Here is a 72,089-nt window from a genome sequence, read left to right as displayed (position 1 = left end):
TTACAGCCAGAACTACTATCAGGGACAAGCTGTTATAGTATACTATTCAACAGTTTCTGACCAATCAGACTGGAGTATTCAACAGTTCTGTGAGCTTATGTTTTCAGTTTCAGTAACATTTTCAGTATACATTTTGAAAGCATTTCAACAGAATTGCATAGGACATGCTGAATTAAGTGAATGCTATATTCAGTTTAATGGCATGATGATAATAAAAGACGTTACTCATTAGCATGCATCTTTTCTATGTCTAATACCAGTGAACAATCCTGGGAGTACTGTGTATTTAGAAATCTGTGTGATAAATGGAAAAGCTCAGACATTCTGCAGTCCTACAGTATGTAGAAATAATTTTATGAGGATTTTTCATTTTATTTAGATTCTGTAAAATTCCCCTAGGCAATCTACTCATACTGTTAATCGCTTATGATATGTATTTATAATAATGATGAATTATGATAATTATTTCCTTCCTGTCACAAGAAGCTTCTGTTTTGATGATTTTCTGTACAGTGTGCCTAGGAGCAGGAATTCTCCAGGCCTGGTGTTACAACCTGTTGAAGGTTTATGTTGATTAAAAAACACACACAGGCACATGGCTAATGTTCTCTGTCACAGTTCAGGACTTCTACTTTAGTTGATGGTGATGTGCTCTCCTGACAAGGACACTCTCAAGCTGCCAGAAGTTCTCTTTCAGGTCCAGTAGCTTGGGAAAATGTCAGGCTGCATCAATTAATACTGTGCTGTGGAAGGCTAGTCATGGCAGACTAACATCACAGCCGTGACTCTTACTGCTTTACAACATCTAGGTCATATATGAAATCACTAACAACAGCTTCCTGCAGTAGTACAAGACTAAAAGCTTTTGCATGTCAGCTTGGCATCATACTTGAAATAAATGCCCCAATTTTGACTGAACAGCTGACAAGAACACAGGCGGATGATGATGTTAGACAGCTCAGCAAAGGCCAGATAATAAATCTTCTGAAAATTCACTGAAAGCTGTTTTTTTTTTTGTTTGTTTTTTTTAATTGTTCTCCACTTATCCACTCCACCGTATCAAGTTCTGTTTAATGGGCAATTGAGGTTGTGATTGTAATGTTGATTTTTTGTCACATTACATGGGCAATTGACACCAAATCAACAGTGATCAACACTGCAGGGCATAAATGATATACGAAAAAAATAAATTCTGCTTTCTTTTCCTATTGGAAGCAAAGCTACCTTTCTCATACATCCACACTAGGAATGTAACCCAATATGAACACATTATACAGAATGAATAGAATGGGTTAAGAGCAGAGGCAAATAGAAGTCTCAACTGGAGGCATATTATTCTTTTTTAATTCCCTAAAAAGTTTCATAGGGAATCTAGTTAAGAATACAAGTGTGTGTATGGAAGGCAACAACAACCGCAACTAATATCATGCAGGAGTGAAAGAACGGTCAGATATGAAACTTGCAGGATGCACAAAAATGCATTTGCTGTATCTACAGCAGCCATATAACTACCTACTGTAGGCAGGTTTGAAGTACTGAACATTAAACTACAAGTTTATATATATAAGTATATATAAGTGTATATATACTGTATTTAGGGGAAAATAACCAAATTCGTTTTTTAAAAAAATATATCACAAGCAGGTAAAACAACAAATAACTACATAAGTGGGATAATAATAATAATAATAATAATAATAATAATAATAATAATAATAATAATTTCACACACATCTCTATTTGATTATGAACTTGATTGATATATATCGCATATATCGCATTTTGACCTCTCCTTTGTTTAAATATAGTGTTAGGATTCATAGAAAACATCTCCACATGCACACACCTAAAAGTTTTTTTTTTTTTATCATCTTCCCTGAGTTGTATTTATAATATTAGTTTATTAATATACATTTTTTAAATATTGAATATTTTTTGCACAAAAAACCTACAAAAAGTTTTTTGTGTCCTTTACCTTTAAGACTTCAATGTAACCCACTGCTATGATTGGTATGAACATCTTTGTCTACGAATTAATTATCAACTCCCCTGCCATAACATGTGTTTTCAGTGACTGAACACCAGTGGGTGGGGATAATGAGGTAAAAGTAGGTGTTGATGTCTTGCTGTAGGGTCAGTCATATACGAATATATTTCCCTGTGTGACGTCAGATCCCGCCACATCGAAATGAGCCATTTTGGAGCTTGGTTAAATAAATGCTCTTTTTATACTGAGGGCAATATATTAAACTTTGAAACTTGCAGGACACTTTAATGCTACAATGACCTCTTATATGTCAAAATATGAAGAAATTTTTTATTTTCCATGTCATGACCCCTTTAAGCTTAGTACAAATGATAAACTTCTAATAATTTATATTACGGATAGTAATTCAGGGACATGGAAAGGAATTTTAAGCAGCATAGATGTCTTTGAACAGAGATTGTGTATTGATTACAAGGATATATAATCAACACAGTGCAGAACTATCTTATCCCTGCACATCACCTGATCATGACACTCACCATACCACATGACTGTTTGCAGCTGATTCACATTTATGTGTGAAATAAGGGGTGAAATGTCTTTTTGCACATCTCCTTCACTCACCCACTCTACTCCTCTTTATCTTCTCTTCAGTGTTTTTCTCCATTAGTGTTGGAGATGAGTACTTTGCATTATTGGAGCTAATCAGAGCAAAGTGGAGAAAGGCACTGAGGTGAGACGGTAGAAATGACCAACTCCAATTCCCTCCTCGTCCCTCTGCATTCGGACATCATCACACACTGCAGAGGAGCTGGAAGCCACATAACCCTCTCACAGGAAAAATTGAGGTGTGTGTGTGTGTGTGTGTGTGTGTGTGTGTGTGTGTGTGTGTAAGAGGTAGAGAGAAGAGGCAGCAAAGAAAAAAAAAAGTCTAGACTTTCCAAATATTTACTTTAAAAATTACTGGTCTTTGATCTAGAGAACCTCTTCTCTGTGAAAGCTGAATGAAAACATCAAATTTGATTTTATTTTTCTTATTCTTTGATCAAAGATCTTTATTTGTCTTGATCATAGGCAATGTTTGGAACCCACAGTGACAGTAGCCTCTGCACTCAGCTCCACAGGGCTTGTGACTGACCACAAGGGACTCGTTATATACTGGTCCTGCTGGAGTCCAGCCATTGAGGATTAAAGCTTAAGCTTTGAGGATAAAGGATTGGAGTCACTCACCTCTCTCTCTCTCTCTCTCTCTCTCTCTCTCTCTCTCTCTCTCACTCTCTCTCTCTCTCTCTCTGGTGTACACTTCAACTTTCCAAGTCTGTAATCTGAAGTTGGTTGTGCCACTTTGTTTTCTTTATTGTTCTCTGGATATATGCCATGCTGTATTTGGCTATTTGGTAAGGGCAATTTGGACCTGCCAAGCTGCCAACAATGTGACTATGACTTGTATTGCTGTAGCAGAGGACAGCACTTAGGAAAACATGCTTTTAACTCTGCCAGAAGATAAAGTGCTGTGCAGCTGACTGCTCTATAACAATTCCAACGAAAATAGTCCATATAGAACCTGAATTTGTCTTATAATTTTTTTGTTATTTTAAATCACAAGTACCTAAGGATGTATTATGCGCTGTGTAAAAGTATTTTCTTCTTTTTTCAGTTAATTTATTTTTACTTTGAATTAATTGAATTCATTAATCAGATGTTTTGTAATTTATTTATTAGCATGTCATTGATTTCACATTTGTTGTTTAAAAAAAATATAATGATGCTGATAAATATTAAATTTATTATTGAACATATTAAATAATAAAACCTTTTTTTTAATATTATGAAGACAGTTTGGGTATTTGTGTAATCAGAAATCTGCTGAATTAGAACATGATAAGGTTAAAGGTGAGTCCAGTGATTGGTCACATGATGGAGCATGAAATTCATAAGCTAATATGGAGGTTGGCTGGATATCATGGGTAATGTTGTTTGACTGCCTGAAAGTCATACAAGTATACCCATGTATATACAAGTAAAGCATAGTAGGTCAATGATGTAACGTGCGGTTCATTAAGAGCAGGATGCAAGTGTGAAAACTCAGTATGTATTTATATTTAGGGTAATCCAAGTATCGTCGTCGAAGTAGCAGGGGTCAGAGCCTGGATCTGGAAAATGGGGAAGGCTTAAAACCAGGAAGTTGCAGAACTAGGAAACAAGATACTGAGAAACAAGGTTTGGATTTATGCTAGAAATGTGAGATAACCCCCCCCCCCCAAAAAAAAAAAAGGAACAGAAAGATCAAGGTATAGATGTATTACTCCTGAAAAAGGATATTTCAGAAGAACGACATGGATGCAGTAATTCTTCAACAGTGCTTTACCTGGAATAATTTCAGTATGCATAGGCTACAGTTTACAATATCTTATCTCAATAACATGAAAACCACTCAATGTAGTGTCACAGAAATGTAAAAATTAAAATGGAAAGACTTTCATGCATAAACATTTCATTTGGAAGACACGAGCAGTGATTTTTTTTTTAAATGTAGTGCATTGTAGGAGTTCTCTCTGGTCCTGTGCATGAGAACATGGGCACGCAGGTGACCATAGGCACAACCAATCACACATACCCAGTGGAGTTTTTGCCAAACGAAGGGAATCTGGACCTGACCTGAGATCACGTAAACATATAAAGTGACCTGCCTGTGAACCACACACATGCACACAGACATTTATCAAGCTTTTTGTCAAGTAATATGTAATATTGCACATTCATTGTCACTCGAACAAAATCTAAATCTTTAGTGAAACACAGTAAATATCCTCAATAAGTAACATTGTGATGCCTTCTTTAGTTAAAATTATGTGTGGCAAGGCACCTTTAGTATCATCATGAATTCAAAAAGGGGTGTTTATCCTCACTAATGCAAGTTTCCATGATCACACACACACATACAGCAATGTGACCTCTTTAACATCTGTCGGTTTCAAGGCTGATCAATGGCCTGGCAATGTTTCTTTTTCTCTCTTTAGCAGATCACTTCTCTTCCTGTCATTGTGTATTAGATGTGACACTATGCCCCTCAGCTGAAAGGATGTAGAAAGTTTAAATGGTTCATTATCCTTTTATTTTAGACCAGATTAGACAAGAGCCCACAGAGATACTTGGCCTGGAAGTCATAGCCATTGTCCTCTATCCATATTACTGTTCAGTTCTAGTGACAGCTGTCATGAATCCCCTCAAAGCACAGTGCTTTTGTCTGCACTATGTGCACACTCCATTCTCTTTTTGTGACATTGTTTGTTTTCACTTCCTGGTCTTGTCTCTGCCCGTTGTTTTGCCATATGTGTATTGTCCATATTGTAGCCAAATGTTACCTGTTTAGTTAACGATAATGATTGCCTACATGTGTACTGACCATTGCTCCAGATTTTGACAGTGTTTTCTGGATTACACCTAATAAACACCAAGCTGAGAATGCACATTTGCATCCTACTTCATCACCCCATACATGGTTGTTACAGAAGACTCCGCCTACTAAGGATGCAGCGACTGAGCATACAAGGCACGAGACACCACAGAGAAATAATGGAAAGTGGATGTTCTGATGCTGACATCTCTCTCCACTCCTTTGGAAGTTGCCATCTCCTTGAGCAGCTCTCGTGCCAAAACAAAGACGTTTGGATAAGCAGTGCCCCCCCTCTCTTTGCTGGCTTTTGACACCATGGAGTTCAAGGAAATAATGCAGATGAGTATTCTAGTTCTCTAAAATGGCATCTAATTCTCCCCTAACAGATTTATCCTATTATGTGAATTTTATTTTCAAACCCTAGTGGATCCCAAACCTGATGCAAGAGAGTGTAAGGTTCATGCTATCATGGCTTACAGGTATTTCAGGCCTAAGAACATTCAAGAACAAGTGTTTTCTAGCCTTCTGAAAGGGGGATGGTCCTGCTTAAGGCTGGTGCTGAAGCCTCTGCAGCCCTGTATGAGTCCAGCATTCCTGTATGAGTCAAACCATCTTTAGCACTGCACAAGGGCTCTACCAAAGATATGATTACATCTCTTTGCTCCTCTGAGGACATTGCTTTCCCTCACACTGACTATGCTAAGGATGTCATTCTGGTCTCCTGCTCTGCTATAGATTTAGATTTATGCCTAATGAGCAAGCCAGAGGTGATGATGGCAAGGATAAAGTTCCTGAGACGACATGAGGAAGAAATGTTGAGAGGAACCAGAGTCAAAAGGGAACCCATCCTCTTCTGAGTGACACTTTATAGTGAGAATATGCTGTAAATCATTACTATTCTACAACTGTATACTATAGAATGAAGCAGTGCTTGGTTGCTGGAGTTCGACAACATCCAAACATACCAGTTTAGCAAAACACTATGTTCATGAACCCTCCAGATCTATAATTTTATCAAAGAGAAAATCTATTAACAAAAGGCTTGACAAAGCAAATAGGTTCTCAGCCTATACTTAAAGACTGAGGCTGTGTCAAAGTCCCACTGGAAGGCTGTTCCATATCTGTGGGGCTTTGTAAGGAAAACAAATCTGGTCCATGCTTTTAATATTCATTATTCTAGGGTACCCTAAAAAAAATCCTGCATGTTTTTGATCACAGTAGTCATGGCAGATCATAAAAAAACACACAAATGTTCACTCAAATACTGTGGTGTGGGACCATTCAGTGCTATATTGGTCATTAGTAGTATTTTTAATCAATGCCAAATTTTACTTAGAGCCAAAGTAGTGTGTATAAGATGATATGTTCAAATCTTCTGGTTCTAGTAAGGACTGTGTCTGCTGTATTCTGGACTAACTGGAGCTAACTAACTGTTTATGCAACTACTGGGACATCCAGAGTACAATGCATTATGACAAAAGCATGAACAAGTTTTTCTGCATCTTGAAGTGACATTATATTTCTTATCTTGGCAACATTTCTGAAATGAAATAAGGCTATTCTAGTAATATTATCTACATGAGCTTCAAATGAGAATCTGTCAGAATCATTCCAAAGTATTTTATGTCGGAGAAATTACTTAGAATCTAGTGTCTAATGTCCACATTCACATTCTTGTGAATACACCTCCACATTCTTCAGTTATGCTAGTGTCTGCCATCTGGCTTTGACGAAGCATAAAGCTGTGTTTCATCAGCATAGCAGTGGACGCTAATACCATTTTTATGTATAATTGTACCTAGGGGTATCATATAAACAGAAAAGGACAGTTCACCTAGAACAGAGTGTTGTGTAACACCAAACTTTACTTTAGTATGCATAGAGTCATCACCATTTACATCAACAAACTGATAGCTATTTTAGTCAAATACGACTTGAACCAGAAGAGAGCCATTCCCTTAATTCCAACAATATTTTTTTGTCTATCTAGAAGAGTTATTATCTATGATATCAAAGCTGCACTAAGATCAAGCAACACAAGCAAGGAGACACAACCCTGATCAGAGGATAGTAGGTCATTTACCACTTTAACCAGCACTATCTCAGCACTGTGATGTATTTTTTAAAATCCTTATTTAAAATAAATAAATAAATAAATTCTTGTCTACAATTGTGGAGATCAAGGGGATGTTTGATATTGGCCTATAATTAGACAGATGACGAGGGTCGAGGTCAGATTTTCTGATCAAGGGTTGATAACTGCTAGTTTAAAGTATTTACGTACATAGCCAGTGTTAAGGAATGAATTGATTATTTTTAAAAAATATTCTATTAGGGCAGCATTAAGAGCATTTCTATAGCTAAGAAGGCTCTTCTTCCAAGCAATTTGGAATACTACCAGTTTAGTTTGATGCCATTAACATTCAAGTGGTCATCTTTATGGTGTGTGTGTGTGTGTGTGTGTGTGTGTGTGTGTGTGTGTGTGTGTGTGCGCCGCACGAGAGACATCGTTTTACCAGAGTGATAGTTTTTCCTTTCTAATTATTTTTCTTTTAAGTGGAGTTACATTATCTAGAGTATATATACTGTAGATGATTGAGAGTTTTAGTTGTAAATTTTGAAGTTGACACAACAAATTGTTTTTTAGTTTTTCAGTCAACTTAATCTGACCGTGAATTATAATACATAGGCCAACAAAATAAAGATTGGGGTCATTTATTCCTTTAAGATTTTGTTTGTTTAAATTCTTAGTCAAGGGAATTAATAAACCAAAGAAAATTAGTGGTTGGGGATTACAACAGAGATACTGTTTGCCAAAAATAAAATAAATATCATAAACCCCTTTTAAAAGAAAATACAAGCTTATCCCTTTTTTTAAATGCCATATAAAAATACACTTCAATTAAAGAAACAATATAACAAAGCCTAGGGCAGTGGCACTTTCTTTTTTTGAAAATATCTGTTTTCAACCCCCACAACCTCTAGTAGGGGAAACACACTGGAAAACCTGCAGTACACCCATGTGCTGATAAGCTAACTTGGCCCTCCATGCACATACCCACACAATCCTGTGTCTACTTTCAGCTCACCGGTGAATAAATGAACATCCATATCACCACACACCGAGACTTCGGAGTAACTTTAACAGCTATATACTGTATTTATTGGTGAACAATATTCAATTATTCATGTGGCAATCTCTCTCAAAGAGAAAACGTCGTTCCTTGTGCTGCGCTTCCGTGCTTCTCTCTCTATATGCGTTAACTGTAATGTGAGGTCACGTCACATTATAAAGGACCCCACACGTAATTTTTCTTAGACATGGTACTTAATTTTTGCAAAGATCAAAGACTTTTAAACTTCATCTGGTTACATTAACATATTCAGTTTTTATCGTTTCAACTAGTTTGTAAGTTAAATTAACGAGAGTATTTGTCACCTCAACATAAAAACATATGTTGAATCAATTCAGTAATGATGTCACGATCTGAACATCATGAGATCTTGTGAAGACAGAAGACGTTAGTCGGCAATGTTGTAGGGCAAGATTGAAATCTTCCACCATTGTCAAATTTGGTAAGTAAATATTTGTTCATACTGATGTAATAACTTGTAAAAATGACATATACAATCTAACAGTACAACTATTGTTTACAGGGACATCGTTTCTACATTGAATTAGACTGTCGCTAATCCACACGTAGTTTGGCTAATCATAATATATTGTTGCTAGCCATCAACTAAAGCTAAATATCTATAAAATTAATGACACAAAACTAGCTTACTATTATTTCTTCAAGTTACATAAATTGTTGATATATTCAACGTGCATGATCTCCATGAGTTGCAAAAAGCAGGAGGGGAATTGGCTTTTGCCTGAGGAAGGAATTCACATGGGACCATATAAACTTTCCTCTAAGATATCAATAGAAAAAAATTATTAAACTTGCATTTTTTGTTCTGTTTACCTAAAGTAAAGTGTAACTTTATGGACTTGGCTACATTGTGCAGTAGAGCTGTAGTAATTTGGAATGGAAACCTATGACATTTGACCTGCACTGTGAAAATTCTGACTTTTTTTGCAGTGTTGTTTAACATCTTTCTGTGTTATGTTTGTTTGATGTTCTGTAATGACTGAAGATCAGCTCAGAATTCATCACTCTTGTGTCGATGGACCTGAGGAAGTCCTCTTATGAGGGTCTTGACAAACATGTCTCAAAGCTGCTGTATTTGTACCGCTTATGGCCATATGCTGACATCGCAGAAATGAGCACCATACTGGACAGCCTGGATAGATTTATTTCATGTGAGTAGCATGTGAGTAGATTTATTTCACATGTACTTGTTTTCTAAACACTGTGGGCATTTCCTTTCTTGTGATTTCTCTTGTCCTGCATAATTTGTATCTTAAACATTTGTATTTAGACGGTTGCAGTACTGCAGGGGCTGATGTGATACATGTGGGAGAATCCATCTCGGTTCTTAAAGATCTCTGAGGTAAGTGTCTGTGAGGAAAGTAAGAAGGGATGTTGGAGGAAATTTAGATAATGTAATGTAATGTAAGTTCATGTATTGATATTTCCAACTATTTTGATGGAGTATGTGTGAAATGTCAGTGTGGACACATTCTAGCAGACATGATTAAAAAGGAAAATATACCAGAGACTAGGGCTGGGTTACAGTTTAATGGAATATCGACAATGGTTGACAAGTACTCCAATGGTGATTGAGATGATTATTCAATCACTACTTGTCATGAAAACATGTTGGTGTTTGTTGGTAACCTTTACAATAAGGTTCAATTTGTTAACATTAGGTAATTCATTAGATATTAGACATAAACTATAAATGAACAATACTTTTGCAGCAGGGATGCCCAGTCCTGTTCCTGGAGACAGGGTGCCCACTAATCCTTAAATTCCTTAACTCAATTAATGCAAAAAATAAGGCCTTAATTAGAATTAATTTCTTAAATTCTCATTTCAAAAGGTTTTAAAAATGCAACGAACTGACACCGTAAAAATGATTTTGATTTTATTTTTATGCGTTGCTTTTTGAAATGGTAAACTAGTGTGACTGTGTTGCAGTCAGAGTGTGTGTGGCTCATCAGTGTTTTAGAGCGGCTTAGTTCACAGTAAATGCCGCTCCACACTAACTTCATCTCTTTCTGTGCTGTGAGTTGCTTTTAATGTGCATTTAGACACAAGACGTGCCAGATTCATTTTGGTTTTACATTAGCGTAATCTGAAATATTTTTGTGTGCTGAGGTTTACAGCATTTCACCTGATTGCAAATGAGAAGTGAATTTAAAAAAAAACAAAAAAAAAAACCCAAAAAAACTGTTGCCAACTAAAAGAAGGTCTTCCTGCGGTTATCTGCCAAAATAAAAGCCACAAGGTCTAACACATAAAAGTGAATTAAGTCAGAAATATTGTTATATTACTATTTGTACCCCAAATAAAATGTATTTGTTATGAAATGTAGACTGGAGGCGGATGCAGGTGCAGGTCACCGTCTTTATTAGACACAAAACTCAATGATTAAAGTAAACGTGGTCTTCACCGGGAAACGAGAACATTCGCGGCATGGAAAACAAACGATACTAACCACGATCCACTAAAGACATGATATAATACTGAGCGAAGCGCTTAGTCACCCAGGCATTTAAATAAAGAACATGATTAACTCAGGGCATGGACACCTGGGGCAAATTAAAGTCACTTAATACAAAATGTTCAATCTGGAAGCGAGCGAACAAAAACAATGTCACGTGACTCGTCAGGAGCCGAGCCAGTGCCCTCTGCTGGCCGTGGCGTAACAGTATTATTATTAAGTATTATTCAGTGCAGTTATAATATTACAAAATAGCAAAGGTTGTTTTATATATATTTTCTTCTTTACAAAAGTTTCTGTACATTTATAACACAACTTGTAACATTACCCTAGCATTAAATAAACTCAAACAATGCTGCGAGAGGATTTATAATACAGTTGCTGAGGGAGTGATGGTAAATTTGAAATCTTTTGACTTTTGTCTCTCTCTATTTTTTTCCTCTCTTGGAAAGTCATGGGAAGGAAATACTGGATTTTTTTTTCTCTGTTGGAGCAAATGGTAATGAAAAATTTTATATGGTCTCCCATATACCTCCATACGAATTCAACCTGCTATAGTTTACTTAAATCCAGAAATTGATGTATATGCATGAACGTCTGAATTACGCATGTAACCCTGTTCCCTGAGAAGGGAACGAGACGTTGCGTTTAGCATAACAATATGGGAGTGCCCTTGCGTGAGTGACCGGTATCTGAAGCTTGTGTAAAATCATGCCTCTACTTATAGGCCTGCCATGATCATGTGATGTGGCAATTAAGTGGGTTGCATAATATATATATATGGCACCTGTGAACCATGCCTCCAGCCTCTATTATCTGAAGCGAAGATGCAATTCACAGGCCTGCCCTGGTATGACAAAGCTACGCAATGTCTCGTTTCCTTCTCAGGGAACAGGGTTGCATGCGTAACCCAGACATTCCCTTTCAAAGGGAACTTCAACATTGCGTTTAGCATAACAGTATGGGAATGAGAATACGCACTCCGTCATACTGAGGGTATGTGTAACAGGCATGATAACAGTTAATCACACACACACACACACACACACACACACACACACATATATATATATATATATATATATATATATATATATATATATATATATATATATATATATAAGTAGATTGAGACCAGAGGACAAGACAAGTACAGTTAAGTTGCCAGCTTTACTTATGAACCATTGATTAAAATAAAATACAGTCACAATAAAATGGAACTGAATTAAGTGAAATAAATGGATTTACAGTTTTCTTGTTTTCTTACAAAAGGATTCTTTCTGTTTCAAATCCTACCCACGAGTTGTATCAGTCCTGCCACACAGGGATCCCGAGGGAGGTGTTCAAATTTCTGCATGCAATTGTTTGGGTAGCTCGCCATTCCCTGATTAGGGAAATCTTGATCAAGTGATTCAAGGAAGAGGGGTTTCAGGAGCTCTGCTGGTGTTTCTTCTGTCTGGTGTCAATCCTCTGCAGTAGACTGTTCATCCACACAAAAAACCTGGCCTGTTCACTTATTAAAAGAAACAGGACATTGCTTACATTCTATTACTCTCAACACTATACTGGTCATTACACTGTTCTTCTTAAAGAACTAAACAACATCAGCATAGGATAATTCACAAAAAAATTGATTCTTAATCATTAAGCCTAATCATGTTGTGAAGACTATATTTCTAAATGTTGTACAACTGTTTAGTATCCATTTCTATTTCACAAATACATTTACCCATAATCTGAGTAATAACCATGAAGTATAAAGAACTGCAATGGGTATTAATTGGATTACCCTGAACAAACATAAAATACCATACAATTCTTAGTATGATGTGTTGCACACATCCTTCACAATCAACAGTATCAAGACCATAATAATGAAAAAATACAAATAAACCAAAATACAATAAGAAAGAATCATTATAAAGTAATCATAATAATTGCCCTACATGTCAAATTAAATAATTTCCAGAATAATTCTATAATTGAATAACCTTGGCTGGGTTACATATGGCCTGTTCAAAAAGACCCAAGCCTGAGGGTCACTGCAAGACACTCGAGCCTGGGGTGGAATGAATATCCAGGCTGTAATAACGAATGAATGTGTGTGGCGTAGACCATCCTGCAGCAGCACACGCATCCCGTAAGGATACCCTTTTGGACAAAGCCTTCGAGGAGACGACAGCCCTAGTGGAATGAGCCCTAATGCCCAGAGGCGTGGCGAGACCGCACGCCTCGTAAGCCATAGAGATTGCTTCCACTATCCAATTAGAGATGCGCTGCTTTGACGGCGACAGTAGAGGTGATGCTGTGTCAGACCAGCAGCTGCTCCGACTTGCGCCAATGCCGGAGCGGTGGACGGAAGTACAGAGAGCCCTTACTGGACACAGCAGGTGCATATTCTCTTGTTCTGGTGTGAGGAACGGAGGAGGGCAGAAAGCCTGCAACACCACAGGGTGTAGGCACCTTAGGAATATAATTCAATTCAATTCAATTCAATTTTATTTGTATAGCGCTTTTTACAATAGACATTGTCTCAAAGCAGCTTTACAGAAATATCAACATGGTATACAGATATTAAAGGTGCGAATTTATCCCAACTGAACAAGCCACTGAGTGGCGACGGTGGCAAGGAAAAACTCCCTAAGATGTTTTAATAGGAAGAAACCTTGAGAGGAATCCGACTCAGAAGGGAACCCATCCTCATCTGGGTAATAACAGATATTGTGAAAAAGTTCATTATGGATTTATATGAAGTCTGTATGGCGTTAAGAGCAGCCGTAGTCCCAGCAGTCTGGAATTAAAGAAGATTTGAGCTCCATCCAGAGGCAGAAAGGATCTGGATCTCTAGTATAATCTGGCCTAGGATACAGGAAGGCTAATCCAGGGGCAAAGTCAAGGCAGGAAGGGGCAACAGAGAGAGTTTGTAGTTCTCCCACTCGCTTGAGAGATGTCAGGGCCAGCAGAAGAGCTACCTTTAGAGTCAGAAGCTTCTCAGAGGCTCAAATAGGGCCCCTGACAGACCTTCCAAGACCACAGAAAGGTCCCAGGAAAGTGTGCACGCCCTGCAGATGGGCCTCAGCCGCCTGACACCATGCATGAACCTCGGAGTTAGAGGATGTTGCCTCACAGAGGCTCCATCAACAGGGGTGTAGCTGGCCAAAACAGAGGCCACATCAACCCTGATTGTAGAAGGAGCCAACCCCTACTGAGAAACGTTCTTGTAAGAACTCCAGGACTGTAGCTATTGCACAGTTCACTGGGTCTAGCTGAAGTTCCTCATACCCCAAGACAAAAAGCCGCCACTTGAGCGCATACAATTTCCTTGTGGATGGTGCTCTACAACCTCAGTTGTGAGACCAGAATCTATGAGCTGGTGCCCCTCAAGGACCAGACCCACAGTTTCCATAGTTCTGGCCGTGGGTGATAAATCAGCCCTCTGGCTTGAGACAGTAGATCCCTGCAGATGGGAATCTCCCAAGGAGTACCATCGAGCAAGGAAATTATCTCCGAGAACCATTTTCGAGCCGGCCAATAAGGTGCTACTAGCAGCAGACATAGACGGTCTTGGCAAACTCTCGCTAGAATTTGTGGGAGCAGAGCGAGCGGAGGAAAAGCATATAGATGTGACCTTGGCCACGTGTGCACCATGGCGTCCAGCCCCAATGGTGCGGGAGGAGTGAGGGCGAACCACAACAGGCAGTGTGTTGTCTCCTCGGAGGCGAACACATCCACTGCCGCTTGTCCAAACCTCCGCCATATGTGGATGGAGCCTCCAACCCCCAGGCCTCAGCCCCTGCCTCGACAGGATGTCTGCCCTTACATTCTGGCAATCTGCCCAGAATGTACATTGCACTCACTGACAAGAACTTTCCCTCTGCCCAGAGAACGATTAGTTGTGCCTGCCTGAACAGGGGACGTGAACGTAACCATCCCTGGTGGTTGATATATGAGACCACCGCTGTGTTGTCTGACACAACTAGCACATGGTGACCTCTCAACTGAGGAAGGAAGAATTCCAGTGCTAGGAATACAGCCCGCATCTCTAGGTGATTTATATGCCACTCCAGATGAAGGCCGCTCCAAAGGCCGTTAGCTGGACAGCCATCTAAGACTGTACCCCAACCCGTGAGGGACGTGTCTGTCATTACCCTCTTGAGATAAGGAGATGCCCCTATATCTGTTCTTCCTACACGTTTATAGCTCGGTTCTGTTTTAGAATGTATTGTTGTCATTCTGGGGCACCCGCTGCCTCCATAGTGCGGCAAAGTAATCTGTTATGATACCTTGTGTGGAAGCAATCGTGGGCAGTGCAGTAACAGGAAGGCAAGAATCGGGCTGAAGGCAAATTTGGGAAACAGATGAAGGTCAGGTGATCGGGCAAACAATCCAAACTGGGCAAGGCAGGGAGTCATAATCCAAATACAGGCAATATATCTGAGAACCTTGGCAATCCAAAACAAAGACAACGGCTTGGTGAACGACAGAGATAGGACTGCTGAACGTTTACTTCACAAGTCACCATTGTTCTCAGCCTGACCTAAATACTCTGTGTGTGCGTCTGTGATTGAGTGCAGGTGTCCGCAATCAGAACTCCGGAGAATGCGAGCGTGTGCGTATATGGGAAGTGCAGTCGTTTGTATGTTTGTAGTTTGTGCTGCACTCTGGGAACTGTAGTTGCGAGTTCGCCACGATGTGATAATATGAAAACAATCAATGCCATATTCCTATTTAAAACTTGAAAGAATAAAATTAAATCTATACTTTTTTAAAAAGAAGATTGTGCTGTTCTTATAAAACAATCAGTATACCAGTCTAATATGCAAATGTAAACATCTGAAGTTTACAGAATTAATACCTATTTGACCTCAGATATATCATTAAAAAACAAGACCAAATTGCTGTCATCAACTCTGCACCATTATGTAAACTCTGCTACTGATATACGTTTGTGTTAACACATTTAAAAAAGCCAAATATTGAAATTAATATGAAATTAATAAATTGTGTAGGACCTCAAGATCACAAAATCATAAGCATAATATAAGCATGAACATAAGATCACCCATCATATGAGCCTTAAATCTCATGTGTGCTCATCACATGAGCCTTCCCTTGTGTGCAGACTTTGGGGCACTAAGCCAATTACAGCACATGATCGATTGCTGGGTTCTCACTGTCATGTGAACAATGGATGATCCCTCACAGATTAGCAAACGTCTCTTAAAACTCACTGATCTAAGCCACTGGCCGAGATGTGGTGGCTGGCCTACAAATGAAAGCCATGTCCCTCAGCTGAAAACTTTGGGAAAAGGGGGGTGACTCACCCAAACAGGCCCCAAGGACAATCGTCACAGGCAAGGCCCTTTGTTCTCTTACCCAGTTCACTTTCTTTATCATGGTCTTTATCACACCGGTCACACTAACTGTATCAGGACACTTCATATTCTAAAAGACCAATGACTGCAAGATACTAACAACTGAAGTTGCCTATTTTCTTCTATGTGTTACCCTGTAATTATCATGCTTGTAACCACAAAGTTGCATTTAGACATTTGATTGATTAACATGCATGAGTATGACTGATTATGTATATAGGTGTGTGATTAATTATTAGTAATGTGTTAACAGCGGCCAACATGTGTTTTATTTGGTACGTGTGTGTTCCTTGAATGATATCCTGATGAGAATAAGGAAATCGAGTAGAATGTTGTTAGGTATAAGTACCAATAGTTGGGACTAAAAGTTTGATCCACACTCCATAAAAAAGAAGAAAAGAGAAGGCATGAAATTATGTAACCACAAAGATAATGGGCAGAGTATGGTCATGGGTGGAGAATGTAGCTACAACCCCGCCACAACTTCATGCAACACACCTCCAAATACTCAGAGCATGAAGGCATCGCCGCGTGACACTGATTACTCTCAGAGGTTTCATCCTCGGATGAAACCCCCGACTTTTCAGCCACCACTGAAACAGTCTCATGTGCAATAGGCCCAACGGTATGACGTTGGCTGCTGCTGCCATAAGGCCCAACAGTCTCTCGTGTCTCACTGAAGGGCATGCCCAACAGTCTCACTGAAGGGCATGCCCAGACCTAGCTTTATCTTGCTCAAAGTTGATAGGATCGATCCTACGCGTGTTGGGGATAGAAATGCCCTCATCATAGTAGAATCCCATATAACCCCTAGAAAAGTTGTCCTCTGCACTTGAGAAAGCATACTTTTCTATAGGTTCAACCTGAGCCCCAAGCTCCTCATATGGGCGAGAACAATATCTTAATGTTGAACCGCCGTTCCCTGGATCATTCTAGAATTAACCAGTCGTCCAGGTAGTTTAGTACACGGATGCCCTGGAATCACAAGAGAGCCAGAGCAGCATCCATGCACTTTGTGAAGGTGCGAGGGGATGAAGCTAGCCCGAGAGGAAGAACCAGAAATTGGTATGCGTTGTCTCCAGACGCAAACCTCAGGAACTTCCTGTGACTGTGAATTATTCCTATGTGGAAATATGCATCTTTCAGATCTATCATCACAAACCAGTCCTCGAACTGAATCTGTGGCACGATAAGTTTGAGCGTCAGCATCTTGAACCTGTATGTCTGAAAAGTACGGTTCAGATGATGCAGATCTGAAATTGGCTGTATACTCCCATCTTTTTTGTGGACCAGGAAATAATGGCTATAAAAACCTCCCTCCCTTAGGGAATGGGGTACATGTTCTATGGCCCCTTTGTCCAAAAGGGAACTTATTTCCTGCACTAACATTGGGCTCTGCTCTGGGCTGACAACTGTGGTGAGCACACCTCTGGACCGGGGGGGGTCGAGCTCTGAACTGGACTCGGTAACCCTTTTCTATGGTGGACAGAACCCATGGAGACACATTTTGCAGTAGTTTCCACACTGCCAAATGGTCTTTCGGTGATGTTAGCTTTTCCACATTCTGTTGGAGGGAAAGCATCAGATTTCCGTCACCCTGTGACAGTTCGCTGACCAGAGAAGGCTGAAAACGTAGGATGGCCTTGGCCAGGGCAGGCCCTACAGTAGCACTGGGGGCTATCTGCCCTAACAACCTTGTGGCCCCTGATACATCCCTCCGTGGCCCATCAGGACCGTTCCTTCCTTGCCTTTTTTGCTTTTATGATCATTCTTAGATCAGGCCTCTTAGCAGGCTGTGGCTGTGGCTGCCCGGTCCCCCTGGCTCTCTGTGGTGGGAGGCAGGCCGCCACACTCGCCTTCTGTGCCTCCCTCGCACTAGCGCTGGCCCGGGCTCCACTCATGGATGCCCGGGTGAACTCGACACAACAGGGAAGGAACTGGCTGGATGCCACCGGAAGGTTAAACATGGGCGTCCAGCAAGGAGACCTTATCTTTGTCCCCCATCCCTGAGAGGTTGAGCCATAGGTGCCTCTCCGCCACAACCAGGCTACCCATTGAACGGCCGATATGACGGGCCGTTTGTTTGGTCGCCCGGAGAAAAAAATCTGTGGTGCGGCGCAGCTCTGCCACTGCCTTGGGCCCAATTCCTTCCCCAGTATTGAGCTCACTCAGCAGATCTGCTTGGTAGGCCTGCAACACTGCCATTGTATGCAGTGACCCACAAGCAAGACCCGCTGCCGCATAGGCTTTGCCCACCAACACCGAGGTGGCATTACATGGCTTAGAAGGTAAAGTTGGCCTCTCTAAATTACCTGCTGTTGGTGGAGAGATGTGGCTCGCAAGCGCCTCCTCCACCTTCAGCATCGCTAAATAGCCATGCTGCTCACTCCCCATGACGGCTGAGTCATCAGACCTCGCGGGGTTGTAAACATGGCTAGTGTATAGTTTTCTTCAAAAGCGTGGTATCTCATCATGCACTTCTGGAAAAAAGGGGAGTTTTCTTCGGTGTGAGGGAGATTTATATTTATTTTCACTGGAGAGGAAGCGCTCATCCAGCCTGCTACGAGCCACTTCCTCTTCCCCAGGGCAGTCTATATTCAACTTTTCAACTGCCCTAGTAATCACCTCAAGCAGATCTTTATATGCTTGAGAGCTGCTGTCGGTTTTTGGTGCAATGGTACCCTCTACTGACTGCTCGGAGTCAGCAAGGGTGATTTGGCTTCCCATATCGGGAGGAGGAGTTGCAACGCGAGCTCCAGAGTCAGGCAGAGAGCCAGACCCAGAAGAGAGAGCAAGAGAGAGCAGCGCTCGTCTCCGGCTCCTCTTCAAAATCCATACGAGAACCCTACGACCTTAGCTGGCTGGCTGCCTTGGCAGTGGCTGGCCCAGATCCACGAGTCTCTGAAACCCAACTCCCTTCAGACGAGAAGAGAGCGAGCCGAGAGTGGAGCTGCCAAATTGTGAAATGTTCACAATGCTGACAGACAGACCCCTCGAGGGCTGCTGTCGCATGCTCCACACCCAAGCACTTCACACAGAAAGCGTGTCCGTCTCCTCCCGTGATGAAACGGGAGCAAGGTGTAACATCCATCCATCCATCTTCTACCGCTTACTCCTTTTCAGGGTCACGGGGAACCTGGAAACTATCCCAGGGAGCATCGGGTACAAGGCAGGGTACACCCTGGACAGGGTGCCAGTCCATTGTAGGGCACAATCACATACACAGTCACACACCCATTCATACACTATGGACACTTTAGACACGCCAATCCAAGCCGTAACACACTTTCTGAATTCTTTATCGCTCATTATTTCTTTCGCTTTTCTTTTTTTTTTTAAGGGATAGAAAAGTTTAGAGATTTTGAGGAAAATAAGAGTAGAAATGACGTGTCTTTTCTCACACAAACAACAGACATCCAGTCTCGCTGAAGATAATAAGGCTGGTGGCATGGTTCACAGGTGCCATATATATGTCATGCGATGCGCTTAATTGCCATGTCACCTGATCATGGCAGGCCTATAAGTAGAGGCAAGATTTTGCACAAGCTTCATATACCGGTCACGCGCAAGGGCGCTCCCATACTGTTATGCTAAACGCAACTTCGAAGTTCCCTTTGAAAGGGAACACAATCCATCATAGCTAATGCATTGTGTAGCATGATTGATGTAATGTGCAGGTATTAATTTTTAATTTTTTGGAAAAGTCTTGAATATGGTATTGTACGTGCATGTCTTAATTTTTTATTATTATTATTTAAATGTATTAAATATGGTATCAAATAGTATTAAATTTGAAATGCTCATACCTGCAGATCTACCTGAAGGAAGCTAGGGAGATCTACCTTCCTTCAAAGTTCAGCTTCAACCCTAATGTAACACATCTGAACCAGTTAATTAAGATCTTCAGGAACACTTGACAATTACAGACTCTTGTTTTGGAGCAGGGTTCGAGCTGATATCTTCAGGAAAGTTAATCTCCAGGAACAGGATTGGGCACCCTGTTTTACAGCATTTATTAATCTAGTTCAGTGGTTTTCATTCCTGGTCCTGTGGACCCTCAGCACTGCAAAATTTGTATGTCACCTTTACCTACCACACCTGATTAAGATCATCAACTTGTTAGGAGAGAGCTCCATGAACAGAACTGTGTGTGTCAGAAAAGAAAGTCTTACAAAAAATCCTGTCCCCATGCTGTAAAAATTGTTGCTCACTGTTAGTTCATAATACTTAATGCAGGAACTATGGCCATAAATTGTAAAGTGTTACCAATTTGTTTGTAGTAAAAGTATGATAGAAAACCGTGAAAGGCTTTGTTTTCTTTCTTTCTTTTCTTTTTTTTTTTTTTTTAAATTTCACTTATACTTCATCCAAAACAAACTTACCTTGTTTTATTTTCAGAGAGATGATAAATTTCAGGAACTTGTACTGTATTTTTAATTTTTTTTTTTTTTTTTTTTTTTTTTTTACCACCTTCTAATATTTAATTCATATTGTGTGATAACTAGTAAAGTTAAGATCGGTTCACTCATGCTGTTCTTAAGTGTTTGAGCTTGTGAGCTTGTATGTGTGAAAGCACATTTTAAGTTTGTCTTTGTTTTTAATACAGCACACAGATTCTGAAGAAGAGCTAATCAAGGGCATGACTGTTGGAATCATTACAGTTGTGGATGATGTGATGGACGCTATTCTGTGTGACTGCAGTGATGTGGACCTTTTAATTGAAGAGGTCGTTGTTCTACGCAATCTTGATATACCAAATGTATTTGTCAACTTGATGGGATTGCTTTAGCACTTAACATAAACTACCCCCAAAACTTCAAATACACCTTTGAGGTCATTCAGAGGCAGCTCATGGACATTGGAACTGATGCCTGCAGTGAAAGAGAACACTCACTTAAAAGTAAGTAGCTGAAGTAGAGATGGGTGCATTTCTTATAAGAGAGATTTCATGTGTTGTGTTAAGTGTATTTTACAGTTTCTGTGCATCGATGGCATAACTTAATTTTATATATATATATATATATATATATATATATATATATATATATATATATATATATATACACACACACACACACACACATATATATACAGTGAGGGAAAAAAGTATTTGATCCCCCGCTGATTTTGTACGTTTGCCCACTGACAAAGAAATGATCAGTCTATAATTTTAATGGTAGTTGTATTTGAACAGTGAGAGACAGAATAACAACAAAAAAATCCAGAAAAACGCATGTCAAAAATTTTATAAATTAATTAGCATTTTAATGAGGGAAAAAAGTATTTGACCCCCTCTCAATCAGAAAGATTTCTGGCTCCCAGGTGTCTTTTATACAGGTAACGAGCTGAGATTAGGAGCACACTCTTAAAGGGAGTGCTCCTAATCTCAGTTTGTTACCTGTATAAAAGACACCTGTCCACAGAAGCAATCAATCAATCAGATTCCAAACTCTCCACCATGGCCAAGACCAAAGAGCTCTCCAAGGATGTCAGGGACAAGACTGCAGACCTACACAAGTCTGGAATGGGCTACAAGACCATTGCCAAGCAGCTTGGTGAGAAGGGGACAACAGTTGGTGCGATTTTTCGCAAATGGAAGAAGCACAAAAGAACTGTCAATCTCCCTTGGCCTGGGGCTCCATGCAAGATCTCACCTCGTGGAGTTGCAGTGATCATGAGAACAGTGAGGAATCAGCCCAGAACTACACGGGAGGATCTTGTCAATGATCTCAAGGCAGCTGGGACCATAGTCACCAAGAAAACAATTGGAAACACACTACGCCGTGAAGGACTGAAATCCTGCAGCGCGCGCAAGGTCCGCTGCTCAAGAAAGCACATATACATGCCCGTCTGAAGTTTGCCAATGAACATCTGAATGATTCAGAGGACAACTGGGTGAAAGTGTTGAGGTCAGATGAGACCAAAATGGAGCTCTTTGGCATCAACTCAACTCGCCGTGTTTGGAGGAGGAGGAATGCTGCCTATGACCCCTGGAACACCATCCCCACCATCAAACATGGAGGTGGAAACATTATGCTTTGGGGGTGTTTTTCTGCTAAGGGGACAGGACAACTTCACCGCATCAAAGGGACGATGTACGGGGCCATGTACCGTCAAATCTTGGATGAAAACCTCCTTCCCTCAGACAGGGCATTGAAAATGGGTCGTGGATGGGTATTCCAGCATGACAATGACCCAAAACACACGGTCAAGGCAACAAAGGAGTGGCTCAAGAAGAAGCACATTAAGGTCCTGGAGTGACCTAGGCAGTCTCCAGACCTAAATCCCATAGAAAATCTGTGGAGAGAGCTGAAGGTTCGAGTTGCCAAACGTCAGCCTCGAAACCTTAATGATTTGGAGAAGATCTGCAAAGAGGAGTGGGACAAAATCCCTCCTGAGATGTGTGCAAACCTGGTGGCCAACTACAAGAAACGTCTGACCTCTGTGATTGCCAACAAGGGTTTTTAAACCAAGTACTAAGTCATGTTTTGCAGAGGGGTCAAATACTTATTTCCCTCATTAAAATGCAAATCAATTTATAAAATTTTTGACATGCGTTTTTCTGGATTTTTTTGTTGTTATTCTGTATCTCACTGTTCAAATAAATCTACCATTAAAATTATAGACTGATCATTTCTTTGTCAGTGGGCAAACGTACAAAATCAGCAGGGGATCAAATACTTTTTTCCCTCACTGTGTATATATATATATATATATATATATATATATATATATATATATATATATATATATATATATATATATATATATATATATATATATATATATAATATATAGTGTGTATGTGTGTATATATATATATATATATATATATATATATATATATATATATATATATATATATATATATATATATATATATATATAATTTCATTGTTTTAAGTACATTTTCACCAATGGGGTGAACTGAAGAGGAGAGTCCACCGACGTGGACCTCGAAATTTGAAGGATCTGTAGAGATTCTGTATGGAAGAATGGTCTCATGGGCAATTGTAATGTCATTTTATTAAGCAAAAAGAGATTTGAGATTTCATGTGTTAGCTGATAAGTTATTTTACATTTTAATGTTAAGGGCATGAACCTTTTTTAATATTTTCATTATTTTAAGTATATATTCACCTTTAAACACTGGGCAATTGAAATGTAATTTTGTTAGGCAAAACCAGATTTCTGCTTGAACTTTGTTTATTTTAAGAAATTACTTTAATGCAATTTAATTTATTTTTTTTTATAATTGTAATAGATTTTTCTTTAGTCAAATCGAGTTTTTTTCCCCCCAACAAACATAAATCTTTTAACCTTTTTTTTATATAAAAAGTTCAAAGAAACACTGGCTAGTGAGGCTCTGGATATTTGTACATGTTTCACATGTTCTGTCCTTTACATTTTTAAATTTATAAGCGAAACAATTGATAGTCTTTCATATTCAAAAATTTTATTTTATTTATTGGGTTTTTGAACTTGCTAATGTACGTTAGGAAAATAAGCCACATTAAGTTAAATGAACTCGAGTTGCAAAAAGACAACTCAATAAGTTAAGTTGAGTGAGCAATTTTTTTTTTTTTTTTACTGTATAGGGGAATGTTCCAAACTTCTGTAAGCATTCTCTAAGCATTCAATCACCTGATCAAGTTCTGTGGGGCCAGACAGTGAACCAATGAAGGTCGGCAATCAATAAAGTTTGAAGTTGTTTTTAATTTTATTTATTTATTTTTTTTTAAGAAAATAAAGCTACGTATTACTACATTTTAAAAGAGATTAGGTAATGACTCTGGATTGTCACCGACAATTAATTTTTTTGGCCACTCGAACCATCCTCTTCATAGTGCATTGAGACTATATAGACACACGTCCTCTTCCAGGTTGATTCATAACATTTCCAGTTTACTGGAACTTCTTAATTATTGCCCTGATGGTGGAAATTGGCATTTTCAATGCTTGTGCTATTTTCTTGTAGCCACTTCCCATTTTGTGAAGCTCAAAAACTTCACAGCTATAGTCCTTGGTTTTACCCAATGTAATGAATGAATTAAGGGAATTTGGCCTATATGTTACCTCATATTTATCCCCCTGTGAAACAGGAAGTCATGGTTGAACAGGTGTACTAAAATTGTAACATATACTTCAAATATATTTTCTCATATGAATTCATAGGGGTGCCAATAATTGTGCCACACATACATTTAAGGAAGTGTTTTTTATATAAACTTGTGTTGTTTGCAATTGTTTGATGTCCATGAAAGTAGAGTATTCTTGCATGGTGTAAACAAGACCCCAGGTGTTATGTGTGATAATTTATTGACTGCTTCACAATGAAGAGACAGAGAGAGCTCAAATTTTACATGCAGAAAGACAGTTTATTACATCGAAAGATGACGTAGCTTTTGTTAATATCATCACTATTTAATGTATACAAAAGTTACATTTGCAAAATAGTTAGACTATTGACACTGGTGTCTATGCCACTGAACAATCAGGTTAAAGGGTGGTCTCTGTCATGAATCCCCTCAGAGCATGGTACTTTTGTCTGCACTATGTACATAGCCCATGATCTTATTGTGACATTGTTTTCACTTCCCAGTCTTGTCTCTGCCCCTTGTTTTGTTATATGCTTATCATCCCTATTGTACTCACCTGTTACCTGTTTAGACAATGATTAAGCTGTCTATTAAAGCCCATGTTACTGTTTGAAAGTTTTGTTCTATGTACAGTATACATGCATTTCTGAGCCTTATTTCCTAGCTTCCTAGTTTTGTATTCTGTATTACCTTGTCCTGTTTCACCTTCTCATTCATGCTTGTTACAACAGTACACCTGAGCCCAGTCATAAGAGCAGCAAGCTCAATGCCATAGAATTAATGTGTGTGTGTGTGTGTGTGTGTGTGTGTGTGTGTGTGTGTGTGTGTGTGTGTGTGCATTAGGGGTTGCATCACTATTATTTTTTACTATTCAACCAATAATTAAATGAAAAATTGACTAGTCATATTTTACAAAGCCAAAACTGATTACAGAAATACGTGCTATTATACATAAGTCTCAAGGCCTTAAATAAGGACAAAAAGTGTTAAATATTTTGCTCAGACCTGAAGGACATGATGTTCTTGATGTAATGTTTTGATTTACACATACCTCAGTGGGTGGTTGAATCACCCTTAGGATGTGTTGCATCATCTTCAGTCCATGTGTGAGTGTGAAATATGTAAACTAGAGTAATCTCTTTATAATCCAGTTTGGGAGGTAAATTCATAATTCTTCAGCAACTGCCTATTTATTCTGAACTATTGGAGGGGGGGAGGGTTGGGGGTAGATTTAGCAAGCCTTGAGTGAACAGAAGGGCCGGGAGATGAGAGGAAGGGAAAGGAACAAGTAGAGATAATGATGTTTACTTAATCATTTGCAGAGTTTAGCTCATAAAATAGTAGAGCGAGAGAGAGAGGGTGAAAGATTAGAAGAGTAGAAGAGCGGGAGAGAGACAGCGATATTTCTTTAAACCCACTTCATCCATCAGATTAGTGCCGTGCTGCAGAGTGGTGCCCAGGGAGACACCATCCTCACACAAAGCACTTAAAATCAGACCCGGCAACAGGTGGGTTTAATTGAAAATGGGGCTTGCCGAGTGTCTAAGCTCCCAGCTCTCCTCCCTTAATTCTGATCCTCAGAGAACCTATTTTCAAACACTTAAGCCTCCATTTCCTGTTTACGTGTGATGATGAGCCTCTTAAAAGACAGAAATCAATAATAAGATTATATAGCACTGAAGGAAGTCTATGTATAATGCCACTTTCAAGTGCAATGTTACTTAAATACCCATATAGTGTATGGTCTACTCTATACCCATAAAGCTGTTCTGTAACTAAAACTACTTTCACACTATCAAGTGAAAAAGCAACGGGTGACCATACATTTTCTTTGGACGTGCATGAAGCAGAGCCACAGTTTTAACAAAAGCAACAAGAGATTGCGTGCCCTCTGAAATGAGATTTTCTTAATTTTCTTAAAATTCAATTCAAACACAGTAAAGTGACAAACCCAAAAGCTTGGCTCAAATGATTCCTCTGAATTGTCATGGACCTTTTTCCACACATTTATGCTTATGAGTGTGGAAGTGTTTCAGTGAAAACAGTTCGCAATCACTGCAGCATCCAAGTGTGAAAAATTTACCATTAATAGACTGTTCAAATTCACTGTGACTCATGAATTTCAGTACCTGATATATTCAATATTCAATATTCAATATAAACCGTATTCAAAGCAACCAGAATACTACTGTTCATCACTGGATATGATAACAACGTCATTGCGAGAAAGGTCTATTTCTATGGCATGTTTGGCCTGACTTTACTTCAGTTCCCTACTCACAACATTAATTCCTACCTACAATTAGTTCCCATTTACCAACACACAAAAATTAGAAACGATAAAATATATAACTGTGGTGTCATCTTACTCAGTTACATACTCAGAAAAAAAAGAAACATCCTCTCACATTCAACTGCTTTTATTTCAAGCAATTTTCTTAACATATGTACATATTTGTATTAACATAAAAAACATTCAACAACTGAGACAAACTGAACAAGTTACACAGACATTTGACGAACAGAAATGGAATAATGAGTAATAATAGTGTCGATATAATATAAAAAGAAACAGTCAGTATCTGGGATGGCCACTAGCTGGTTTAGGTACTACAGCACATCTCATCCTCATGGACTGCACCAGATTTGTCAGTTCTTGCTGTGTGATGTTACCCCACTCTTCCACCAAGGCATTTGCAAGTTTCTTGATCATGTCTGGGGGTACACATGGTTACATGTAATTTTGTAATTATTATTATTTTTTTACATTACAGACATTGCAGTTCATTGCTCTGGCCACATTTGCAATCCTCATACCTCCCTGCAGCAGGCCTATGGCATGTTCATGTTTTTTTTGGGGAAAAATAGCCTTTATTGGCTGATACCAATTATTAAATCGGTGCATCTCTAATAGTTTAAAAACATCCGATAATCAGGGCTGTGTATAAAGATGATGTCTCTTGTGTGGAATAATGATAAAACTGCAGTTTTTAATCTCTGTAAGCTCTGCACTGCTAAAATTTTACACTGGAAGTGTGCAGCAGCGAAATCGAGTTGGGGTGGGGTGGGATGGAGTGTCAATCCATTATATGGCACAATCGTACACACACTACAGACAATTTAGAGATGCCAATCAGCCTATAACACATGCCACTGGAATGGGGGACGAAGCCAGAGTACTCAAAGGAAACCCCCTGGCAGGAATTGAACCCCCAACCCACGAAGCAAACATGCTAACCATTAAGCCACCATGTCCCCAGCACATAAGTTAAAAAAAAAAAAAAAAAAAAAAAAAAATATATATATATATATATATATATATATATATATATATATATATATATATATATATATATATATATAAGCCACAAAAGTAGCAGTTGCTACACACATACAGGTACATCTAAAAAAAAAAAAAAAGTATATCGTGGAAAAGTTCATTTTTTCCCGTAATTTAATTAAAAAAGTGGAACATTTTGCACGCAATACTTTGTCAGGGCCAATTTTGAATAAATTACTGCATCAATGCGGCATGGCATGGAGGCAATCAGTCTGTGGTTCTACTGAGGTGTTATGGACGCCCAGGTTGCTTTGATAGTGGCCTTCAGCTCATCTGTATTGTTGGGTCTAATGTCTCTCATTTTAAACTTGACAGTGACTTAAACTTCACACTGGATTTCAAGCAATGTGGATTCTGCTCCTCTCCACTCTTCCTCCAGACTCTGGGACCTTGATTTCCAAATGAAATGCAAAATATACTTTCATCTTCCCCATGATTGTGGTCATGTGTACTGAAATAGACTGAGAGATACCTTTGCAGGTGTTTTGAGTTAATTTGCTGATTAGAGCTCTTCTCAGTCAACAGTTCTGTATTATAAATTCTTTATTTGAATATTTGAGATACTGGATTTTTGATTTCCATGAGCTGTAAGACGTAATCATCAAGATTAAACCAAAAAAAGGCTTGAAATATTTCACTTTATGTGTAATGAATCTGGAATAAATTAAAGTTCCATTTTTTAAATTAAATTAAAGACAAATTTTTACTTCTCCACGATATTACTTTTTTTTTTTTTTAGACGCACCTGTATTAGAGTCAAACTACAAGCAACACCAGTGACTTGTCGGTTGAACGGTTGAACATAGGGTCAGGTAATGGTTATGGTCAAGAGGAGAGAAGGAGATGGGCCATGAAGAAAGAGAGTGAAACAAGGTGACAGAAAGAGGAATGTTGGATACTGAGATATCCAACTGTCCGCTAGTCTATTTCCTTCTGGAGATTTATGGTCATGATCTGTGAAGAATGGCTTAGTGGAAATTTGACAGAAGTGGCAGTAGGTCTTTGTCTCAGAGTGGCATGACTTCTCTTCGCTTTTGTCATACACTGCTCTTTGTACAATTTCCACCTTCCCATTTTCTTGACCTGGGCTTTTATGGGCTGTTATTGAACAAATTGTCCATGCAAACAAAGGTAGCTGTTAGTTAAATCCACACAGTAAAACATATGAAGCCCTTTTGAAAGGGACACCTGTGTAAAGAGAAACCCTGTGACTATGCAGCATTGCGTCTTGAACTGCTTTGTGATAGTCTGAGTGTGTATATGTGCTCAATGTATTCTGAGTACACACACAAGTGCAGATTGTGCTCATCTGTAGTGTATCTTTTCAGCTTGGCTGCCTGGCTAATCTGTGTATTTGAAAGCGAGCTATGAGTCTATTCAAGCATGTCGATAAAGCTTCCTCATTGTGCCTCTGCGTATCATAGGAGCTGAGCTCACACAAAGCTACGCTATCAGTCTCATACCATCCCAGCATGTATGATCCAGGTACTCACATCTAAGCCGGAGATTATTTAGGTTGTGCTTATTGCTGTGGTTTTGCTTGTGTTAATTCACTGCATCTCCCAGAGGTAGAAGAGGAAAATTGAGCTATACACATTAAAAATGAAAGCACTGTCAGCAGCAGGCTTTCTATGCCATTTCCTTTCCAACTGCACAGCAGTCATAAAATGTGCACAAGCAAGGCAGACCAACAAACAGAAAGCTCACACTTGGCTGCGCTGAGCTATACACTTCTTGGCACACTGCTCCATGAATGAATAATTCCTCTGTGTGCATTCATAAATGCATACAGGTTGCAGACTATTCATGAATGTGCACTGGCCCTCTGTTTCCCCTATAATCTAGCTTCCATGTTTGGGAGGCTTTATTCTTGTGTGCTTGCTTTACTGTGAGGGTCTTATGATCCATATAGAGCAGACTGTGTGTGTTTATGTGTGTTGTGTTCTTTGGTTTGTTTGTTTGTTTCTTATGTTTACACTTTCTGCACTTTGCATGTGTTCTGACTATTTAGTAGTTATTTTAACTTTGTTTTATTTCACTGGTTGAAATCTGTCATGTGATTTAGATTAGACGTCATGGCAGCCATTTTAGTCTCACTACACAACAGCAGTGATGCAGCAGCAGATGTCTGTCGGATAAAAAAAACATATTATCTTGTTATTTCATGCCAAAGAGGCCATCGTCTCTAAGTTAGTGGTGGGCAGAGCGAGGCTTCGTGGAACACTGAACAGTTGAAGCAAATTTGCTGTATTGTGTTGAGGCTTCAAAACAATCCGACACCTGTCTCTATGGTGACACCTGGTGTTCACTTGCAGGTGTTGATCTGAAACAACCTTGACAACGATTCAGACAAGCATTGACAAATTATAACCCATATGTTGTTTGTGTCAAACAAGGAAGTGTGTGGGTAGTGTTCTTGACTGGCATGCTGCCACCTTGGTTTCGAATCCTGGGTGAAGTGTGCCTGTCCTCATTGTGAATAATCATAGGTTATTTCGGTCACGAAAAATTAAGATTAATAAATGCAAAACTGTCCAAATTCTCTCTTGCCTATGTAATAAGCCACATCTGGCCAAGTGTTTTTTATTTTTATCAGGAAATTTGGTGGGATTTCACGTCAGATGATTAACAAGGAATCCTGAGGAAAGCACTGACCATGGATCAGTCCAAACACTACTGAATCATTTCAGTTTTATAAACCGACATAATAAACCTGACCAGAGAACAGTTCAAGTTATTTATTAAACCCTGGTTTATTGGTTCACCTGGAGATCAACATGCTCAACCATGGAAATTTCTAAATGTTTTGAAAAAGAATGACGTAATGAAGCCTTGTTTGCTGAAATCAAGTGACTTGGCCAGTTTGATACGTGCTCCGAACCACTGATTTGTCAAAAGATTCATAAAGGTTTCAAAGCTTCTTGAAGCAGTGTTTTGAAAGCACCCATCACTACTGTAAATTTATTTGTTTAATTAATATCAACTATGCTTAAAATTATTATTTTTATATTTGCTGTACATTTAGCAAAGGAGGTTATAGTTATCTTTCTTTTGTATAATAATGCTGGATTGTGTTTTCCTTCTTAAAATGTACCTTAATTCATACTTTATACTTAATGTGCATTTTTGTGTTTGTATTGTAGTTTCACAAATTGACATTGTGGAATTTAAGTTTTCAAAGTAAAACACCGAAAAGGAATTCTTTTGGTTTTGACTTTCCTTCTGTCCTCAACCTGTTTAGCTATTTGTCGAAGTGCAACCTACTTGCAGCAGGGGCAGAATATCATGTGTGTGGATTGTTGTGCTCTATGTGTGCATTTTCCTTTTGATTAATGTTGCGTATATGAGTTTTGTTTTGTTTATATGTGGTGAGTTTTATGCTTTTTCTTGGGTTTTGGGTGCTTCTTACCTGTGTATCCTGTATTTGTGAATGCTAGTGTAGGTGTGTTTTGTGCAGAAGTGTTTGTGTACACCATAAATGGAAACTCGAGTCTGTGACTCAAAAATCGGGTGGCTAAGACTTTTTTACAGTTATATACAGTGAGGGAAAAAAGTATTTGATCCCCTTCTGATTTTGTACGTTTGCCCACTGACAAAGAAATGATCAGTCTATAATTTTAATGGTAGATTTATTTGAACAGTGAGATACAGAATAACAACAAAAAAATCCAGAAAAACGCATGTCAAAAATTTTATAAATTGATTTGCATTTTAATGAGGGAAATAAGTATTTGACCCCCTCTCAATCAGAAAGATTTCTGGCTCCCAGGTGTCTTTTATACAGGTACCATTAAAATTATAGACTGATCATTTCTTTGTCAGTGGGCAAACGTACAAAATCAGCGGGGGATCAAATACTTTTTCCCCTCACTGTATATATATATATATATATATATAAATAATATGGATATATATATACATCCATCCATCCATCTTCTACTGCTTGCTCCTTTTCAGGGTCACGGGGAGCCTGGAGCCTATCCCAGGGAACATCGGGCACAGGGCAGGGTACACCCTGGACAGGGTATATATATATATATATATATATATATATATATATATATATATATATATATATATATATATATATATATATATATATAAAGTATAGTGCAAAAGTCTTAGGTACCTGATTTTGTTTAAGTACAAACTATGTTATAGATACATATATATGTATGTATATGGATACATATATACGTATAAATCCTGCATAAGCAATAAAAAGCACTGCTGCGCTGCTAACACTTGCCTCCCCCAATTCCTGGTTAGCTTGCTCGTCATCTTCAACAAATTCTTCAACCTGATTCTCCTACAGGCTCCATTTGAAGAATGTTTGAATAGGTGGCACATCGTTATAAAGACGCCTCCCTCTCCTCTTTCTCGCTTGTGTTTACTACAACCACTTCTCTCTCTCATTTTGAACCACGACAACTACTACCACAGTCAGCTCGATTCAGCGCTGGATTATTTGAAGACAGCGCGGGGTCATCATTCTGTTTAGTTTTTTTAAATATCAGCGTGCTTTTTATTGGTTATACATGGTGTCATTATCTGAAGACAGCGGCTATTTGCACTAAGTGCAAAAAGCAATAGATGCTATTTACACTAAGTAAAAATAGTGATATATTCTATTTACACTGAGTGGCAATAGCAGCATTTTCTTAACGATATGTTATTTACACTAAGTGAAAAATAAATAGATATATTCTATTTGCACTATATAAAAGTAGCTGTTCTTTGCAATAAGTGCAAATAGTTGATACTTAGTGGCAGATGCTATTTGCACCTCAATATTGTTATACATTAACAGAATGTCATAATAACATATAGTGTAAATGACTTTATTTATTAAAATTATTAAGTGGATGCCACCTTGTTAGGGCAATAAAACCCTCTCTACACCTACCTCTAACCACTTTATAATTGAACAGTTGTTATGCACTTTATTTCCACTTTTCAAAAATTTTCTTTATTTTTATTGAAAATAAATGCCTTTCCGATCTGATATGTGATGGGAAAAGGGAGAAGAGTAAGTTCGGCAAAAGGCGGATTCGAACTTGGGTCAAACGTGTCAGGTGCCACACTCCCTACGGCCTACACTACTATAGACAATTTAATCCCATTGATCACAATAGTGACCGAAAAGTTTTCATTTATAAAGCTCAAAATTTTACTGACTGGTGTTTTAGTGTGTTTCCTGCAAATATGGAAAAAAAAACAAAGGGTCTCAATTAAATATGTGCAGTGTCACATGGTTAGTGTAAGTTGTCACATGACCAGAGCAGTTTACTTCCTGTTTGTGCCATGAGAATACGATGGCTTCATCAAAGCTCGAAAACAAAAGGTTAGTAAAGTATGTTAACATAAAGATATGACAAAGATTTTTGGAACACATTATCTTTAAGGTGTCAAGTATAAATATATGAATTCACAATTATTCAGTTTTGTTGAGTGTAGTCATAGAATGACTTGTGCACACACTTGTGCTCTTTATCAAGAAATTAGAATCAAGAAATCTTTATCAAGAAATTATCTGGCAACCTGAAGTGTCACTGAGGAAGCAGCACCCTTCGAGCTAACGCTATTACATTAATTTACATTAATTTCTTCTAATCTCTATACTTTAAAATTATTTACCTTACGTTATACAAATATAACTGACACCACTTTAAATAAAACAATCGTAACGTTGCGCTGTCGCAAATTTGATCTGTATTCTGTTTTGTTTTTTACAAAACATCCGCGACTAGCTTGTAGCCTGTAGCCCGCTAGCATCACCTACCGCTAGCCTTGTTTACGTTTCACATTTCTCACTTACCGCTGTTCTGTTTTTTAAAAAAAAACAAACAAACAAACAAATATGTCTGCTGTCTCTCCGGTTTTGAGTGCAGATGAGGACTCGCTTGAGCTTCACATGGTGCGGCTGGAACTGGAGGATGTGGAGAAGCAGATCCGCGGCCTACTCGACAAGCAGGCCCAGCTGCTGGAGCGACAAACTGCGCTGGAAACATCTTGTGCCTCTGCTCACATATCCAAGGTAAGCACACAGCGTGGTATTTCCACTCCCAGCCCCTCTACGCCGTGTGTTTCTCTGTGCAGGGACCGTGCACCTAGGACTTTCCCAGCCGTGGTCTCCGTCACGCCAGCGCCAACACACCTCGGGCCTTGGGTGAACCAGCGGCGAAAGGCGCGGGCTGGACCTTCTCCACCTCCGGTGTTCGAGATTCCAACCAGGAACCGCTTCGCCCCTCTCCGCCAGACCAGACCCAACACTGTGATCGTCGGGGACTCCATTGTGCGGAACGTCCGTGTAGCCTCATCTAAAGGTAAGGTGCGCACACACTGTTTTTCTGGTGCTTGTGTCCTTGATGTCGCTGCGCAGGTATCCGGGATCCTGAAGAAGGACGAGCGCATTGGAGCGGTTGTGCTGCACGCGGGGACGAACGACACCAGGCTGCGGCAGACGGAGGTTCTGAAGAGGGACTTCTCCAGCCTGATCGAGACGGTACGAGGCAGATCACCTACCGCAAAGATCATCGTCTCTGGACCTCTTCCCACATACAGATGTGGAGCAGAAAAGTTCAGTAGACTTCTAGCATTAAATGATTGGTTAGTCTCTTGGTGTAATGAGCAGAATCTGGTGTTTGTCAATAACTGGAATCTGTTCTGGGAGCGTCCTAGGTTGTTTCGTCCTGATGGCCTGCACCCCAGCAGCCTTGGAGCGGAACTGCTTTCAGACAACATTTCCAAGGCGCTACACTCCAAGTGACTGCCTACCGTAAGTACATCTTCCAATAATAACATTCAGTATAATCAATGTTCAACTAAAAATCCAGCAAAGGTAATACATACTATAGAGACTGTGTCTGTTCCCCGAGCTATACAAATATATAGAAAATCTCGGAAAGTCTATCTTCGTAACCTAATTAACATAAAATTAAATCATATTGAATGCACAGCCAGCACTTTTGATCTGAGGCTAGGACTATTAAACATTAGATCTCTTGCGTCTAAGGCTCTTATTGTTAACGACATCATTACTGATCAGGAATGTAATTTAATGTGTTTAACGGAAACTTGGATTAAACCAAACGAGTACATAGCATTAAATGAAGCCAGTCCTCCTGGATACAGTTATGTACATCAGCCTCGTTCAACTGGTAGAGGAGGAGGTGTTGGACTCATCCATAATCAAAATCTAGTCGTCACACAAAAACCTAAGGATAAATTTAATTCTTTTGAAATTCTTTATACCAGTATAAGTTATGTAGCCACAAAAAATAAGTCAATTCCTCTAATTATTATTTACAGACCCCCAGGGCCATATACTGAATTTCTTAGTGAATTTGCAGACTTTGTCTCAAACCTGGTTGTGTCTGTAGACAAAGCATTAATCGTCGGAGACTTTAATATTCATTTTGATAACCTGGAAGACCCTCTAAGAATAGCGGTTATGTCCATCTTAGATTCAGTAGGGATTAATCAGAACGTAATCGGGCCTACTCATAATGGTGGTCACACTCTTGACCTCATACTAACATACGGACTAAGTATAGAAAATATTATCATTTTTCCGCAGTCTGAAGTTGTCTCAGACCATTATCTTATCTCGTTCATAATACGTATTGATCATAATATTTCCACCTCGTCTCGCTACCGCGTAAAACGTACCTACACATCAGCTACTGCACCGAGCTTCATAAATAACCTCGCAGAAACATCAATTAGATTTGGATCACCGTCAGATCACACAGAACTCGATCAGGCGACTGAAAGCTTGGAGTCAACACTCCGCTACACGCTAGATAGAGTGGCTCCACTCAAAAGGAAAATAATTAGAGAAAAAAAATGAGCACCCTGGTATAACGATCAAACGCGAACCTTAAAACAGACAACTCGACAATTAGAACGTAAATGGCGTCAAACCAAACTGGTGATATTTCAAACAGCATGGAAGGAGAGCCTACTGAAATATAGGAAATCTCTTGGCGATGCTAGAAAAATCTATTTCACCTTAATAGGAGACAACAAAAACAATTCTAGATTCCTTTTCAACACAGTAGCAAAATTAACTAGGAATAAAACCACTACAGAGAGAAACACTCAATCATTACATAGCAGTGAATATTTCATGAAATTTTTCAATGATAAGGTTGAAAATATTAGACGTGAAATACAGGCCATTAAATTAAAACTGGACAGTACTGTAATAAACCCATTACATGACAATGTAGCAATATCAGATCAATGTTTAGAGTGTTTTGCTCCGCTTAGAGAGACCGAACTAGCTACATTAATCTCTTCAGCCAATTCATCAACTTGCATACTAGATCCCGTACCTACATGTTTGTTTAAACAGATTGGTCCAGTAGTAATTGAGCCACTTCTAAATATAATCAATTCTTCCCTAAGCAGTGGCTATGTACCTAAATCACTTAAATTAGCAGTTATTAAACCCTTGATTAAAAAACCTGATCTTGACCCGTCTCAATTGTCCAACTATAGACCAATATCAAATCTCCCCTTCATCTCTAAGATTTTAGAAAAGGTTGTAGCAAAGCAGTTATGCTCGTACTTAGATAGGAATAACATTCATGAAATATATCAGTCAGGATTTAGACCTCATCATAGCACAGAGACAGCGTTAGTTAAAGTAGTAAATGACCTTCTACTGACTTACGATCAGGGTTGTGTCTCGCTGCTTGTGTTACTCGACCTTAGTGCAGCTTTTGATACTATAGATCACACTATTCTCCTTGATAGATTAGAAAATGTTGTTGGTATTAAGGGAACAGTCCTCTCCTGGCTCAGGTCTTATCTCACCGATCGTTATCAGTTCGTAGATGTAAATGGTGAATTCTCCATGCGTACTGAGGTTACTTTTGGAGTTCCACAGGGTTCTGTTTTAGGCCCACTGCTCTTTACTTTATATATGCTACCCCTAGGTCAAATTATTCGTAAACATGGAATTAGCTTCCACTGTTATGCTGATGATACACAGTTGTATGTTTCAGCGAAGCCAGAGGACAGACATAAGCTTAGTAAAGTTGAGGATTGTGTAAAGGACATTAGACATTGGATGTTAATTAACTTCCTTCTGCTTAATTCTGATAAAACAGAAATACTTTTATTAGGCCCACGTGTAGCTAGAAGTATTCTTTCTGATCACATGGTTACTCTGGATGGTCTTTCTGTTTCATCATGTGCAGCAGTTGAAGACCTTGGAGTGATTATTGACTCCAGCCTATCATTTGATGCTCATGTAGATAATATTACTAGGATAGCCTTCTTTCATCTCAGAAATATTTCTAAAATAAGAAACATATTGTCACTACATGATGCGGAAATACTAGTTCATTCATTCGTCACCTCTAGATTAGATTATTGTAATGCCATACTGTCTGGATGTTCCAGTAGGAATATAAATAAGCTCCAATTAGTCCAGAATGCAGCTGCTAGAGTCCTAACTAGAACTAGAAGATACGACCATATCACACCGATATTATCAATACTGCATTGGCTCCCAGTAAAATCTCGCATTAATTATAAAATACTCTTATTAACCTATAAAGCACTAAATGGTCTCGCGCCACAATATCTAAGCGACCTTTTGGTTTTATATGATCCGCCACGCCTACTTAGATCAAAAGATGCAGGCTATCTGATGGTACCTCGAATAGTGAAGGCTACAGCAGGGGGAAGAGCTTTCTCTTATAGGGCCCCACAGTTATGGAACAGTCTTCCTATTAGTGTTCGGGACTCAGACACAGTCTCAGTGTTTAAGTCTAAGCTTAAAACGTATTTGTTTACTCAAGCCTACCCTGACTAGATTCTGTTCTACTTTCTCCCTCTCTCCTTTCGCCGAGCCCCACACGAATTTATGGAGATACTAGAGATCCAGATCCTTTCTGCCTCTGGATGGAGCTCAAATCTTCTTTAATTCCAGACTGCTGGGACTACGGCTGCTCTTAACGCCATACAGACTTCATATAAATCCATAATGAACTTTTTCACAATATCTGTTGTTACCCAGATGAGGATGGGTTCCCTTCTGAGTCGGGTTCCTCTCAAGGTTTCTTCCTCTTGAAACATCTTAGGGAGTTTTTTCCTTGCCACCGTCGCCACTCAGTGGCTTGCTCAGTTGGGATAAATTCACACCTTTAATATCTGTATACCGTGTTGATATTTCTGTAAAGCTGCTTTGAGACAATGTCTATTGTAAAAAGCGCTATACAAATAAAATTGAATTGAATTGAATTGAATAGAATGAGTAAACATGTTGATGGCAACAATAGTGATCGCTGGGATAATACAGTGCATTTAGGTATACACATACTTACTCACATAGATAGTTCTTGTTCTACCTAACCTTCTACTCTGTTCTTTCTTTTAGTTTTACTTTGAGTGAAGTTCTGGATTTGTTGGATCTAGATGACCCCCAGACAAGGCATGCAACATTGCATCCATCCCTAAAAATGAGAAAGATGCTGTCCTCAGTGATTGTGATAGCGATGGGTCAGATATGGATTATGATGGAGAGACAGGCCATTTGCCAGCCAGGCTGTTGAATGCACATGCTGAATTTATGCAAACAGATCAGGACAGGAACAGTCATATCAGTTATGATGACCTCCTGCTCACTACCACCTTTGCCCCACCTTCTTCCACTGCTGGTAACAAAGAGCCAAGAGCCTCCACCTGCCAGAAGGTCCAGTCAGAAGAGCCAAGGGAAATACTGCAGGTGGTCAAAAATAAAGATTGAGTGGTTAAACAATCTGAAAGGTCTGCTGCCACTGTGATTCCGAAATACATAGTATACAGCCCAAATGCTGCAGAATTTGTAAAGCAAAGCTGCCCAACTCCAATGGATGTTTTCCTAGTAATGTATCCACCCACCCTAAGAGAAACCAGCATTGAAATGTTTAATCTCTACTCCACCCAGACCAAGGACATGCAGCTGTATCTGAGAATGGATGAACTCCTGACATTCTATGGGATCCTTATTACATATGGGTACAGCTCTGTTCCAAGAAAACACTTTCCTCCCTGAGACTGGGTTTGGACAGGGACCTAGTGTCGTTCAGGTGCCTCAAATTCTTTCATGACAACCTCTTCACTTCGCTTTCACTTCTTGATGAAATGACAAAAAGACAATATGGAAGTTGTGGAACAATTAGGCAAAATTGTCTGTTTGATGTCCCATTCAAGCCACAGGACTTCATGAAGTTACCCCGGGGAGCCTCTGAGGTTCTGACCCAAGGAGAAAAGTTGCTGGTTCTTTGGAAAGACAATCATCACAGTGGCAACAAATATGGAGAAAAAAAAAAAACAGTAAGATCTGGGTCAAGAAGTGGAACAAAGAGCGACGTGCCTTTGACAGCATCCCACAAACCAAATGCATTAACCAATACAATGAACACATGGGTGTTGTTGACCTTCACAACCTACAGGTTTTGAAATACAATATGTCAATCACGTCTATGTGGTGGTGGCCCATCTTTTCATGGTCTCTCAACAGTGCACTCATAAACAGCCATTTATACAGAGACATAATGGGAGAGACCATTGACCTGCTCACATTTTCATGAATAGTGGCACAATCTCTTAAGCAAATGTTTGGCACAAAACTGCTTAGCTATGGAAGGAGATCTTTACTAGCTGCTATTGTTCAAGATCAGGCAAGATATGACAAATCTTCTCACTGGCCAATCAACACAATGCACTGGTTACAGAGATGTCGTCATTGTAACAAATGCACCACCTATGCATGTGAGAAATGCAAAGTACCACTGCACATCGAGTGCTTCAAAATATACCATGGGCAGTAGAAAATGAGATAAAGAGTGAATGAAAAAGAGCTGAAAAACCAATGAAAGAAAGATGAAATAAAAGTCAATAAAGGTTGAAGAGAAGCAGTAAAACAGACACTAATAAGAAGAAAAGTCAACAAAAAAGGGAAAACGACAATCAATTATATACTATTTTTTGGAAAAGGTCAGTTGATTCAAGATGTGCTGTATGACAGGATGTCTGTCTGATTGCAGTTCAAAATAGTGATGTACTAATTGTGTACTTGGTTCTTATACCTCTATGATGTATAATTTTATTTTGTTGGGCTCTACTTGAATGTATATGTTGAATGTTTTATGTTTTCTGTTCAATATGGATTAACTATTCAATTGCAGTTGTTAGTGAAGGTTGCACAAAAATATTGCATTGACAAACTGACAGTGAATATTGCACTAAATTAAAAGCTCAAATGTTAATAAAGTAACAATTTTGAAATATGTTGATGGTTGTATTTTTTTGTGTCTTTTATCTCAGTATTCCTATCAGTGTTATATAAGGGTTTTTATGTATAATAGTCACCCTACAATGTGATTAAACAGAGTTTAAGATGTGTTAATAACTGGGCTGAGATACATAAGAATTTTGATGACTGCAGAAATATGTTAATTAAGTTATCTCACCAGTCATAATTGTTATCTCACCAGTCACAGTTGTGACCGACCATAAAACACAATTTTCCACACACTTTTCCATATATTTTTTTTTTTAAATAATTGTTTATTATTTCAAGGGGTTACTTGAATCATTTGAATTAATGGGGTTCAAGTAATCAAGGGGTTACTTGAATCATTACACCACATCATTTGGATATTTTCATGTCTGGGGAAAATTCGGGATTAAATGCTCATTTATCCCAGTATTTTTCAGATAATTTATTAGGATATGGTGCACTTTTCCAGATGTTTTTCCCAGTAAGTTCTGTACTGTCATGTTTCGCTTTCCAATTTGCATCTCTAACTCCGTTCTTTCTTCCTCATATCTTTTGCAATCTAATAGAATGTGTTTTACTGTCTCTTGTGTATTGCAGTGGGTGCAAAGCTCAGTGGGGTGTTTTCCTATTCTATGTAATGTTAGAATTAAGCCAGCATCAGATCTGCTCTTAGGGATGGTCTTGCTCTTCTAGAATAGACAGTCCTGGACAAATTTTCAGTTGTTTGAACTCTGTGGCATTTGTAGATGATTCTCCTTACAGTGGAATGATTTCAAATAATTTGGAGATCTTTTTAAATCCCTTGCCAGACTCATAAGCATCCACAACCCTTTTTCTGAAGGCCATATAGAACTGTTTTGATCTTGACATGATGACACCACACACGTCAATAACAACACCAAACCAGGAACACCAGACACTAGATATGAGAGGGGTATAAATAAGATAGGTTCCAGCTGCACTCTCTGAGCAGGTTCTAATCACTGGCACCCAATCTTGAACACCTGATTCTAATTTTATGGATTTGAAGGTGTGATAAATGTAGGGATGTACTTACTTTTTTATTTTATTTATTTATTTATTTTACATGTGACTGATCTGCTTTTTTTTTTGTTGTTGTTAACTTAAATTGTGAAAATTACTACATGATGTAAATTTGGTCATTTGATAGAGTGTATCACCTTTGTTAATTTAATAAATATATGTCAAATCAAATTCATACGACTGTAAATTGCAATAGATTTGGAAGTGTACAATTGTATAGGATGTCTTTGTATTCTATGGAATTACAGTTTGCCTTCACTGGAATTAGAGAACCAAACATATTCGAGCATGACATTGCCCCTGTGCACAAAATGAGGTACATGCAGACATGGTTTGCCAATGCTGGAGTGGAAGAACTCATCCACAGTGAACACCTTTGAGATTAACTGTAACGGAGACTGTGCCCCAGGTCTCCTCACCAGATACCAGTGCCTGACATCACTAATGCTGTTGTCGCTGAACTGTCTAATCTCCACAGCCACACTCCAAAATCTAGTGGAAAGCCTCGCTAGAGGAGTGTAGGCTATTATAACAGCAAAGGAAGAATATATCTGGAATGAGAAGCCATAAAGTGTATTTAATAGGTAGGCATGTAACTATTACAATTTGTTATTGACACATACTTTCATAATGGGACTTCAAGTAACAGAATTGATAATAGTACTTGCTACTTAAGGAATAAAACAAGACAGAGTGTGCTGTTATAGAAAAATAATAAATGATGGGATGGTGTGATGGAGGCTGACCAACCTGAAGTTGATTATTTTCCAATGCCAGCATGTCAAAAGGGTTTTACTCCTCTTATACAACACCGATTTGCTACCGATTACAATCCATTTAGTTTTAGATTTCATGTTGCAGAACATTTCATGTTGCAGACATGCTGCAGGCTCATCCTAGTCATTTCCTTTCTATTTTTTATCTCTATCTCTCAAACATGATAAGACAAATAAAATGCAGCTTCTCATGTTATCAAGAAACTGCAAAGCCTGTCCTGTGTTGGAAAACTTAAAGTTACAGCTTTACCTGTGACAATGGAGACTCCTTCCAAACATGTAGAGCTTGTACAAGTACCTGTAATTGTTACTATATAAACACTAACATATTAGAACAAGACATTAATATAAATCTTGCAGCCAGAAAAACTGTCAGAAATTATTTTAAAGAAAATTTAAAAAATCAACACCAAGCAGAATGGAGTATTCAGTTGTGCCTCAGTATAAAATAGAATAACCACTCAAAATTTATGCACCAAGAAGGACTTACATGTAATATTTGTAGTACATTGCTATGCTGAGCAGACTGCAGTGAACCAACCCCAATGGGCAGATCTAGAGGAGCTGATTTCCATTTTTAAAATAATAATCTATCATGAAAAATAATTAAAATGTATTTAAAATTGTTTAAAGTTTTTGAGGAGGAAGGGCATCAATATCATCATTGTCATTACCATATTCTAGATTTACAGTCAAAACCAAGACAAGATCAAAACAAAATTGGTTCAAGAATAAGAGAAGACCAAGTCCATGGTACAATGGTTACAATAACAGTGTCAACTGCTAAATTAACATTGAGAACTACAAACCTACCAATACACAAAGCCAGGACCAAAGATAATTTGTAATTGCAGTATTTACCTATAAAATATTATGAAGGAACTGTACACTAAAATAAGGTGCTAAAGTTCTAAAAATGTATAATAATAATAGTTGATTCGCACTTTTCTTTGGAAACAACACGTCCAAAATCTAATATTATGAACAAGTTTATGTTAAACTTCCTATAATTAAAAATTATGAAGTAATGTTGTAGGAAACCCTCAGAAAACCAGAAGTACTTAGAACTATGATCAGAAAACATTTTGTTAACCTAAAACTGTGAGCTGGGTAGTGATGTGTGTGTGTGTGTGTGTGTGTGTGTGTGTGTGTGTGTGTGTGTTGTCAAAACCCATATAAAGAGCTGCAGTGATTTCAGCCTTCTGGCTCTCTGAAGCCACTCTTGAGGCCCAAAAAGAGGAAAGGTAATATTATAAGTGGCTATCTGGAAAGGTTAGCTTGTTAGGAAGAGGAATATAAATGTAATTGGGGAAAGCTGTGTTATTAGTGTAATAGGCAGCAGCTAAAGGGCAAAGCTGAGTATCCCTGTAGGCCCCCTAAATGCTGCAACCCTTTTATTACATCCTGAGAAGCAGAATTATCTAGCATCTTATCAAAGTTATAGGGTTTGGACTTGGAGTGTTTACACCAAATGGGCTAATCAGATACTGTAATGGTGCAGATGTCATGGGCTTGGCATGAATTATGTGATTCCATCTAGTCCAACTGCTAGCTGAATCATATTTATAACATGATTTGACTGAGCTGTGTTAACTGGGGCAGCAGCACTGTGATTCGAGTCAGGCTCCTGGCCAGTACCCATCCAGAAAGGCTCATGGGTCCCAAAACAGCTTGCAGCTAGTGCCCTTGGGCTGGTACACTACAACTGTGCTCTGACCTCAGTCTGAATATAGATGTGAGTGTTAACATATTTAGTGTCCTGTTTCCATGAACATATTGGCTTAGACTGCATTTCAGCTTCAGTTTTGTGCATGACGCACACTTTAGCTGTGCGGTTTAATCAACTTCCCCTCCAGTCCTGATTGAAGCAGATCCATGTGTTTAGCATGGAGATGGTCCTATTGTTGCAGAGGATGATGCTATCACCCTGGTGGTGGCGCTATCTTAGGCACCCATCTCTCTCAGTGGCTCCAGTAATCTAATGAAAAATATGCACTTTGTTGCTCAGTGAGATTAGTTTTCATTTGAATGGATGGATTTAGAGCAAGACTGAGAGAGTGACACAGATAGAATCATGGCCAACAGCAAATAAGTCATGCAACCTGACCAGGTCCGACAATCACTCCTCTAGACCTTGGGTAGACATGCACACATGTCTAATCAGATATAGCAAATGGAGCATGTTAATTGGACATATTCAATTGTTTAATTGAACATGCACAATCCATCAAATTAGGTTTTTATCTTGCATTTCATGTGTCATCCCAGAAATGACCTTCAATAAAATTAGCATAAAGGATTATAGCATTCTTTAAGACCTTCAGTATGATGCTGCAGTGACATCTTCCTCCATTTCTCACACTGCCATACCCTACAGTAAATTTAGACTATCAGTCCATAGAGCCATGATTTCTTATAAAGCAGAGGAGAGGTATGTTTTTTTTTTTTATTACTAGCATAATGCATGCATCCTCCTTCCCATCAGCTATTTATCTGCACTTCTGCTTCAATTACATTAGGTACTCTCTGTTCTCTCAGATTGCTCTCTTTACAACATGAACAAATTAACTGATAGACAATCAAAGAAATGATCAGTGCTAGCCAGCCCACATCATGTTAAATGCATGGATCATATATTAAACCTACCCATAGTGTAATGTATGGGTAAATTGAATTTACTGTTAAATTATGATTTTATTATTATCAGGTGCCATTAAGGTAACAACAGCTTTGTGCTACCTCATCTGGAGTTTGCAGAAAGTGTCTGGGTTACACATGTAACCATGTTCCCTGAGAAGGGAATGAAACATTCCGTGAGCTTCATGCTGTGGGAAGCGCCCTTGTTCGCGACCAGTACCTGAAGTCTGTGTAAAATCACCTGCTTTTGTCAGGTGTCATGGTATTATGTGCATTGCATGACCATAAAACAGTGCCTATAAACTACATCAGCTTCTCTTTGTCTGAAGCGAAGATGCAATTTAAAGGCATACCCCAGTATGACAAAGCTATGCAATGTCTCATTCCCTTCTCATGAAGCAGAGTTACATGCATAACCCAGACGTTCCTTTTCTCTTTGTGTGAGCTTCACGCTGTGGGAATGAGTATACTCACTCCATCATAATGAGAGTATGGCCTGCCATAGAGGATCCATCAATAGGAGCATGGCTGGCCGAAATGGCGACTACATAGACCCTAATATAGAAGGAGCCAACCTTGCTGAGAAATCTTCCTGTAATAACGTGACCTCTGCCATGTGTGTACCATGGCGTCTAGCCCTTAGTGCGGGCAGAGTGAGGGCTAACCACAGCAGGCAGTGTGTTATCTCCATGAACACGCCCATTTCTGCTCGGCCAAACCGCCACCATATGCACTCACCCACTTGTGGATGGAACCTCGATTCCTCGGGCCTCAGCCCCTGCCTCAACAGGATGTCTGCCACCACATTCCAGTTGCCTGGAATGTACATTGCACTCACTGACAAAACTTCCTCTCTGCCAGAGAAGAATTGATTGAGCCTGCCTGAACAGGGGGCATGAACGTAATCCTCCTTTGTGGTTGATATATGAGACCACCACTGTACTGTCTAACACATGGTTACCTCTCAACTGAAAAGAAGAATTTCAGTGCTAGGAGTATGGCCCACACTAGATGAGGGCCGCTTCAGAGACCGCGAGGGAAGCGTAACCGTCTTGCGATAAGGGCTAGAGGGGACATCTCCAAGTTCTCAGAGCATGTAGGCATCACTGTAAGACACTGATTTCTCAGAGGGGGTTTGTCCTCAGATGAAAACCCTGACTTTCAGCCACCACTGAATGGTCTCACGTGAAACGGGCCCAACGGTATGACGTTATGATGGTAATACAGCTGCTGCTGCCATAAGCCCCAACAGTCTCATAGAGACTGGAGGGGATGTCCAGACCTAACATTATCTTGCTCACTGTTGATAGAATTGCCCTACATGTGTTTGGGATAGATCATCACATGCGAATCCCATATAAGCCCTAGAAAAGTCGCTCTTGACTGGAGAAGCCAGTCTGTTGGAAGCACATTTTGTTGAAAAGCAAATATCTTTTCATTTTTTAACTGACCAGAGAAAACTGAAAACTTGGGATGGCATTGACTAGGGAAGCCCTACAGTAAAACTGGGGGCTACCTGTCCTAACAATCTCTCGTATTTTGATATCTCCCTCTGCGGCCCCTCAGGACTGCCTTTTATGCACTGATTATCATTTTAAATTAGGCCTACTAGCCGGCTGCGACTGTGGCCGCCCAGTCCCCCTGGCTTTCTGGGGAAGGAGAAGCGGGCCACTACACTCACCTTCTGTGCGTCTTTCATAATTTAGTGGCCTGGTATACCTGCAAAGAAAGTCGCATAGGCTTTGCCAACCCAAGGCGAAGTGGTCTTACATGGCCTGGATGGCAAAGCTGGCCCCCCTGATTTTGCTGCCATCAATGGAGCAGAGAGGTGGCTCTCAAGTGCCTCCTCCACTTTCAGCATAGCAAAATAGCCGTACTGTTTATCGATGGCCGAATAACCCGACGTCACGTGACACTTCATGGTGCACTTCCAGGAAAATGCCAAAGAAGTGGACTTCATGGTGCACTTCTGCAGTGTGAGGGAACACTCTCCTCAATGGCTCCCCCTCTGGCTCCCTGGAGTCAAATTGGGTGGGTGTATTGACTCTCCTTACTGGAAGGAGAAATTCCAAAATCCGGAAGCGGAGAGTCAGATCTGGAAGAAAGAGCGAGAGACAGAGCAGTGCTTCTCTCCAATCCCCCCTCCAGATCCATACAGGCCACCCAGGATCTGAGACGGCTGGCTGCTGGCTGTGGCGCAAAATGCCAAGTCACCTAACCACGGTAGGCCTATAAATAGGCATGATTTTGCACACACTTCAGATACCACTCGTGCGAGAGGATGCTTCCCACAGCGTGAAGCTCACGCAACATTGAGTTCCCTTTGAAAGGGAACAGAGGCATGTTTTAGTAATGCACAAACCTGTCTTTGAACTTAAGTCATTTTTTTCAGCACCACTGTCTAACAAAGTATTGTAACCACAACATGTCACAATACGATTTGAGTGCAATATTAAATGAATAAATACAATGCTATTACTGGGTGATTAATTATGTCACTACTGTAAAAACCATATAAAATCATTTTTAAGGAGTTCTAAAGAGACAGGACCTCAATTCAGAGACAGTGCTTATATTTCCAAAATTACTATCCTAAATTAAAACGAGCAACTATAACTGTAGCTTGGATTCAGGCTTTACAGCAGAATATATTGAATTAACAGTTGACATTATTTTATTAACTCAACACCAAAAAATAATGAATTAAAAGCATTATAAAAGTACAACTACATCATTTGCATGCATTAGGGGTTTATGACCTTAATTTAGTATTTTGTGCACAATTACACTGTGTGCACAATTAACTGTCAATGCTAAAAAATAAAATAAAACATTTTTGTTTCCTGTCCTGTCACCTCTTGACACTTCCAACAGTATTCACACCCTGCCTATGTTTCATGCTTTAGGTAACTTCACTTCTAATTCAGTGTGAAAAAAACAGAGTGTGCTAGTCATGCTGGCAGATAATAAGGGTTAATTACAACTAGCACTATTAATGCAGCAATATATTGTCAATATACTAAACTCTTAATGGAACACATACACCTTCCCCCTTAGTTGATGTTTCTTGAAGGCTTTGAAAGCTTTGTGTAAGTCTTTTTGTGTGTGTGTGTGTGTGTGTGTGTGTGTGTGTGTGTGTGTGTGTGTGTGTCTGTGACTATATGCGTTGATACACACAGCAGTATTGTATAGACAATTCCATGCTATGAAAAGGCACGGATGTGGTTTGAGGTCAAGCATTTCAGTTCTCTTAGACAGAAAGAGATATCACCCGAACCCCCATACCCCCCAACTGTGTAGCGTATCCTTTTTTTTTGTCTCAGAGAACTGAAATGCTTGACCTCAGAATGTGCCTTCTCCTTGCATGGGATTTTTTTTACAATACTGCCGTGACACTCACATACATGGACCAAGACCTACACAAAGCCTTTTTTTTAAGGAAACCTAAAGCAGGAGGTTAGACTTTGACCAGTGGATTCTGTTATTTAAGAGACGGACACACAGGGCAACAGTAACAAAAATAAGCAAAGATCTTACAATTTAGGATTGTTCAAAATAGGTCACTCAGTATATACTCCTTGATTTTCAAGGACAGTTGCACACACACACACACACACACACACACACACACACACACACACACACACACACACACACACACACACACACATCTCTGAAGCTTGTCTGGGAAAAGTCTCTGCTAGCACCTATAATGTCTCTTGCTTTTTAAAAATATCTGTTTTGTCTAATAGGATAAAAGCAAACTGTACAAGAAATTTGGTCCTATAAGCTGTTACTCACCCATATACTAAGTAAGTCAGCAAAGATTCATAGTGTAAAGGCAATTGAGGCCACAGAGGCTGGGTGAAAAGGAACAGGACCAAAAAAGAGGAGAGAGCAAAATAGTGGAGAAGTAGTGACACAGAGGAGCATGCCACACAACTCCAATGCATTATTAATGCCTGACAAATGAGGACTATTTTCCAGTGGCACATTTCTCTTCACAAGCATTAAACCTGCACACTAAAAATGTGGGAAGACTTTTTTTCCTGTCTGACACACTCTAAAAGTGTTGAACACACACAAACACACACGTGCAATCTTTGTGGGGTATTTAAATGAACTTGTATTAATTAGGTTTATTGTAGCTAACTAACTAATGTTATGCCTAAGACAAAACGTTGAAGGGTTCTTAGATGGTGCTTGATCTAGCTTGCTGAAGAGGGTTCTACTTGAAAGCCTACATACATGTTATTTATTTATTTATTTGAGTGTGTGTGTGTGTGTGTGTGTGTGTGTGTGTGTGTGTGTGTGTGTATATATATATATATATATATATATATATATATATATATATAAGATTCAAATTTGGTCCAAAAGTCTGAGAGCACTAGTGAAAATTCAGTTTGGCTTCTGTTTATTCTCTTTCACTTTAACACAAAAGTTTTCTTTTAAACTAATATCAGCCACAAGCTGTGAAAAGTAGAATCTTAAAAATATTTACACAAATTTAATAATTTTTTTAGTATTTGTTTTTTTCCCCTTTATGATTTAATGACCGTATGTACTCAAGCTGACACATACAGTACATCACAAGTTTGTGTAAAACCTGATGAGCCATGTTAGGGCATATCAGTTGTTCTTAATTTCATTGTACATATGTATAGTGACAATAAAAGGCATTCATTCATTGTTGTGTCATTTCAACACATGCTTCAGTGGAAGGCATAAGACTCTGAACCTTTTGTACAAAGGAGTTAACATGGTCAATATCACAGATTTGCTAAAATTTAAATACTACATATTGAATATTGAATAGTCACAAATACTTTTTTTTTTGTTATAGAATTTTCAACATTTTAACAATGTCTGTTTATTTCCAGTTAAAACAAAATCCTGATCCGGATTGCTTGACCTTGTGCCTGTTTTTGACCATGTCATTGCTTCAAGGTTTTGGCTTGAATAAGTCTATTACAGCTCACCTAATTTAACTGTTTTTAAAAAAAATTTTTTTATGATGACTAGTCTATTTTATTGCAATCTGTTGAATGTACTGTTCAATACACAGAAGTAACTTGAGCATTGTATTGAATGATACAATATGCTGTATCATTACACCCTCTATAAACCTTCTATATTTTATGAACATGTTCCAAATAGAAGCACTTTAGAGAGCTATTCATTCTAATTTTATTTGTATAGTGCTTTTAACAGCAGACATTGTTACAAAGTAGCTTTACAGAAATGTGGATGTAAATTCAGATCACTAATACATGGACAGTGCCAAGTGCGAGGAACCAGCTAAAACCCTTTATTAAAAAAAGACTTTGTGAAAATGTTTTTCTCTGAGATTTTTATCAGGTGAACATTTGGTCCCCACACAGGACTAAATATATGCATACACACATGAAGCATGAGATAGAAAGGCAGCATTATGGGAAGGGAGTGGCAGGAGAACTGATTCAGAATCAGATCAAAGAACTGACAACAGAGTGCGTACACACACACACACACACACACACACACACACACACACACACACACAGATACACAGCTCCTTCAAGGTTGGATTTTTAAGGAAACTTAAACCACACTGATATACTGATACATACTGATATATAGACGAGGCAGGAGATTCCAGAATCTATCCTTCGGTGGCCTCCATAATTCAGCAGTGTTTGCTGAGGTCGCAGCTCAGCTTTGAGCTCCATCCATATGGATGAATTTTTAATGTGTCCACACCAAAGAATAATGAGAAGGGCTAACTATGGATGTGTGTGTGTCTTAAAATAAAAATAAAAACAATACTCCCACAGCAGTCTGGGCTTATTTGAGAGCAGACATTTTGAAGGTGTGTGTACTTCACTCATGGTCTGGTGTCAGAAATTTACAAGCACTGTGGAATGATGAGGGAGTGAGTCATAGAAATGAAACTGTAATTGGGGATGCGATTGCATGTCACCCCATAAATTCTCATCTAGATATTTCATCCTCAGCTGCTTGTGTTATTTTGCTTCAGTGTGTGCATGTGCCGTGAAATCAAGTCGCATTGTACCTGTGTGTACATGCGTGATAATGAGGATGCAATAGATCCTACTGTGTAACAGCCTTCGTGCTGGGACTTTGAATAACCTGCACTCTGCCTGAACCACCTGCTGTTCCTTGCACACACAGATGTTAAACCTCACACTGAATCGCCTCTCATACCTGCTGAAAATCTGGACTGAAAATGTAGCCAAAAGGAGGTTTCACACTTATAAAGACCACAGCTGACCAGTCCCAACCCTAGTTTACTCTTCTTATAGGTCAAGGTTCTGAAAAATGAAGGCACTAGAAGTGTTAAACTTTGTGCTGTTTTAGTATTAATATTGGGCTTCATTTATCAAACTGAATACAAATGATTTTATTCATAAATTGTTCACAGGAGAATTTACACAAGAAATGTGATGTTCATGAAAATCAGTTTCTAATTCCAATCAATTAGTTTGGGAAAAAAAATGCTTGTATCCTACTCAGTTTGTGTAATTTTAGTATGAGGAAACTTGGTAATGTGACTCTCGATTTATAAGCCTCAAAATTACATAACTGCCATGAGTTTACATGAGTCATGCAATTTTATATATAATATATATATATATATATATATATATATATATATATATATATATATATATATATATATATATATATATATATATGTGTGTGTGTGTGTGTGTGTGTGTGTGTGTGTGCTGTCAAAACCCATATAAAGAGTTCCAGTGACTATCGCATTTCAGCCTTCTGGCTCTCTGAAGCTCTCTGTGTGTGTGTAAGAGAAACCAATAGCCTTTTTTTTTTTCTATAAATCTTTGGTTTGGATTTGGAAATGGGTAGAAATATGCAGCCAGGTGTGGGGTGTCAAATTGGTCCACTGTGTTTTTAGATCACATCTGGAGCTTCAAAGTTTAAATATTTAAGGGAAACATCAATATGGACACTAAGCTGCTGAAATCTTGACTGATGTAATAGCTGGTAGAAACTGTTGCTAAGCACATAATGGAGGGTCAAAAACATTGTGCATTAATTATTTTTTTTAATACTTCTTCCTCTTTGGCTATCCTTGTAATGACAAGTTCACATGTAGAGAGGATGTTCAATACAGATCTTGTTCATTAAAACTACAGCGATGGTGGAAAAAAGCCCCAGTTGTACCAAGTCAAGCTGCAGTTGACTTTTGCCCATGGCACTGTAACATGCTAATAATCAGTGTCTGCTTAAAAGAATAATATTTTTTATGTATATTTAATATATGCTGTAGTTAAAATGTAGCTCCTAAATCATTTACAGTATGCCCAATAACATAAACCAGCAAACAGAAAGAATAATTAAATACAACAATTCTAAAATGTTAATACATATGTGACGCTCCACATTCCAACAATGTCCATCCATGTCCATAGAGCAGCAGGAGAGCCCATCAGGAAAGGGAAAAGAGGAGCAGAAAGGGAAGACAGAAAATCATTTCATCTTTGCTATCACTGAGAATCCCCTTCAGTCAGACTATGAAGTGCAACAGAGGCTCGAGGGCATGTGTTGTGTAGCTGGGGAAGAGCAGAGAAGATGCAAAAGAAATATTGTCTCTGTTTGGGAAAATAACAGCATGGCAAGGCCCACTGACAGAAAAACATGACACAAAAAGGAGAGAAAGAGAGAATAAAAAAAATCAGGAGATTGATGCAGAGAGAGAGAGAGAGAGAGAGCACGGTTGAAAGATTTGGTTTTGGTTATGCTTGGCTGTGCAATGCACCACTTATTCTGTGTGAAATACCCAGATACACAGCATATAAGGTCGGGATAACAAGGCGACCCAGTTGGGACATTTTTTTTATGCACTGGTGGGAGCAAATGTGTGCATGACAGATAGCGCTTACATCTTGATGGCTTTTTTGGCCAGTGGAGAGTATTGTGTCAAACATTGCTGAAGTCCAAAATGTGTTTGTTCTGCTGGCATATCTGGCCAAACAGTGCTGGGCCACTGCTGCACAAAGTGGGTCAGAGGAAGCTGAGAGTTTGTGTTGGTGTGCTGTCTGCTCGGACCCAAACGAGGTGTAGAATGCCAACAAATTAGCTTGAGAAATGGGAACTGGAGCCTTTTTCTTTACCCACTGCAACATTTGCTGGGGAAGAGGAGGTAGTCAGAGTGAAAGAGAGACAGAAATAGAGAGAGGAAGGCAAGAGAAAGAGTAGGAGTGAGACCTCCCAGCACCCAGCAGGATCTCTGAAGCTATCCATAATCTTGTTCTTTCATCCTCTCTCTGCGGTCACCATGTGCCATCTGCATGGCGTCCCAAAGCTTCTCTCTTCCAGTCAAACACACACACACACACAAACACACGCACACACACACACACACACACACACACACACACACACACACACACACACAGTGCACCAGTCTTAATGTTTACTACACTCCTTCTCATTGTCTTTCTCTCTGGTCCTCTTCACATTAAGAGGTTTTGAAACAACCATGAGAACCCAAGAGACTGTCAATCAAAGACAGTAATATAAAGCCATACATTTTTCTGTGACATCCAAACATATCCCTTTTTGCCTTGCTTTGTTTTCTTGAATCACAGGATGGTTTGAGGCTGTACACTGTTGAGAACTTTGATAGGGCCAGGGTGCAGTAAAATGTATGACTTTCAAAGTCAGCATCACATGTCATGCTTCACATTTCTGGAACCCCCTTAGCACAGACATAACTCTAAAATGGTATTTTCAACTTCAATTGTAACCTTATAATACGACCTTATAATAATTCACTATAAATTAGTCCATACAGGATTTAGCTTTGTGTGTGTGTGTGTGTGTGTGTGTTTGTGATTGTTGAGGACAATATGCTTGTTTTTACTGTGACTTTTTTACAAATTTGCGAAAAACTACTTGAATTTGCAAATTGGTGAAATTGCAATTCCACTAAATTGTTTTGCATGGTCTTTCACAGAGATGTTTGTTAGTCAATGAAACATCTTAGCTGTACTCACGTTCGATGCATATGAATCAAAGAGGGGGTTGGCAGAGTGCATGATGTGATGACATCAAATGATGCATCTTGGCCCAAATCTGCGGAAAATCTTCCGTAATTTTTAAAAATTGCAAACTCCTCTGAATATTGCAGAGTTTGCTTGATTTTGCTTTAATTTCTGTGATCACAAAATCCTGGATGGACTGATGAATATGATATTTCACCCAACTTCTAGCTATCCAAGGCCTGAATTGTAACTAATAAGAACAGAGAACTTAATATGACTAGAAAATAAACAGGTGATGCAGGATATACAGTACAGTGCAAAAGTATTCACCCCTCTTGAACCTTTCCACATTTTGTATTGTCACAGCCAGGAACTGAAATGGACTTAATATTATATGGCATGAAGCTCCAAAATGATTGCATTAGTAAGAGAAGGAACCAATAAAACAAGAGTAACTGAACATGCTGCTACCATGGCCATGCTTCATTGTGTAGATAGTGTTCTTAGGCTGATCATCAGTATTGGGTTTCTGCCAAATGTAGTGCCTTATGCCAAACCAGGCAAAATTTCATATTTGTTTCGATCAAACCAAATGAGCTTTTCCCACATATTGGTCAGGATCACCATCATATTCCCTCAATGCTTTTTGACAAACTCCAAGCACGCTGGCCACTTTTCTATAAAGTCCAGCTTTGTGGAGTGTGAGGTTTCTTCCATTTAAGCTGTGTATCTTTCCAGCTCTTTCAGAGTTTTCCTAGGCTTATTGACTGCCTCTCTAACTAACTGCCCCCTTACCTGGTCAATGAAGTTTTCTGGATTTCCTCCTTAATTTACTTAATGGTGCACTTTTTTTTTTTATAACCAAACCAGCTACGTTCCCAAAAACAGAGATGGACAGTAACTAAATACATTTACTTGAGTACTGTACTTAAGTATACTTTTTTGAGTATCTTTACTTTACTTGAATATTATTTTTTTCTGGAAACTTGTGACTTTGACTTCACTACATTTGAAAGACAAATATCATACTTTTCACTGCACTATATTTCTATCAAGGTCTAGAAATCTAGGAAGGTCTAGATCTAGAAAGTCACTACTATGTAGCAGCTTTGACAATCAGTGGATGATTTTTATTTTTTCTCTAAAAGAACGATTGGTTTTTTGCAGGTGACAGACAGCCTATCAATAAACACTCTCATAGTGTCATGTGTAGTGAAGTTCAATGATTTCCCAGCATTTTTTGAACACTGATCAGTTGGCAAAATGGAAGACGGCACTTCCTCAGCGCACCCATGGCCATACTTAGAAAATATGTTTGTCACGATTTCCCCTTGAAGCAGCATGCTCTAAGCGCGAATGCGCGAGCATCTGCTTTTCCGTTGTTGACTGTAATGACATCTGGACACGTGTGTTTTGTTTATGTTTCTGTCATGTCTCCTCCCTGTTCTGTCATTGGCTGGGATTTCACGTGGGTCTGAATTGCTCTCAGCTGCTAGCGGTTTAGACGCTGATCATGTCCGCATATATACCGCGCGCCTCCCAGCACACAACGCGGAAGGGTAATACTTTAGAGTTAGTTTAGTTCGTATCGTAGTCATAGTCACGGTCCATGTTTAGAGTTAGTTCGCGCTGGATTATCCGCTTCCAGTCCCTCGTCATAGTTCGCTTCTTGTTTTGTTTATCAACCCTGTTTTCCGTGACCACGACCTAGATTCCTGCCTTGCCCCGTGTATGCCTGTTTGCCAATCGCCTGACCTCTTGCATGTCTATGGATTACGTTTTGGATTAGTCTGCCTGTCTCTCTTTCAAATAAACAACTGTTCATCCTGCACTTGCATCCGTCCTATCTCTGCTCCGTCACAATTCGTGACAATGTTCCAGTTTTCTGAAAACGTTAAAGGTTAATTTTGTTTTAAATGTTTGCTTTGTTTGCCTAAAACGATCCATATTACACCTTCAAAAATCACTGTCCAAACTGCGGAAGCATATTGAGGTATTTAAACTTTTAATTTCTTGTGAAAGCTCGAAATTATCTGTGCTTTAGGGCAAAAGCTTAAGTATGAGGTATGGTTAGTCAAATATTTTTTTATGGATTTTACCACCAAGTTGGCATAGCCTTGTGGATTCACCGCTAACGCATAGGCAAGGTTCGACAATGACGTTACTTCATGCAAAAGCATGATTTCAAATGTAAATGAGCTTCGTAGGAGAATCATGATCTTTATTTGAAACAAAAACATTGTAATTCTCAGTTTATCTAGAATAGTGCAACTCTAGTTGCGTGTTATTTGCAGCTACATATAAGTCTTATAGATTATTGATGACCTGTAATGTCTATATATTTGCATGTGCTTTTTAATGCCAGTCTGAGTTGATTTGGGGCCTTTTTAACTGAGTCTTTTATAGAGGAAGCATGGAATTGAAGAAATATAGTAAACTAAATAGCAATAGAAAAAATATACTAACCTAACTACAGCTGCCTGCAATGCTATACTCCGCTTCATAGTTCAGAGATTCCAGCCCTTCTCCCTTGTTTAACAGATATCATTCCAAAGATTAGTCCTGGACTCACAGCAAAAGTACGTGGTCGTGTCTCGAACTACTGGGTGGTGCACGATTGATTCAACCACAATAACAATGAAGGAGCAGGTGAAATAAGTAGTGAAGAAGGCTGCATACATTGCCACAACAACCGATTGTTGGACTACAAGAAGAAGGAGTTTTATTGGCATTACAGTGCATTGTCTGGATCCTTGCAGTTTGGAAAGGCATTCTGTTGCTCTTGTATTCAAGCAGTTAAAGGGCTCACATACGTTAGATGTCTTGGTATGTGCACACATGACATACACACAGAGTATGAAATTAGTGAGAAAATAGTCAGAACAACAACAAACAACGGTTCCAATTTCATTAAAGCTTTTCATGTGTTTGGGCCAGATGAAAACAACAATGTTACAGCTGAAAAGATAACTGGGGAAGGAATGACTCAAGAAGATAATGATAGTCCTGATGATGAAATGGAAGTGGAATTCATCGATGTTGAAGCCATTATGGCTGAAGATGATGGCCTTCAGTACCAATTGCCAAAGCATCATCGGTGAGCTTGCCATTTGCTTAATTTGTTTTCCATGGTGGATGCCAATAATGCAAATAGGGCAGAGGCCTAAAAGAAGCTGTCAAGGTCAGCCTTCTCTAAGTGTCAGGCTCTCTAGAATAAGACTGCAAGATCCACTACTGCTACAGAAGTTGTTGAAGTGCACTGTAAGTTTCAGCTGGTACAGCCTAATGCAACAAAATGTAACTCCTTTTATTTGGCTGTGGTGCATATCAGAAGTGCACGGCGGCTTAGTGGTTACCATGTTCTCCTCACACCTCCAGGGTTGGGGGTTCGATTCCCACCGTGGCCCTGTGTGTGTGGAGTTTGCATGTTCTCCCATGCTGCGGGGGTTTCCTCTGGGTACTCCGGTTTCCTCCCTCAGTCCAAAGACATGCATGGTAGGCAGATTGGCATTTCCAAAGTGTCCGTAGTGTATGAATGGGTGCATGAGTGGGTGTATGAATGGGTGTATGAGTTACTGCGCCCGGGGGGCCATCTTCAGTCGTCTTGACTCAGTCTTGCCACTGGATCATGGTGGTCACCGGGCGCCTGATGCTGCACAAGTCTTCCTCACTATAATCCAATTCACGTGCAAGTCAAGTCCCAGTTTGTGTTCTCCATACTGGAGGCGGAAATGGAAACTTCGGTCTTTGTTGAAATCGACGGACGAACTGCACGGTACAGAGAATCCTTAAAAATTAATTAGAGGGGTGGTGAGAACTACCTGTGCTGCACTCAAAGTTCCTATGTAAGTAGTGTTTGTCTGTAATGTTCCTTTTTTTGTTTCATTACCTACAACCTTTCTGCATCAGAAAGCAAAATAAAAGCCAATTCTTGTGTATTCCTAAATGACCACGTTGTGAGAATATATATGCTTGAATGCATAGTGGTTCTGTTTAAATTTTGAGGAAAAAGTGTATGATTGGATTTCTTTTGCTTGCACAATATATATATATATATATATATATATATATATATATATATATATATATAAATATATATATATATATATATAAATATATATATATATATATATATATATATATATTAGGCCTATATATTGCTAGTTTGTTGTTCAATGATAATGTAGAAATTAGGGATGCACCGAATGTTTGAATGAAATTATTCGGCCGAAAATTTTGGTGTTTGGCCGAATAAGTGAAAATCTACAAGCTACATCTTCTCAGAGGATCTTCTGGATTATCAAAATGAATATTAAAGTCACCAACAATTTATGCTTTGTCTAGAGAAACAACCAAGTTTGAGATGAAATCTACAAATTCAATAAGGAATTCAGAATATAGCCCTGGGGTTCTGTAAATAATAACTAGCAGAATCGTCTAGATTCTAGACGATTTTTTGTGGCTATGCTAGTATAAAGAACTTCAGAAGAGTTGAATTTATGACTAGGTATTTGTTTGACCCCTAGATTATCATTATAAATCAGTGCGGCACCTCCTCCTCCGCCAGTTAGATGGGGCTGATATACATAACTGTACCCAGGAGGACTGGCTTCATTTAGTGCTATGTACTCATTTGGTTTAATCGATATTTCTGTCAAACACTAAAACATTATATTAAACTCCTGTTCAGTAATGGTTTCATTAACAATAATTGCTTTAGACGTAAGAGATCTAATGTTTAACAGTCCTAGCTTCAGATCAAGGGTGCTGACTGTGCATTCAGTATGATCTAATTTCATGTTAATTAGGTTACTAATACAAACTTTCTGAAAATTTCTACATTTTTGTGTATCTTGGGGAACAATCACAGTGTCGATATTGTGTAACCTAGGTGACGACTCAGTGTAGCTAGCAGATGGTCAGTTTAGCATGCTTGTCTGCTCCCTGGCCTTGGCTATGGATTGTCAACAATTAACTAGGCCTCTTCTGAGACTATGTGCTATGCTGCAAGAAATGACAGCAGCACCTTCCTGAGTGGGATGGATATCGTCCCGCCAATTATCTTTAAAGCCCACATTGTTTTCGGGGCACCACCTGGACATCCAGCAGTTCAGTGACCATAACCTGCTGTGAGCTACATTGTCATGCTGCATTAGGATGGGGCCAGAGTATACTACTGCATCGAACATTGCCTTTGCTAATTTACACACCTCTACAACTTTACTCTTAGTAACCTATGACTATCAAAGGTGTATATCATTAGCTCCTACATGAATTTATGAATAGCTCCTACATGAATTTCAACTGTCTTTGAAAAAGTATGCTTGCCTAAGACCCTTAGATTACCTGCTATTTTCAGCACCCTGGCTTCTGGTATACGCCTAACTAAAGCTGCTGGAGCCCCTAAAGGCCAAGCGAATTTCATGTGCTTTAAGATGGAATCTCCTATAACCAGAGCTCTTTCAGGTTTCTCAGCGGGTGCTTCACTGAGGAGAGCAATCCTGTTGGACACGTGAAGCTGAGAGGAGTGGTACTCCTATGGGAAGCCTTAGCGTTAGCTTTGGCTTTGTGATTGTGCCACAGAGTTGTCACCCATTCGCCCCGCTGTGAGGGCTCTAATGCCAGAGTTGGGGGATTGCTCCAGACTTTCCACTACAGAAACTACACTACTCTCACTCTCACTAACCCTGGAGAAGTCTGAATGCGCAACTCTAATGCAACAATCTTCTCCATCAGAGAGCTAACAAATAAACACTTAGCACAAATAAAGCTATTACTAATGACAGAGAAAGAAAGACTAAACATCTGCACTCAACACACTGAGCAAGCTGAACGTGTGCCATATTGAGTGTTTAACATACTTTAGTGGAAGATTAGTTAATATAATGTTTTAGATCGATCCGACATGGATGGACTGTGCTTGTTGTATTATTAAGGAAAAAGAAAGGAACAGTATAATTTAATCGCCGAAACAAGCTCCCAGCAAACGACTAGAAAAAACAATACAGCTACTGCTGAAAGAAACATTATAAAAGAAACATTATAAAAGAAACATTACAGTATCTGAACAGCATGCCTATTGTTTGTATACTGATCAGACATTTGCAATCAAGAGGCTGTTTGCAATTCCACATATTCTTGTATAGGCTGTGTTAAGCAAGTGCAGTCTATTATTAAACCTTGAGTAATATGGATTCTAACTCTGTACAAATTGTACATTTCTCTCATGCAGCTCACCAGCTAGATGTCCATTTGACCGGAAGCTTCAGACGGCTTCATCAATGGAGGTTTGATAATAGTGGATATAAAAGGCTAGAAATTTCAGTTGTTATCCTTACACTGTGCCCCACAAATTTCCATTTCAGATGTTCCCTGATTTGGAGCTTTGTGAATAAGTAAGGGGCTCACTTTCATCAAAGAGAGATCAGAGCAGTGGCAGAGGAAATGGCGCGGTTGAGGTAATGACAGTTTTACCCTGCCTTTTGTGCGTATGGCGTATGTAATTTACCAGAACTCCATATGTGACAAGTTAATATTTTATAGCAATGTGAATAAATTGGAAGTGGCAATGTGAGAGACCAAGTGAGAAAGAAAGATTGAGAAAGCTAGAGAAATAGGGAGATCTTTTTACCTTTTTACCCCTCGATTTCATTTCAGAACCCTTTTTTCTTCAACAAATCAGTCAACAACATGACCTGCTAATGCTGGATGAAAAAGCTGTGACTTGTGTCAACTTGTGAAAAGATTGTCTTCACAAAGTGAAAATCTGTTCCTTTTCTTCTTTTCAGTCTTCTTCCTTCCATAAAACTCTATAGAACCTATTTCTGTGATCATAAAGCAAGAGCAAGACTTGGGCAATCAGCCTACCAACTAATTTTAAACATTATGCCAGTAATTAACATATTTAAACAATATGTTTAAAACAAAACTGTCACAAAGAGTTTATGGTTGTTGGTGTGTAGCATATATTCTATACACACTATATGGGTTAATGAATCAACATTTTTTCTTTCACTTTATTTAAATGGTCCAGGTTCGATGGTTGATGTTTACATGAAAATCTATATATCTATATGTACCAAGGGTTAGTGCACTTTATGCTTGTTGATTTTTAGTAGATAATCAATAGACTTCTAATAGAAATTATATACTATATTGTATAAATATTTGACTGCTTTATTACAGTCTATAGATACATTTAAGAGTATCAAAAATTGATAAAGCATTACCATAAACTGCAGAAACTGACCATCAAAATTCCAACTATTTACCCTTCTGAAGTTCAATAAGGCTTGACTTACATGGTATCTCATCAGTTAAGGTTCCTTGCAATGCATCTGTATGTTTATTAACTGCATCAAAACACAATTTTTTATACAGGAAATTCTTGACCCTCCGAAGAAAACACTGAGAATGACAATGGCCTAGCTGACTTTCTGATCCTGATGGTAGTGTTGAGGGAGGTGTTCCTGTTTGGATTTCTACTTATCTAGCTGATTAACTTGTACACCTCCTATTCTGGGAGCCTCAGGACTCAGCACACTGTGTTTTGTTAGCTGAGCTCATACAGAGAGAATCAAAGCAAATACATAATCTCTTCAACTCAATAGGTGGTTCTGGGTTGGCCATATTGATCTCACAGCTGTTGCTCTCATAACTAGTGCTAATCCTTTCCACAGTCTTCACACATGGTGATTTTCACACTGTGTTTCTAGTGCCTTGTTGTAGCCTTTATACACTGCGTCTGATGCTGATATGTAGTGTATAACTTCTCATAGAATTCAATGTCTTCCAAATTAAATAATAGAACATAAACTAGGAATTGCCGGTGATCCAAAGCTAAACATGTTTGGAAAGAATACATGCCAAATTGGCACTCATTTTGAATTTGGCACAGCATGGTGTCTCATGGCATAGATAAAATAATCATGGAGTCAAAATGAAAAGACAATAAAATAAATCCAATACTGCTTTTTCTACTTGCTCATTCAAAGTACTATACAAATAAACATATATTTATGAATTATTTTTAGCATGTGTTTGTAATGTATATGGAGACTTTGTTTTTCACCCACCAGCTGCATCAGCTGATAGAATGCACACTGTTATAGAAACCAAGCAAAAACAATTACTGTTATTACTCTTATTGTACAGTTTATCTCCTTTCCTTACACTAACTGATTCCAAGTTGTTACAGCCGCAGTTTAACAGGGGAGTGACTAACTCTGATTGCTTTAGGAAACACATCAATTCCTCCTGTGAACTTACAGGGTTCATTTTATAGTGATTCTTGGACATGTTAATTTCTATTCCACTGTTCTAATAATCATCATCACTTTATACTGCCATCCTTTCCTTATGATATATGGAAGAGTTGCTTGATGCATAGCTACAAGGCGCAAAATTCTGATCATATTTTCATAACAGTATTACCACATTTATCTTAAAGTACGAGTTCAAATCCAGATGGCCAATGAAGATTATTCCCGATCTTTCTGCACTGTACTCTTTTCACTAGGATGGTTCCATCATTCTCTTTAATAGCACATTCCTAGTTTTTCAGAAGATAAAAGAGCAGCGAGAGCAAATGGGAGCCAAAAAAGGAGAAAGCACTGAGGAGCTTATCAGGAAGCAATAATTCAAATCCCTGTGAGTGCTAGTGTGGGGATTGTGCTCACTTTCCACCACCTCTATTATCTCATTAATGTCTAATAATACATATGTCTCACTCCACTCCAGCAAGCACCTATGCTTAAGAAACCTATGCTAGATCAATTTTCCTTCTATCACATCAAATGTAAATGTACAATAAAGCTACATTTCTTTTGCCATTATTTTTCCTTCCTCCATGTGTGTTTAAGATTAGTTAAAAAAAAAAAATGGCTACTAGGTATTAATTAAGGATTGTATGAAGAGTGTAACACAGGCTCAGACATGACTGCTGACATTACTATAAGTGTCAGAAGACAAACTTTCACAAGTGAACTCGAGAAGTGGCAGAGTGTTAACAGAAATCATATTTTCACACTTCTCTGTATTTAGTAATGCAGATTGGTGAACTTTGCAAATGGTATGGACGAAACATTCGTAGTCATCATAAAAAGTGCAACATGAAGCCAGAGTTATAGCTTTTAGCAGCCAAGCTCTCACACACACTGGAGTGTAGAAGATCAAGGGGGCAATCTGGCTGACCATTTTTTCCCACAGAAGGATGCAGTCCAAGCATCACCAGTGGGGTTATGGATCTATTCACAGAGCCAAAAGCAGTGTCCGTAACATAATCAAAGGTTAAGAAGTACACGCATAAACACATTTCTCCCTGAACTTGCAAAACAGCGTCAACACCTCCTGCTGCACTGTTAACACCAACATATAGCAATATAAGCTGTCTACTGGAAACAATAATTTATGGAATATAAAAATAATTTAAGAAATACACATAGGTTAAATGCTGAAGTATATTTTATACTTATTTATTAAAACAATTTCCAGTTTCTCAGATTCCTTAGAGTTAATGCTGCATCTGTTCATTCTGCATCATTTGCTTTGTGAAAACAATTTTAAGCCTGTCTGGCACAAGTCATTCAGAAACCCTAAGATATAAAATGAATAAGAATTAACAACCAACCCTTTGTTCGTCTATCCATTCATCCATCCATCCATTTTCTGTACCACTTATCCTTCAGGGTCGCAGGGAACCTAGAGCCTATCCCAGGAAGCATCGGGCACTGGGCGGGGTAAACCCTAGACTGGGTGCCAATCCATCACAGGTCACAATCACATACACACACACACACATTCATACACTACGGACACTTTGGATAATCAGCCTACCATGCATGTCTTTGGACTGGGGGAGGAAACCGGAGTGCCCGAAGGAAACCCCCACAGCATGGGGAGCTGTCAGCACCCCTCTTTGTTCACTGAACATATATTACTTCACTACTACTGAATGATGGTTTGTAGCACTCACACTGCAGAATCCGTCCTTTGGTCCAACACCCTTAATGCTGTGTGTGAAATAATTTACATTTTGTCAGACATGTTTGTTTCTAAATATAATTGGAGTTAAATATGAATGAAGGTGAATTAGTGGAGTCATTAAAATATACAAATAACACTCTAGTCTCAATGTGCGATGTGTGGTGAGTTAGTGGAGGATGCAAACTTGCAAACTCGGCATGTTTTATATAGGACAAGCCAAAAATCATCATTGTTGCCTAAGTAGTGGGTCAACACCCAAGTAGGAAGCAACAAACTAGTATAACCAATTTTCATAAACCAAAGAACAAGTGAGAGCCAGAAGAAAGAAACTTTAAACTTAGGCAGTTAGAAAATCATGGCTTAAAATTAACAAATGACAGACAGAAACAGCAGGCTCAAAATGGAGAAACTAATTAAGGGCTAACAGGGAGATGAACACAAATGGATAACAGCAATGTTAGTGTAGGAGTGGATACAGAACCAATATAAGCAGGAAAGATAAGAAGGAAAATGAAAAGCAAACACTAGCAATGGTCATAGCATTGAGGGGGAATTTGTGATAAAAAAAAAATGTACAATTGGAAGTTGAGGCAGGTCAAATGTTAGCACTTAACCAATATTAAAAGACAGCTCATGAGAAATTATATATTGGAGGAGTGTCAGAGCATTATTGTGACCTGAAGTGGGAGGAAGAAGAGTGATGCACATTTCTCTCTCTGCTCATTGAGGGATCTTATCTGATGTACTCTTTCTGTCTCTGTCAGCTGATCAATTAAGATTACATTATATGTAGTATAGAGCTCTGGAGCACAGTGCACATGGTCAAAGCTGTGTTCATACCTCATCCTTTAGGGAGGCAGAGAGAGGGAGTGAGGTATAGAAAGATGAGAATAAAGTGAATGCTGTTTTGAGCTCTTCTTTTTAAGGAGCTGAAAAATGTCTCAGCATGGAAAATTATTGAACTGTTGGAGTCCTTGTAGTATGGCCAAAAGTATTTGAATACCTGACCCTCACACCCATGAGTGGGTCTTCTCCAAACTGTTGCTACAAGGTTGAAAGGACACAATTGTCTGTAGTATGAAGATTTACTTTCACTGGAACTAAGGAGACCATATGTGTTCCAGTATGTCAGTGCTCCTGTGCACAAAGCAAGCTCCATGAAGACATGGTTTGCCAAGGTTTGTTGTAGAAGAACTCAAGTGACCGGCACAGAGCTCGACTTCAACCTCACTGAACACTGTTGGGATGAATTAGAATGACAGCTGTGCACCAGGTTGTCTCCTCAACATCAATGCCTGACCTCTTGAACTCTTGTGGCTGAATGAGCACAAATGCCCAGTGCCACACTCCAAAATCTAGTGGAAAGCCTTCTCAGAAGAGTGGCGGCTGTTATTGCAGCAAAGGGGGAACAACTCAATATTAATGGAATGGGATGTTCAATACTCCGGTATTTACATATTTGGCCAGATAATGTATCTCCATTTTATGATAATAAGGTCAAGAGATGATATCTGAGTGAAGTTCAAAGCACAAAACAGGTCTCAGTTGTTCCCAGTTGGGGTTTTATGCGTCATTATTAATAAAGTAACAAAATAAACACACTGCTATAATGTGTGTGTAAAAAAATGTATGTGTGGCACAATCTTCTCATAATGGGGAGCAGCGAGTGGGCTGGAGCAGGCTCAAAGCAGGACCCAGGGGGAGTGGCACTGCAGAAGGTACTGCCGAGGGGGCAGCATGGCCAGGGAGTGTTTTTGTGGGCACTGTCGACGTCTGCATCAGCTTCTAAAGAGCACAAAGACATGAGTCAGTATTACCATTACCGGAGAAATTACTCAACTCTCTGTGCTGACATGGCCCTTTTATACTCTCCCGTCATCTGCAGGAGGGTGAGGAGCCACCACTCCACTCATTGGCTGACAACCGTATGTGCTTCTGCCACCCCGCATTGCAACTATGTGCTTCCAAGCTGTCCACAACAAGCGGGGTGCTGAAGTGAGCTGTCTATTCAGCACTTGGGTGGCAGCATGTGAGGATTTATGTGCATGTAGGCTGCATGCTCACTAACACAGTACCCCCCACCTCCAAGTCTACCGCAAGTGGATGTTGGGCCCATAAGTCATGTCTTCGTGAGAGGCCATCGGCGTTTCCATGGTGGACCACTGCTCGGTGCTGCAACTGGAAATAGAAGTCTTGTAATGAAAGAAACAACCTGGTTACCCTGGTGTTGGTGTCCTTTGCTTTGGCAATCCACTGCAAAGGAGCATGTTCAATCACAAGGGTGAAGTGACATCCTGCCAGGTAATACCGTAGCACCTATATGGCCTATTTTATCACCAGGACTTCTCTCTCCATGGCTGCATATTTCATCTCATGGGGGTTAGCTTTCTGCTCACGTATAGGACTGGGTGCTCTTAACCATTTAAGGTCTGAAACAGGATGGCTCTTAGCCCTGTCTCTGAAGCATCGGTGTGGACCATGAAGGGCTGGTCGAAGTCAAGATTCCACAGGATTGTGCCTGGGACAGCCCCAGTTGGCACTTCAACTTGGGTTGGCCATCAGCCCAGCTTTTCGGAGGCTCCCCAGGACCTCCTGTAGATGGTAGAGGTGTTCCGACCAGGTGGAGGAGTGGATGATGACATCGTCTAGGTAGGCGGCCGATTCGTTCCTTCATTTCCTGGATGTACTCCACCAGAGAGTGAAATGGAGAGGACTATTCATCCCAGGCTTCCTGGGCCACGTTCAGCAGTACTTGAGGGTGCTGTCCAACGAGGAGCTCGAAGGGGCTGAAGCCCGTGTATGCTTGGGGAGTCTCTTGGACGGCGAAGAGCATGTAGGGAAGGAGAAGGTCCCAGTTCCTACTGTCTTTGTATACCACCCATCACAGCATCCCTTTGAGCATTTGGTTGAACCTCTCCACAAGGCCGTTGGTCTGGGGGTGGTAGATGGATGGTGGATGTCCTCAGATGCTTTACCTGCAACAGCCAGCACAGATCAACCATTAGCTTTGACATAAAAGGTGTACCTTGGTCTGTTAGGCTGTCCTTGGGGATCCCCATGCGGCTGAAGAGAAGCATGACTTCTTTCACAAGGTTGCGGTTGCTTTCCACAGGGGTACCACCTCGGGGTACTTGGTGGCATAGTCCATGATGACCAAGACATACTTGTGACCCCAGTTGGACTTCGGGAGCAACCCTACGAGGTCCATGTCGATCCCCTCAAATGGGACGCCAATAATGGGGAGAGAAATGAGGGGGGCGGGTACTGGCTTCCATGGTCCCATCCACTGACACTGGGGGCACCTTCTGCAGAATGCGCGCAACTCTGTGTACATGCTGGGCCAAGATAACCTGGCCCTCATTTCTCCAGGGTGTTCTGGGCCCCCTGGTGACTTTTATACTCTCCCATCATCTGCAGGAGGATGAGCCACCAGTCATTGGCCGCCAGCCGTATGTGCTTCTGCCCCCCCACCTTGCAGCCATGTGCTTCCACGGTGTCTACAAGGAGTATGTCGGTTTATGTGCATGTGGGCTGCATGCTCGCCATCACAGTGACTTGTGGGATGAGGAGTTTACTGAAGAAAGAATGGTTTAGTTTTTGGAAATTACCTCTAGGCTTTGTCACAAGATGCCTGCTTTGTTTCACACCAAGACTGTATATTCATCAGCAGTAGAAGGAAATAGAGCACCACTGTTCAAGTACCAGTGGAAGCAAGGACAAGCACACCACATTACATGTGAAGAGCAATTCAAATCAGCAATGCATATCAGTGCATGCATGTAGTCCCTCCTTCCAGCCTACTTGGCTTTTGCTATTACTGTCTATATAACATAAAAATATATAAAATACGTTTGCTAAGATATGTAGGTATGGTGCATATGAAGAGGAAACTAGATTTGTTGGGGACAGGGAGGTCGGTGTAGTCATTTTCATCTCTTGAATCACAGGAGGCAATATGATTCACAAAGGAAATAGTGTATAATCATACCCATGAGATCATAATTCCCAGACTCGCTGTCAAAGTCTGTGCTCTTTCATCCTTCTTGAGTAGCAGCAGGGCTTTGCCATTTCCTTCTCTGCCACAGCACACTTCATTCTTGCACATTTGCATTGAATATGCACCAGTGTTCTGTGTGACAAGGGAGTACTTACAAACTATTACACGCTGATGTGCCTGCCATGCAACTGGAAGAAGGTCCCATCTGGCAGTAACAGAGTTGGTGTGTGTGTGTGTGTGTGTGTGTGTGTGTGTGTGTGTGTGTGTGTGTGTGTGTGTATGTGTGAGTGGGCGTGTAGGAGAGAGACCATTCTTATCAGCATTCCAGCCACTGTCATGCTGCAATATACTTAAATATCCCTGAAGACCTGGTTGGGAGTGAAGCTGGTCACCGTCTTAAGCTGGCTAACATGTTACGACAGATGCCAATGGCCATCATATCAGCATGGTTTATATGCATGGCTCTGCTGTTAACTAACATGTCATTTCTTTGGCCTTTCATGCTGCTGTCCACTGGGACAAACAACAAGTTATCTATATAGTGTGGGCAGGTTAAAAGGGATGCCTTCTGTAAGGAAACACAAGCAACAGACTTCATTCATAGCAATGACTACTGAAACTAAAAATTAAAATAGGGAGTGAATGTGCATTGTTGTTAAATATCCAGTAGGAAAGTGGTATTTTTCAGGAACAATAGCTTCAAAATTATAAATTTCTTTCCAATACGTTTATACACAGCATAAAGGATAACATATTTTAAATTGAAAATGTGCACTTTCTAAAGAGTAATAAAATAATCGTTGAAAGTACTAACAGTGTCTTGGACAGTAATCCCTGTAGTCAACTATTATTTTACCATTGGAATAAATATATGTACTATATGTACCCAGGCACAATATCTGGAGCTAGTGATAATATATTTTATTGAAGATCTTTTACCACACAGAAGAACATTCTCTCCAAACCAAAAATCATTTGACTAATTTTTACACTTCTTTTTATTGGTCTTGGTAAGATTTATTTAAATGAATATATTTGAATTGTATGTACTGAATTTGTGATTCTTTAGTATTTCACAACATTTGATTTCAACCTTTCAAGCAAAACTGCATGCTTCTATAAAAAAAATGCAGTCATTTAACATTTGAATATCTTCTTTGGTCCATATTTCTATAACCATGGTTCTCAATGTGGGGTCCATGATGCATAGTCAAAGGAACTGTGAATTTTATGTTATATTTATTTTTGAGTTCTTATCATTATTAGCCTATCTGACTGGTCACTTGCTCTGAACATGTTTAATCCAACAATCAATAACATGAAAAGTTTTCTTGAATCTAGTAACATTTGTGCAATAGCTAAGAAAAATATTACCACACATGTTTAAATATTATGCTTAATATTTGAATAATATATATCTGGGTCTGTGGAATTTATTTTACTGTTAAAGGGCTGCAAAAAATGTTTTGAGAACTGATATAGAAAGCATTATGTGCCTTCTGCAGATTCCAGTATTCCATGCCCAGCTATGGGAGCAAATAGCTTTCAAATATTATGTAGTCTGCACAAAAGTTCACTTCAGTTGAACTCCAGACCATCATTTTCAGATGGATATTTACTGTAATTTAAAAATAGCTATTACATTCCACCAAATGTATCAAACAGTACCAAACATGTATCTGTATTTGGATTTATATCCAAAGTGGGAGTGGCCTAGACCAGATTTTTTTAAAATTAAACATTAATGCTAATGTTATGTCCATGAAAACACTGGAAAATACTGGAAAAAAACTGAAAAAGTATGCCATAAATATATGTTGTAAATGCATCACAAGATGGTATTTGTCTGTCCCACAAGATTCATACCTGAGCACTTGAGCATGCCTGCATGAAAGGTCCCGCTTGTATGCCCCCCCCTTTTCATTACATTTTATGGGAACCCATTTCTAATGCGTACCTCTAGTCTCAGCTAGATGCTTACATCTCTACTGTTGGACCGAGAGTAGTGAAATCACCATATCCTGAGTTACACCATACCCCGGGTTACACAATTGACACCTTTTATGATTTCTTCCAGATCTGCTAATATCCATCATAAATACATAATACATGCTGTTTTATATATTATAAAGATCTCTTAACTTCAATATTTCTTTTCACTTTAATCTGGAATGGGGAATTATCATGAAGTGACATTGATGAAGCCTGAAATCTCTCTTGCTACTTTGCATTTCACAGGGTTGTTTGATGTTTCTATGTTTCCCTTATTTTTCTTCTCTTCCCTTTTTTGGCCAATATATATGTATATCAGTGTATGTGTGTGTGTGTGTGTGTGTGTGTGTGTGTGTGTGTGTGTGTGTGTGAGTGTGAGAGAGAGAGAGAGAGAGAGAGAGAGAGAGAGAGATATTTTAGAACAGTCTGCATGAGACAGATAGTAGTGAGAATTAACATCCATTTCATGGCCTGGCTGCTGAGACTGGATGGGCTAGAGAACAGCGTGTCAGTCTGCCAGTAAGGAGTGAAGATGCCACTGGCCCCAGAGACATATTGTAATTGTGCTGCTCTGAAGTGCAGGTGGGTGTGCAAATTACCAAATGTGGCGTGTAAACCAATCCGCCATGGTGCTGCCGTTTCCAATTTCGCCACAAGTGGCTGCAGTAGTTTGAGTGCAGGTAGTGATTTTGGAGAGAGGTGGTTGTTTGACAAGTCACATGATAATTCTCCCAAAACATTGCAGCAATTGTGCCTCAGTAGTTAGGATAACTTGAAAAATTCAGTTACGTCTAACAGAAAAAAATGCTTTCATGTGGAGTCTAAGAGAATACAAATACATTATTAGGACTGATCAGATAGTATAAACAGATTAAAATATAAACAGATAAAAATATAGATATGAACAAGTAGTTGATTATTCCATAATGTTGTGCTGGAATTTTTTTTTTTTCCAGTATTGTCTCATGTCTTGTATGTAAAATGTAATATGTAAAATGACTACATTTTACAAGAGCAGGAGATACCTAGCATGATATTCAAGTTGGACAAATCTGAATATAAAAAAATGGCTTGACATGAACAGGGAGTTCAAGGTTATCACTAATACATAGAAGTCTAGAAACAGACAAACTAGTTCAATACATAAAAGTCATTACAAGACAAGATAACATGATGAGGATATAATTGAAAACTTAAGAAAGGTGTAAATGTGATGACATGAAAGCTCTGAATCTATGCAATGAGAAGGTTATTTAAACAGTGCATAATGTGGGTGATCATGTGGTATAAGTATCAGTAATCTGGGAGGCAGAGCAATGGGATTGTGCTAAAGGGGACAGATCAATGATGTAAAATTACTTTTGCTTCAGCTTATACCTACACAAACATGTGTCTAAATGATTTAGAATTTCTTCCCATTACAATGCACTGCTGCACAGTTTGCAGCTGCCTTAATGTCTACAGAGCTTTCTCTTATTCTGACTCATTACCCACATTCTCTTTTATTCCAGCCCTTTTAACTCAGCACTTTCCTGCCCATGACGCATCGCCTGTATATATGAGGGTGTCAAAGCAGTTGCTATATGAAGGATGGCAGAGAGTCCAGGTAGTCCCAAAGGTCCAGCCAAAAATACCAGCAGACTTTGGCTAGACTCCATCAGCACACCACAGGGGTACAGACTTATAAAGGAGAGCTGGACATTGTAAAGAAAAAGGCCACTGTCTTTGTGATAATATGATACAAAGGATAGAGGGAAAACCAAGTAAAGAAAGAAGTTGGTGGCATCCAAACCATAGTTTAATCTTTAGTTCAAAAACTCTGTAGATCACATTCTACAGATTCAGGCACACTTTGTTTGCTTAGATGATGAAAGCTTAAAAGAGACAGGGAGAAAGTAAAGTACTACACATAAATTCTGCTTACTATGCAGTGTAATTTACCACTGAGAATGTTGCTGATGATCTTATGCTGATCTTAATAAACCCAAATAGCTGAAGTCAGTCATCCACATCTACAGTAATCTGAGATGTACACTGAATTTCAATTTCTTTTTCGATATGCTAGTTTTAAAACTGAACATACCATTTGGGATGGTAATTACTGCGCAATGTTGAAAAATCACTAAACTGCTTCAACATATATTTAATCATAATCTTAATTCAACAAGGATACTGTCAGCCCAAAACACTGGATTTTCAAGACGTGATGTTCAAAAGACATTGGAAGAAACTTAGATTGAACATGCAGTGGAAGAGCCAAAAACTATCTGCATATGATTAATCACACAAATGCAGACAGTCATTCCCTTTAGGGACAGACATAAATCCAGTCAAATACTTGCTCAAATGCAAAACCTGTGAGAATATGTCTAATGAGAAATGGGCTTTTAGCCATGTGCTTTTGCTGCTCAAAAGCCTTTCTTATGGAGAGATGAGTCCAAATTTTATATTTTTGGTTTACAAAGGCACCAGTACATCAGAGACACAACTGGTGAGCAGTACACAGATGGTTGTTTGTAGGTTTCTGTGAAACATAACGAGGACTCTGGCATGG

This window comes from Ictalurus punctatus, chromosome 14 (assembly GCF_001660625.3).
Source record: "Ictalurus punctatus breed USDA103 chromosome 14, Coco_2.0, whole genome shotgun sequence".
NCBI classification, from domain to species: domain Eukaryota; kingdom Metazoa; phylum Chordata; class Actinopteri; order Siluriformes; family Ictaluridae; genus Ictalurus; species Ictalurus punctatus.
Note: the sequence above shows the minus strand (reverse complement) of the source record.